The sequence below is a fragment of the Larus michahellis genome (genome assembly GCF_964199755.1).
Source record: "Larus michahellis chromosome W unlocalized genomic scaffold, bLarMic1.1 SUPER_W_unloc_1, whole genome shotgun sequence".
NCBI lineage: Eukaryota > Metazoa > Chordata > Aves > Charadriiformes > Laridae > Larus > Larus michahellis.
The window spans coordinates 2,492,723-2,563,155 of NW_027435888.1; the positions used below are offsets into that span (position 1 = coordinate 2,492,723).

Genomic DNA, 70,433 nt, shown 5'->3' on the forward strand with positions numbered 1-70,433 from the left:
TCACTTGCTCACCCCTCCTAGAAGGGGGCCGTAGCCCCTGGGCATGTTCCAGCGTGTCCGTGCCCCACCACCTTTCGGGCACCCCTCCGCCCTCTTGAATTCCCCCCAGCCCACCCTGTCAGGGCTTGTTCTGCAGCCTGGTAAGGTGGGGGACCCCCACCCGGCCTTTTCCTTCTGCTTCCATTCACATTTAAACTCTAATTCTTCACTACACTAAATCATACTGAAGAAGGATTTATTCAGTTCAAAACTATAGCTCCAATTCAAATTTATAGTTATGCAAACTTTAGAAACAAAAATTATTAATTTAATTTCTATATGTTTATTAATGTTTACCTATGTAGAAATCTATACACATATACATAAGAATATATATAAAAAGAATGTGTGTATTATTAAAAAACTAAATTCATTAGTAGAATTATACACTTCCTTTCATAGATATATAAAATATATGATTATATTGTCTATAAATTTTCTATTTTTATATCCAAACAAGGCAGGCGGCCCATCCCAGGGGCTGCCTGAGAACACGCGGGTGTGACGGTGTCAGGAAATGGCCGTTAGCCAATCACGGAGCTGAGTGATCTTTAACCAAATAGCAGCTCCCTGCCAGGGAATGGCGGCATCTCGGCATAAAATGGCGGACAAACCACAATGGCGGCCCCCATTGGACCCTTCCGGGTCCAATGCACTTCCGTGTCCATCCAGCCAGGGTGGCCGGTGCTGGCAGCCAATCAGAAGAGAGCAGAGGCCCGGTAGAGGAGAGGGGGCAGGACTTCCGCCGGAAGCTGGTGGGTGGGGCAGCTGTCAGGCCGAGTGGCCATCAAGAAGAAGGTGCAGGGCCCCAAACCTGAGGCAAAGGCTCAGGGAGGCAGCGATGGGAACCAAAGGTGGTCAGTCACGCTGAGGGATGGAGGTGTGTGAGAGGGGGAGTGTTTATTCCAGCAAGGTCATCTGCGCGGGGACCTTGTTAATGGGGAAACAGGGAGAAAAAAGGGGAAAGCAGAAGCAGAGTGCACTGAGCCACAAACTTGAGAAAAGAACCATGGAGTCGCTGGCAAGAAAGAACTTTTGCCAGTCCCAGGAATTGGTGGGCCATCAAGAAAGTCCAGGTGGCACCTCCAGGAAGATCAAGTGGCCGTTTGAAATGAGAACGTTGTGAGTCAGAGGGAGCCTGGTCTGGGAGGGATGCGGGAATGAATAGAGCTGTGCAAAGCCCTGAGGGACATGCAGCGGAAGGGGGAGCAGGGAGGAACCAAGAGGGGGGAGGCAGAACACGGTGTAAAAGAGGCCAGTTGCATGTCAGACTGGATTGACCGGGAAAGGGATGGAGATTTTAGGAAGAGAGAAGGGCCAGGGGCTGCTGGTGTGTTTGGAACCCACAGGGAAACGGCTGTGAAATGCTTCATAGGATTTGGGGTGTGTTCCTCTAAAGAAGTTGTCATGGTCAGTGGCCCAGCTGAAGTGCCTCTGTACCAACGCACGCAGCCTGGGGAACAAAGGGGAGGAGCTGAGCACCCTTGTGCAGCTGGAATCCTCACGGCTGGGGTTTGCTACAGGCCACCCGAGCAAGAGGAGCCTTTTGACGAAGCGTTCTTACTTCACCTCCAGGAAGCACCACACTCAGAGGCTGAGATCTACTGGGGGACTCCAGTCACCCTGGCAGCTGCTGGAAGAGCGTCCCATGAAGCTGTAATCAGTGCAGGAGACTCATGGAGTGTGTTGACGAAGGGATTGAGGGCAGCCCTGCAGAGAAGGGCGTGAGGATGCTGGGGCTGGAGTAACTGAACATGAACTGGCAATGTGCGCTGGCAGCCCCAAACCATTTTGTGGTTCTATGATTCGATGTCTCTATGACCTACACCCAAGGGAGCACATGCCAGTGGTGGTTACCCAGCGGATGTTACTCCAAACCTGAAGTGATCTGAGGAAACTGAGTTTACCACAACAGGACACTCCTAGGAGTAGCTGCTGGCACTTGTGCTCCCTCAAATTCATCTCATCACGCACATGAAATGTGTATTCCTAAGTCTGTGATGCAAGAACAAACTTCTGATGCAGTCATTTTGTGTCCCTCCATGGAGGGACAGACCAGCTCTCTGAGCTGAGGTGAGTGGCTGTTGCTGCAGCTGTGAGGGGCTGGTTGGTGATGATTACCCTGGGGCAGGTTCCCCGGGGTGTCCAGGGACTGTGGCACAGAGCAGGTCCTGCTCTGCTGGTCCTTCCTGTCTCTCCAGAAGGCCTGGCTGTGTGAGAACACTGCTGTGTGCACCCAGCCTTCACACTCACACAGCTGAGCTCTGCACTGGTGTTTTCCTCTCCCGAGCACTTCCCAGCTCAGCCCAGGCAAAGCCAAAGCTGTGTGTGTAAGCAAAGCAAAATAAAGCATTCATTCACTGCTTGATTTTCTGCTGCCGCCTTTATTTTGTTTGAAGTATAGAGGGAGTCTGCTTTTCATGTACATCATTGGGATGCTCAAAAAGAGAGCTTAGGAATAATATTATCACAAGCCTAAAATAAGAGGAAGAGAGAAAAAAGAGAAACAGTGAAAGAGAGAAAGAGAGAAGAGAAAGCAAGGAATATAGGAAGGAAAAAAGAAGAAAGAGAAAGAAAGGAAGGAAGGAAGGAAGGAAGGAAGGAAGGAAGGAAGGAAGGAAGGAAGGAAGGAAGGAAGGAGGAAAGAAAGAAACAAAGAAAGAAAGAGAAAATACAGAAAGAAGGGAAAAAGAAAGAAAGAAAGAAAGAAAGAAAGAAAGAAAGAAAGAAAGAAAGAAAGAAAGAAAGAAAGAAAGAAAGAAGGAAGGAAAGAAAGAGAAAAAAGAAAAGAAGAAAGAAATAAGAAAAGAAGGAAGGAAGGAAGAAAGAAGGAAACAAAGGAAGACTGTAAAAAGGTTATGAACAAAAGGTTGTCCTGCTGGTTTCTGTGAATATTGCAGTATATTGCAATAGTTTCCTCAGGGCATCCCTGAGTTCCTGGTTCCTCATGCTGTAGATGAGGGGGTTCACTGTTGGAGGCACCACCGAGTACAGAAATAACACCACTACGTCTAGATCTGTGGAGGAGATGGAGGTGGGCTTCAGGTAGGCAAACGTGGCAGTGCTGAGAAACTGTGAGACCATGGCCAGGTGAGGGAGGCACGTGGAAAAGGCTTTCTGCTGTCCCTGCTGTGAGGGCATCCTCAGCACAGCCCTGAAGATCAACACATAGGACACCACAATGAAAACAAAACACACAAAAGAAAAAAAGATACTAAAAGAAAGAAGACAGACTTCTCTGAGGTAGTCTGATTGTGAGCAGGAGAGCTTGAGGATCTGGGGGATTTCACAGAAGAACTGGTCTAGGCCATTGCCTTGGCAGAGAGGTATTGAAAATGTATTGGCCATGTGCAGCAGAGCAGTGAGAAAGCCACTGCCCCAGGCAGCTGCTGCCATGTGGACACAAGCTCTGCTGCCCTGGAGGGACCCATAGTGCAGGGGTTTGCAGATGGCAACGTAGCAGTCGTAGGCCATGACGGTCAGAAGGGAAAATTCTGCTGAGATAAAGAAGGCAAAGAAGAAGTCCTGGGCAGCACATCCCGAGAAGGAGATGGCCCTGGTGTCCCAGGGGGAATTGGCCATGGCTTTGGGCAGAGTGGTGGAGATGCAGCCCAGGTCGAGGAGGGCGAGGTTGAGGAGGAAGAAGTACATGGGGGTGTGGAGGCGGTGGTCACAGGCTACAGCAGTGATGATGAGGCCATTGCCCAGGAGGGCAGCCAGGTAGATGCCCAGGAAGAGACAGAAGTGCAAGAGCTGCAGCTCCCGCGTGTCTGCGAATGCCAGGAGGAGGAAGTGGGTGATGGAGCTGCCGTTGGACATCGGATCCCTTTGTTCCCGAGGTACTGCCAAAGGAGGAAAGCACACTCACAAGTCAGGACAGCTCTGAGAAAATCTCTTCCCAATGCCTGCCCTTCCAAACCCAACCCCAAAAAACACCCTTTGCCTGTGTCCTTTTTTGCGGGAGCTTTCTGCATTGCCCTTGTTGGAGCTCTCATTGTTGCTGGCCAAGTGTGCCGTGAGGAGCAGAACTCTGCTTGTGGGCTCCCAAGGAGTCATCCCTGCTGCACAGCAGTGGGGACTGGGGAAAGGGGTTACAGCTTCTGCCATTCACTAGTTACCTCATCTGTGATCCACTTGTAACGCAGAGGAGCTGCTCAGCATATTCCTGCAGGAAAACCTCAAGGAAACTCCTGGTTGTCCTCAAACTGCAGTGACATGAGCAGAGCCAGCTCACTCCTCAGCCTTGTCGGGGGGGAAAGACCACGCAGCTCTTCACTCACTGCCCCCCGACCCCTGCAGAGGGATAGGGAGAAGAGGGAGAAAAAGGAATAAAAATCTCATGGGTTGAGATACAGACAGTTTGATAGACCAGTAACGGGAAAGAAACTAACAATCATTGCAAAAGAATGTAGGAAACCAGGAGTGATGCAGTACAATTGCTTACCACCCGATGCCCATCCCGAGCAGCGAACACGGATTCCTGCCACCTGGCCAACCCCCATTTCTATACTGAGCAGGACCAGTCCAAGGCATTTTATTGACCTCTCTGGTGGTTTTGGTGCTGAGCCCATGAAGCTCAGACCCAGGGGAAGCTGATGAAACCTCTCCAGAAGTCAACGTCAGATGCAGACTCCAAAGTTTCTTGGAGCGTTAATGGGTCCCACTGAGGGCCATTACTGCCAAAGGCTCCTGGGGACTCGTTCGAGGGAAAACTGGAGGCAGTGAGGGCAGGTAGGCAAAGGCAATGGAGAGGTGTCTCTGACGCTGGCTAATGCTGAATGTGTGAGAGGAAGGCAAAGGGCCAAGCCCTGGCCTCCAGCCCCTGGGAAGGGAGATCCTGCCCCACAAGCACAGCTCAGGGCTCTTCCTGGGGCATTGTGATGGGAGGACGTGCAATGCCAAGGGCAGAAAGACAGAATGACGGCTCCCGGGTGGGGAAGAGGAGGCGCTAAGGCCCTAGTGCTGTAAGGATAAGGTGTCTTCTGGTAGCCTTGGTGGCACAGACAACAGCCACAGCCAAGAGGAGAAAGACATAAGCACTGTTGGGGGCTTTCAGCCTTGCCAACTCCCTTGATCGTCTCCACCACAGGCTGTGCTATGGTGTCCCACATCTGTTCCTCTTCCCCTGCAGGCTGCAGACATCCCCCCTGCTTCCCCGTCTTGCTCTCCCCTCAGCATCTCACTGCCTTTACTCATCTCTCTCCATCGTCCTTGGCTGTTGCTGAAACACAACGCCTTGGGCTGATCCCGACTCCCTCTGGGTGATCTGTTGCAGCACAGCGCTGCCCTTGCAGTGGCATTTCTTTCTCCTGCTGTCCAGTCTGTTTCTTTCTCCTGCTGTTTCCCACCAAAGAAAAGATCCATCATCTCACAAACAACCCTTCAACCAGGTTCAGGCCATTCCAATAGTGCCCAGAGCCTCCCTGCCACTGGGCCAGAGAAGCCCAGGTCCCTCAGCCTCTCCACCAAGCACATGTGCACTGGGCCCTAAAGGCCATCTTGGCAGACCTCCTCTGGACACTCTCCAGGTCCTCTCCACTTCTCCAAAATGGGGAGCCGCACACTGGGACACAGCTGTGTGCGTTGGGCCACAGCAGTGCTGAGTCAAAGGGGAAGGTGACTCAAGTTGCCTGGGGGGCACACACTCCTCCTCCTGCAGCCCCGTAGGCAGCCGGCCTTGTTCATAGTGAGCGTGCACCACTGGCTCATGAGGCGTCCCTCAGGGTGCCCAGCCCCGTCTCCGCAGGGTCACTGCTCAGCACATCAGGTCCCAGCCTGTCCTGCTGCATTGGGGTTATTCTTCCCCGGGATGCAGGACTGGCCACTTCTCCTTGAAAGACTTGAAGACGTTTCTGTTGGCCAAATCCCAGCGTTTCTCCATCTGCCCCTGGACTCAAGCTCCATTTGGTCAGCTGTTAATGTTTGTGTGCAGATGGTCACCCTGATGCTTGTTCCCCAGGGCTTGGTATTGGGGCCAGTTCACTTTAAGATCTTTATCAATGATCTGGACGAGGGGATTGAGTGCACCCTCAGTAAGTTTGCAGACGACAGCAAGTTGGGTGGGAGTGTCGACCTGCTTGAGGGTAGGAACACACTGCAGAGGGATCTGGAGAGTCTGGATCAATGGTCCAAAGCCAGTGGTATGAGGTTCAACAAGGCCAAGTGCCAGGTCTTGCACTTGGGTCACACTAACCCCATGCAGCGTTACAAGCCTGGGGAGGAGCGGCTGGAGAGGAGCATTATATGGAGCAGTTGAGAGAGCCGGAATTGTTTAGCCTGTTGAAAAGGAGGCTGAGGGGAGACCTTCTCACTCTCTACAACTCCCAGAAAGGAGGTTGTAGAGAGGTAGGGATCGGTCTCTTCTCCCAAGTAAGAGGCGATAGGACAAAAGGAAACGGCCTCAAGTTGTGCCAGGGGAAGTTTAGGCAGGATAATAGGAAACATTTTTACACTGGAGGGGTTATTAACAATTGGAACAGGCTGCCCAGGAAGTTTTTGAGGAACCATCGCTTGAGGTATTTAAAAGATGGGCAGACATAGTGCTTAGAGATACGGTGTAGTGATGGCTTTTGTCAGAGTTAGGTTGATGGTTGGACTAGGTGATCTGAAAGGTCCTTTCCAACCAAGACAATTCTATGATTCTATTCAACTTTCATGCCCTTTTCCGCTCTTTTTCCATCTCAAGTTCTTCTCTTGGATCATCCTCATCCCCTCCCATACAAAGAGCCAACTCTTTTTCACTGTTTCCTTGTTGGCCCTTCCCTTGGTGTTTCTGAGATGGTGACAGTGGCACTTTCCACCTTCCTCATGACGTCCATGACACTAGTAACCCCTTTTCTTACCTCTGCTGTCCTACAGCTACTCTAGTTGCCTCGTTAGAGGAACCACGACTCAGCATGAGCCATCTGCACATGCAATTTAAATGCTGACGTGCTGGAGCTTCAGTGCACAGGGACCTTGAGACACCTGGGGATGTGGCCAACACAAACCTCCTCAAGTTTTTCAAGGAGAAGGGGCAAAGTGGGAGAGGACGAGGTGAGGAGTGAGTCTGAGGAGAGGGCCTGGGCATTTTGAGGGATGCCATATGAGCCTCTGGTAAAGGCTCAGCACCATTAAGGCCAGCTGCATATGGGGTGGTGTTAGAATGGCCGTGGCCATCCAAAGAAGGGGAGTTATTGTCCCCCTCGACTCAGGACTGGTGTGGCCACATCTGCCCTCATAGTATCCCAGAATGGTTTTGGTTTGAAGGGACCTTGAAAGATCACCTTGTCCAATCCCTGTTTTTTAGGGACATCTGCGATCAGGATGCTCAAAGCCCCACCATACCTGACCCTGAACACCGCCAATGATGGGGAATCCAGAACTTCTCTGGGCAACGTTTTCCAGTGTCTCACCACACCCATTGTGAAAAATTTCCTCCCTATGTCCAGTCTAAATCCACCCTCCTTCACTGTAAAGCCATTGACCCTTGTCCTGTCATTACTGGCCCTGGCAAAATCTCTCTCTCTCTCCTCTATAAGCCTCCCTCATAGGTTAAAAGGCCACAAGAAGGTCTCCTTGGTGCTTTTTTGTTTCCAGGCTCAACAACTTCAACTCTCTCAGTTTCTCTTCCTAGGAGAGGTCTTCCAGCCTTCCAATGATTTTTGGTGATCCTTCCCTTGACCCTCTCTAACAGTTCCAAGTTTTCTTGTGCTGGGTCCCCTAGAACTGGACGCAGCATTCCAGATGAAATCGTATGAGATGGCAGTAGAGACGGGGAATCCCCTCCCTCCACCTGCTGGCCACGCTTCTGTAGATGCAGCCCAGGCTATGATTGGCTTTCTGGGCTGCTGTCCTGGTTCCGGCAGGGATAGGGTTAATTCTCTCCAGGACACAGGCTGTTCTAACAGATGGAGCCCAGAGCCATGGATGAAATGAACTCAAGGGACACTTTGGAGGGATGGCCCATAGACTCAGGGCACTATATCTGCATGAATATATACGTATATATATACATGACAGGGGAAAGTGGTGGCAATTCATTGGAACCTGTAAGATGTGGGCATGGCATGGATGGTCTGGAATAAGGGGTGGATAATGTCCTGGTTGCGGCGGGGACAGGGTTACTTCTCCCCAGGACACAGGTATTCCATGCCATGTGAGCCATGCCCACCCTGAGCTGCTGGGGGAGGGGGCAGGACATCTCCGCTTGGAGCGGGCTGGGGCATCCCGGGTCCGGTTGGGGAGCGTGGGTTCCGTAATCGTGTTTGTACATTCCTCTGTCCGTGTGATTGTTGTTGTTTTCTTGTTCCCTTTGCTGTTCTGTGAAACTGTCTTTGTCTCAACCCAAGAGTCTTGCCTTTTTTCTTCCGATTCTTCCCGTATTGGGAAGGCCCGAGCGAGCGGCACGTGGTTCTTCATTGCCCTCTGAGTCTAAAACACACCATGGGAGCACTGGGACCATACTGGGAGCACTGGGAGTAACCAGAGAGTGATACTGGGAGCACTGGGAGGAGTGAGGGAGTCATACTGGGAGCACTGGACAGCACTGGGAGCACTGGGGGGAGTCAGGGGGTCATACTGGAAGCACTGGGACCACACTGGGAACACTGTGGGGGTCAGGGAGTCATCCTGGGAGCACTGGGACCTCACTGGGAGCACTGGGGGGAGTCAGGGTGTCGTACTGGGAGCACTGGGACAGCACTGGGAGCACTGGGGGGAGTCAGGGGGTCATACTGGGAGCACTGGGACCACACTGGGAGCACTGGGGGGAGTGAGGGGGTCATCCTGGGAGCACTGGGACCTCACTGGGAGCACTGCGGGTAGTCAGTGTGTCGTACTGGGAGCACTGGGACCGCACTGGGAGTACTGGGTTGAGTAGTGGGGGTCATACTGGGAGCACTGGGAGCACCCTGGGAGCACTGGGGGGAGTGAGGGTGTTATACTGGGAGCACTGGGACAACACTGTGAGCACGGCGGGGAGTAAGGGCGTTGACCTGGGAGCACTAGGGGGAGTGAGGGAGTCATACTGGGAGCACTGTGACAGCACTGGGAGCACTGGAGGAGTCAGGGCGTCGAACTGGGAGGACTGGGAGCACCCTGGGAGCACTGCGGGGAGTCAGGGGGTCATACTGGGAGCACTGGGACCGCACTGGGACCGCTCTATGCTGGTCCATACTGGGATTATTGGCCCGTACTGGGATGACTGGTCCGCACTGGGCCGTACTCCATCTCCCATCATCCCCTGCGCCGGAAGTGGGCGCGGTTTCCGGCCGCGGTGGGCGTTGCCCTGTGACGCGCGGCAGCATGGCGGAGCTGGGGTCGCCGCGGGAGGTCGCGCAGGTCGGTTCGCCCGGGGACACCTTGGGGACACCCTGGGGGGGGGACGGGACACCGCTGAGACTCTCCCGGGACCCCCCGGCCCCCACCCGCCCGTGGGCGGCCCCCGCTACCGGGTCGCGCTCATCGCTCGGTCCCCCCCCGCCATGTCCGCGTGATCCCGCACCCGCTTCCGGGTCCCGCCACGGTTCTGGGTCTCCCCCCCATCCGAGGGTGCCCCCCCACTTTCTGGCTGCCCCCCCCGAATATCTGGGTGCCTCCCCCCATCTCTGTGTGCCCCCCCCAGTCTCTGGGTACCCCCTCCCCATCTCTGGCGTCCCCCTTCAGTTTCTGGGTGCCCCCCCATGGGTGACAGCCCCCCCAGTCTCTGGGTGACTCCTCCCCATGGGGCCCCCCCAGTCTCTGGGTGCCCTTCCCACCTCTGCTCCCCCCCTCCATGGGTGGTGCTCCCTCCCCCCCCAGTCTCTGGGTGCCCCCATGAGTGACACTCCCCACACCTCTGGCTCCCCACCCCATGGGGGCACACACTGCCTAATCTGGGTCCCCCCATCGTATCTGGGTGTCCCCCAAGGGTGACACCCCCCCCATACTCTGGGCACCCCCCCTCCCCACCTCTGGGTGCCCTCCCCAACCCATGTGTACTGTCCCCCCGCAATGTCCGGGTGCCCCCCCTTGCCCAGGTGTCCTCTCTCATCTGGGTTTCACCACCACCACCCTCCCCCCGGGTGCCGCCACCCCTGGGTGCAGCCCCCCCATGCCCCCCCAGGAGGAGCTGCCGCCCCACGCCCTCCCCCGTCTCTGTCCTTCCTGGTGCCCGAACCCGAGGACCTGGAGGACCGTGACACCCGCCACAAGGTGGGTGTGGGCACGGGGGGTGCAGGCAGGAGAGGGTCCAGGCAGGCGGGCGGCGGGCAGGAGGGGGTGCAGGCAGATGGTGGGGGCAGGCAGGACCTCCCCCGACCTCCAGCTGTGGCAGGAGAAGCTGCAGCAGGAGCTGGAGTTCCTGGAGGCGCACGTCAAGGAGGAGCAGAAGAACCTGAAGAAGGAGCTCCCGTCCCTCCTGCTGCCACCCCTGTGTGCGCAGGGGTTACAGTGACCGTGACCTCGCGCCCTCCTGCTGCTGCTGCTGCGTGCTCAGGAGTCCCGCTGTCACACGCGTGTGTGTGCTGTGTCCGGGCTTCTGCTGACGATGGTTCTTCCAAAAAGCCATACTGGGGTGGGGTCCAAGTATTATTTTAGTGGCATCATCTACTCAGGCACCCGTGACACCCCCCATGTTCCTGCTCCTGCCCTACCAGGTACGTGGCCAGCAGTGACTTCACCAGCTCCTACACAACCCATGGGCCTCTTCCTGGCCTGTCAGCTCAGCGGTCACAGGTGACCTTGCAAACACCTACACAAGATGGGGGCTTAGTCCTGGCCTACCAGCTTCTCAGGCACCTGGGACCTCAAAACACCCAACACAAGACATGTTTCTCCTGGGCTCCTCAGGCACCAGTGACATCGCAGAGACATCCACCAGCCAGGTGACAGCTCCTGGCCTCTCGTCTGCGCAGGCACCAGTGACCTCACAGGCACCTACACAATCCCTAGGCCTGTTCCTGGCCCACTGGCTACTCGGGCGTGAGTGACCTCATAAGCACAGACGCAGGGCGTGGGCCTGCTCCTGGCCTGTCAGGTGTCCAGACATGAAGGATCTCACCAAACCTACACGAGCTGTGGGTCAGCTCATGGCCTGTCAGCTGAGCGGGACCTCACAAGTCCTTGATTTCCATTTTTATTAACTCATTTGTGTTACTCATCCCGTTTGTGTCCCAGAGGTCAAAATCCACCTTTTTGGGTGCAAATTGAAGGTAAGTGTCCATTTCATAGAATCATAGAATCATAGGGTTGGAAGGGACCTCTGGAGATCATCTAGTCCAACCCCCCTGCCAGAGCAGGGTCACCTAGAGCAGGTTACACAGGAACATGTCCAGGCGGGTTTTGAATGTCTCCAGAGTTGGAGACTCCACCACCTCTCTGGGCAGCCTGTTCCAGGCTCAGGGTAAAGAAGTTCCTCCTCATGTTTAGGTGGAACTTCCTATGTTCAAGTTTGTGCCCATTGCCTCTTGTCCTGTCCCCGGGCACCACTGAAAAGAGCCTGGCCCCATCCTCCTGACACCCACCCTTTAAGTATTTATAAGTGTTGATAAGGTCACCCCTCAGCCGTCTTTTTTCCAGACTGAAGAGACCCAAATCCCTCAGCCTTTCCTCATAAGAGAGGTGTTCCAGTCCCCCAATCATCTTTGTAGCCCTCTGCTGCACCCTTTCCAGCAGTTCCCTGTCCCTCTTGAACCGGGGAGCCCAGAACTGGACACAGTACTCCAGGTGCGGCCTCACCAAGGCAGAGTAGAGGGGGAGGATGACCTCCCTCGACCTGCTGGCCACGCTCTTCTTGATGCATCCCAGGATGCCATTGGCCTTTTTGGCCACAAGGGCACATTGCTGACTCATGGTCATCCTGTTGTCCACCAGGACTCCCAGGTCTCTTTCCACCTAGCTGCTCTCCAGCAGGTCAGCACCCAACCTGTACTGGTGCATGGGGTTGTTCCTTCCCAGGTGCAGCACCCGACACTTGTCCTGGTTGAATTTCCTAAGGTTTCTCTTTGCCCAGATCTCCAGCCTGTCCAGGTCTCTCTGTATGGCGGCACAGCCTTCCGGTGTGTCAGCCACCCCACCCAGCTTGGTGTCATCAGCAAACTTGCTGAGGGTGCACTCTATCCCCTCATCCAGGTCATTGATGAATATGTTGAAGAGGACTGGACCCAGTACTGACCCTGGGGAACACCACTCGTCACTGGTCTCCAACTAGACTCTGTGCCCCTAATCACAACCCTCTGAGCTCTATCTTTCAACCAGTAAATTTAGTTTTAGGACCATCCCTACCCCACCCCAGAGGAGACCCCCCTCAGACCCATAGGGCCGCCCCATAGAGCTGCCCCAGCCCCACAGGGCCCCGCACCGTGATGGTGACCAGGATGGGTTTGGGGTTTGGGCGCAGGTTGGGGTCCAGGGAGAAGACGCAGAACTGCACTGGGGAGGTACGGGATTGTAGGAATGTATCTGAGAGAAAATGGCCATGTGAGCCAGCCTCCCTGCTGTGAGAGATTAGATTAAGGGCAAAACAGGTGGTAGAAGATGGAATTAGTACATGGGAAAAACGGGACTGAGAAGGCAGAAAACATGTTGTGCTAGTGACTAAGCAATTTACTATGTGAATTCTTGTAACCAATCTGATGTGTGAATGAACTGCATGCACAGCGCGTGGACAGTGTAACTAGCTAATCAGAAATAAGCGAGTCACGTGTACAGCTACAACACAGGGTATAAAAGATGATGATCTGTGCTTAATAAATGGCTTCTGTTGATTCACATTGGATCGTCTGGAGTCCAGTTATTTCTCCTCAGATGGTGACCCCGACGTGATCCCGATCGGCGCTTGGCTTGAGCAACAGAACGCAAGGGGCGGAAGACCCAGAAGGAGATCCACCGTCTGGAGGATGGCTCAGCTGGACTGAGACTGGGCGGATTGGGCGGCAATCCGGAATAAACAGACAACGTGGCCACGGACACCCGGAGAGAGGTGAGCAGCCGGGGCAGGAGATGGGGCAACAAGTAACAAAAGAAGAAGGGGCTGTATTAAGACTTCTCCTGCATATCCTCTCTAAGAGAGGGGTGAAATACGATGAGCGTATGCTCCGAAGGTTGTTAATATGGTGCAGAGAGAACGGATTCACACCAGAGCCCCAGACAGCTTTTAAAGCAGAAATATGGGAGGCTGTTGGGAAAAAACTGTGGGAACTGATAAGTAAAGGAGACAAAGAGGCATCACCATTGGCGACGACATAGCAGTTGGTGTTATTGACCTTACAAGATATGAAGGCGGAGTGAGCCACAGCGGCCGGGGCTTTTGCAGCATTACAACCCACGGGAGGAGGATCGAACAGGCCAGGTCCAAAGGTTTGGGACGATCCCCTGCTGATCCCCTCTGCTCCACCTGAGGAAGTTCCAGAGAAAGAAGAACCGGTGGAGGAGGACGTTCCCTGGCCAGCACCGCCACCCTCGGAAGCAAGACCAACGGCACCTCCACCAGAGTGGTACAACCCCAGAACTGGGTTTTATGAAGGTCCACCTAAGCCTCCACGGCAACATGTTGATGTGCACCCCAGACCACCTTTTGATCCATCACTGTACCCACCGCTTCCACCGTCGCCTCCCTCTCCCGCTGAACAAGAATTGCCTCAAGGTGCATGCGCGGTGGCAAAAACACTGCAACAGAATTTGGAACAGTTAGAGAGAGAACAAAAGAGACAATGGAAACAAGAGGAGGAGCAAGCGATATGAAATATGGAGAGGCGACAGAGGGGTGAAAGCAGGGGGGGGTATGGGGCGGCGGTAACGGGAACGCGGGAGGAGAGTTTGATAACGGGAACGTGGGAGGTATGACTCCTTTTGATAGCCGGACACTGATGTCCATTATCCTCACACCCACCAATGCAAGAATTAACGTGGAGATCAAGGTGGGAGGATGGTGTACAACGTGCAGTGATAGCGAATTTGAATAGAGTGGAGGGGGATCCATTGCGGCTGGCAACCATGGAGATGTTATCAGGAACAGGTCCTTTCGCTGATGCTCAGCGACAAGCGCGGCTAGATGTCGCTATCTTACAACAGTCCGCAGAGTTGGCTCGCGAAGCACTGAGGACGTTGCCGGAGGATGGCAAGGTCACTCCCCCATATACGACGATAAAACAGGGCCCCAGCGAGGGATTCATGCAGTTTCTTGGTAGACTAAGGAATGCGTTAGACCGGGGAGAACTGCCAGCGGCAGCCAAAGAGGCGGTATTTCAATCATTGGCTGTAGAGAACGCAAATCCAGCCTGTAAGCGTATCTTGCAAACTTTGCCTCGACACGCCACCATTACCGACGTGATAGAGGCATGCTGTAGGGTAGGGACACCTGAAGAACAGGCAGGATTTTTGGCCTCCGCTTTTGCTGCGGCTGTCAAGCCCTTGGTCAGTAATCGTAATTCAGGACCAAAATGCTTTAAGTGTGGGAAGGTCAGTCATTTGAAGATACAGTGTAGAGTAGGAAAGCAGAGGGGAGAGACAGATATGACGCCTGCTAGGAGCGGAGGAACGGGAGGATTTACGGGCACATGAAATCCGTGTTAGAAATTTGGACATAGAGCATCTGAATGCCGCTCAAAATTCCATAAGGATGGCACGCCATAGGGAAACGGGCTGATGAGCGCGGGGGGCCCGAGCGCGATGACACAAACCAGGCCTCAGGGTCAGGGTGCGTGGGTAGCGCAGCCTCTGCCCCACAGGGAGTGCCGGAGTGGACGTGGCAACAATAAAGGAGGTTACCCTTACAGACTCCCAAGTGCAGTGCATTCCTACTGATATGGAAGGGCCACTGGGGTATGGACTGAGTGCACTATTATTGGGACGATCTTCCATTACCAGACGGGGTTTGTTTGTGTTACCTGGGGTAATAGACGCTGATTATACAGGTCCAATTAAAGTAATGGTATGGACACCCACTCCACCTGTGCATATCCCAGCGGGTACTCGCATTGGACAAGTCATGCCATTTAAGGCCGCTGTTCCAACGGCCAGAAATCAGGTAAGGGGGGATAAAGGTTTTGGCTCAACAGGTAATGCAGATATATATTTAGCCCTTGAAATCAGTAAAACAAAGCCCTTGCAGCGAGTTGCCCTAAGAGCACCAGGGGGTCAAAAGTGCGTACTTGATATGCTTGTAGACACCGGCGCTGATGTGACTATTATCAGTCAAGGTCGTTGGCCACCCTCTTGGCCCCTAGAAGACCCAGCTATACCCATAATGGGGGTCGGAGGAACTCAGACAACAAGAATAAGCAAAGAGGTGATCCAATGCCAAATGCCTGATGGTGGAGCTTGTTCAATACGACCGTATGTGCCAGTAGCGCCGGTGTGCCTGCTCGGCCGGGATGCTTTAAGTCAACTGGGTGCTTGCTTAACGACTGGGGGGACGGGTTTTCTGGGGCGGCCATTGGGGAAGGGCGACCTCTTTTGAAATTGAAGTGGAAAACGAACGACCCGGTATGGGTGGACCAATGGCCGCTCAATTCAGAAAAAATCAAGCAATTGAGCAATTAGTACAGGAACAGTTGGAGAAGGGACATATAGAACCAACAACCAGCCCCTGGAATACACCCATTTTTACCATCCCAAAAAAGAGTGGCAAATGGCGGTTACTGCACGATTTACGAAAAATTAATGAGGCTATGGAGGACATGGGTGCTTTACAGCCAGGTTTGCCATCCCCTACCATGATCCCTAGAGGGTGGGAGATTCTGATAATAGATCTGAAGGATTGCTTTTTCACAATATCCTTGCACCCCGATGACTATCCGAAATTTGCTTTTTCCGTGCCAACAACACATAAGAACGGGCCTATGTGCAGGTATCATTGGGTAGTGTTGCCACAAGGAATGAAAAATTCACCCGCCTTGTGCCAGATGTACGTAGCATGGGGCTTTGGCACCAGTGCGGAAAAAACACCCTGAGTGGATAATTTATCATTATATGGATGACATCTTGACAGCTGGACAACAATTAGAGTGTGACAAGGCTATTGAGGAGCTGCAGCAGGTACTAGGGAAAGCAGGGTTACAAATTGCACCAGAAAAAGTTCAAAAAGAACCACCCTGGAAATATTTAGGATGGGAAATATCTAAAACTACAGTTAGGCCACAGAAGTTGGAGATTAGAACACACATTTCGACGCTGAATGATGTTCAAAAACTCTTAGGAGATCTAAACTGGGTCCGTACATTGTGTGGTCTTATGAACGAAGACTTAGCACCTCTCATGCGCCTCTTGCGAGGAGGCGGTGGCGTTGATGCCCCTAGACAGTTATCTTTGGACGCGCAGAAGGCGATGCAGATGGTCAGTGATAAGGTCATCAACGCCTACGTGCATCGATGGGACCCTGATCATTCGATAGGTTTACTAATTATAAATCATGACGAACATCCTTTCACTTTAGTAATGCAATGGGTACAGGAAAGGGACCTGCTACGAATTCTGGAGTGGATTTTCTTATCTGGCCAACCAAAGCGTACGGTTATCCCGAGGATAGAGGCGATGGCGCAACTTGTGATTAAGGGGCGTCAGAGGATCGTTGAGATATCCGGACAGGAACCTGAATATGTGGTAATTTCTTTAGTAGCTGAATACTTGCAGTGGGCCTTACGACACTCTATGGCGTTGCAGATTGCGCTTTTGAACTATGCTGGGACAGTTCAGGTACATTCGCCTCCGCACAAGTTTTTTAGTGTGCTACAAGTAGGACAGATTGAGGAAATTCCCGCGTTGTCTCAACGACCTGTCTAAGGGCTGACAATCTTTACAGATGCCGGGGGGAAGACACAGAAAGCAGCAATAACATGGTACACGGACAATAAATGGCATGATATTGTGATCACGGACTGTAAAGGGTCCACACAAAAGCAAGAATTACGTGCTGTACTAGAAGGGTTTGCAGGTGGACAAAAGGAGGTATTAATATCGTATGTGACTCCTTATATGTGGTTGGAATCGTTCAACGAATGGAGCGTGCTTTGCTGAAGGAGGTCAGAGATGAGCAGCTGTTCACCCTGCTCCATGAACTGTTGCTCCTACTCGGTGAACGGCACGATCCTTATTTCATCACCCATATTCGCAGCCATTCGGGGCTCCCAGAAGGTTTAGCTGAGGGCAATAGACGAGCTGATAAACTTGTGGCTCCTGCATGGGCCGCACCACCTCCAGATAAGTTTGTGCAAGCACGTGCCTCCCATACATTCTTCCATCAATCTGCACGAATGCTGCGCAGACAATTTGGGATCTCGGAGTCTGACGCCCGAGGTATAGTGCAAACTTGTGCTGATTGTCAACCATTTATACCTAACTTCAACCCAGGCGTCAGTCCCCGAGGGCATGGACCTTTGGAGTTCTGGCAGACTGATGTAACCCATGTGTCAGAATTTGGAAAACTGAAATTTATACACCTGAGTGTAGACTGTTATTCAACTGCAATTTGGGCAACTGTGCAGACTGGTGAATCCAGTAAACATGTACAAAGACATTTGCGATGCGCGTTTGTGGCCTTAGGCGTACCGCGTGTGATAAAGACTGATAATGGCCCAGGGTACGTAGCCCGTTCAACACAGGTATTTCTACAGCTGTGGGGCATTACACGTGTGACTGGCACACCACATTCTCCGACGGGTCAAGCCATAGTGGAACGCATGAACCAGTCTTTAAAAAATTTGCTTCAAAAACAGAAAGGGGGAGAGCAAGGGCTGAGCCCTTTATATCGACTGAACAAAGCCATTTACATCCTGAACTTCCTACGCCTCCCTCAACGCTGCCTTGTACCTCCAATCGTGTGTCACGGCGCAGGCCTGCAGAGAGACCTGGGGGATTTTAGGCAGGAAAATGGCATGGTAGCAGTTAAAAACGGTGTGACGGGGAAGTGGGAAGGACCGTGTAGATTATTAACCTGGGTTCGAGGATATGCCTGTGTCGTTACAGATGCCGGAACCAGATGGGTACCAGCTAAGTGGATAAAGCCCTGGTTTGAGCAGACGGATTCGAATGAGTTACCCCACAACACCAACAACGATGGTGAGGGCTGAAGAAGTGCAGTGCCCTAGGTGTGGAACTGTGACCCATGGATCCTTGTGCCTTGTGAGGATTGTCAAGGCCGGTGATGGTTTGAAAGACCACGTGCTGCGGCCCGGTGTGCTGTGTGTTTTAAATACGGTGTGCTGTGTGTTTTTATAAGGAATTAGGTAAAGTGATAGGGTATGCTGTCTGTTTTTAATCCGGTGTGCTGTGTATTTTAATTCCAGTGTGCTGTGTGTTTTAATAAGGAGTTAAGTAAGGTGACAGGGTGTGCTATGTGTTTTAAATCCGGTGTGCTGTGTGTTTTAATAAAGAACTAAGTAAGGTGACGGGTTTAATTCGTTTAGCTATTGCAACAGGGCATATGGAGTCAGGTTCACCTCAACACGAGCTGGCTGAACGACAGGAGATTAGGGAAGCCTACCATTCACAAGGACTGGCCAGGGTGTGTGACATACAGTGCCGTTACACGGTGCTGCTGCCAGAGGTTTGGTTGGTTCCAGAGGACCAGTGGGAACAGGTAGTACGTCACTGTAGCAACAGGTTCGGTCATCTACAGCGCAGAAAGAAGGGCAAGGGTACTGATATTTGAAGATGCCACTGAGAATTAGTGTCGGGCTTATCCTCGTGATTGGAAGTTGCAGCTGAGCACAAAATTGAGAACCCTTGGTATTTCGGCTTCTTTTAATACAGCAGGATTCAATTCAGTTTACCCAACATTTAACGCGTCCCTAGTGAACTTTTGTGGAGACACCACAGGGGTGATGATTGATTTCTGCTGTTGGCTCAGGGTCATGGATGTGAAGATTTTGAAGGTATGTGTTGTATGAACCTTTCTGAACACTTATCATCCATTCATAAGCAGTTACGGGAGCTGAAGGATAACATGTCCAAATTAAAAGTGGTTAAAAATGGTTTTGATGATTGGTTAAGCTCATGGGGTATAACGGGATGGTTATCAGACTTACTAAAGCAAGGGCTCATGCTATTGTTGGTTATATTATTATTGATTATGGTAGCCTCGTGTGTTCTCCGCAAAGTGACTGACATGATAGAAAATGCCATGCATAAGGTCTGTCTGGCTCAAGAAGAAAAAGGGGGTATTGTAGGAGTGTATCTGAGAGAAAATGGCCATGTGAGCCAGCCTCCCTACTGTGAGAGATTAGATTAAGGGCAAAACAGGTGGTAGAAGATGGAATTAGTACATGGGAAAAATGAGAACTGAGAAAGTAGAAAACATGTTGTGCTAGTGACTAAGCAATTTACTATGTGAATTCTTGTAACCAATCTGATGTGTGAATGAACTGCATGCACAGCGCGTGGACAGTGTAACTCGCTAATCAGAAATAAGCGAGTGGCGTGTACGGCTACAACACAGGGTATAAAAGATGATGATCTGTGCTTAATAAATGGCTTCTGTTGATTCACATTGGATCGTCTGGAGTCCAGTTATTTCTCCTCAGCAACCTCTGCCATGTATCTGAGCTAGTAAGCTACATATGAAACTCCTGTCACTGCTAACGCCTCGAACCATCCAGTCCATCGAATGACCGAGGGGTGGAGCGGAACTCCTCCTGATTCTTCTAGACAATCTGCTTCTCCATTATGGACATGTCGAGCACTTACCTGGAAAATGAACGCCTGCGCTCCTTTTGCACCTTTTGTATTCCATCAACTCCTTAGCAAAAGCATTTGTTTGACCTTTATTGCAATTAGAGTTTGACCTTTAGGACAAAACGACACCAAGAAACAAACCGTGCCCAACGTGAGAAAACGTATACTGCATGCAAGCGCAAAAGGTGCATGTCCTATTTAAGCAAAACCAGTTTAGAATTCCTGTAAGTTGAAGGGACAGTTTTAGAATTACGTTTGTCTTCTTTTAGTTTTGCACGTTTGCCATCTGCAAGAAAAAAGCCTGTTGAAAAAAATACTATGTCATTTTTGCTTATGCCAGATGCACTTCAGTGTAACTGCAGTCCAGTACGCTCTCAAAATACAAAAATGAAAAAGAACAAACACAACTTCCTTGAGCCAAGTACTTACTCCTCTTCCAGTCGCTGGTGTTCTCTGTAAAACTCCTCCCTAGATAAAGGAGGAGCTTGTGTCACTGGGATGGGATCGGAATGCGCCGTTGGTACTGCTGTTGGTACCCAGGCTGATGACGTGTTTGCAGGAGCTGGGGGATATCCTGGAGGGGAGTCAGTGTAGCTGGCAGATGGCGGCTGACCAGGTGGAAACTGGGGAGGAAACTGTGGTCGTAGTGCCCCCGGTAGAAGAGGAAGTGCTTGGGGTGGTGGAGGGTACAAGGAAGGCGGAGGCGCTGGCACGAAGACTGCTGTTGATGCTGGTAGTGTTGGGGCTTGGGTCCTCTGGGTACGTTCACCACGCAGGCGTCCTCGACTGGAACTTCTAAAGAAACCCCAATACACATGTCACGGTTTGTTACACTCTGCTCTGATTTCAGAGAGGAAAGCGAACGAAGCCGGAGCGTGGTGGCGAGCACTGCGTGTTCTCAGCCTAAGCATTTTTCTCCCTGCTTCCATTTGAGACTACGCGCATTTCTTGATCCTCACACTTGCCTCCCACATCCTCACCCCCAGCAGTTCCCTCAGTCTTCTCTCCCTATACGCAGCTTTGCGACTGTGGATGGAGGCTGCCCGTGCTTAGGAGAGACTCCCACGTGCCAAGTGCCCACCGCTCCTCTACCAATCCTTCATACACTTCATACTTCACACATCTGACCTTCAAAGTACTGCACAAATAATAACTAATCTTCTCTCAAATGTCTTTGGACTTCTTCCACGTACGCTTCCTATGTTGCGGACTCATGATGATGTATTTGGCCTGTTCTCACCCCCGAATTGTTATTTTCTTGCTTACTGAATTTGAGATTTTTAGATAATCTGTGGCATGGACCCTGGCTTTTGTTTTCATTTTTCTTCAAGATTTTATAAACACAATGCACCCTTACAATCTGTCTAGAACAAATATATACCAAAAGGGAGGACTCACTTGACGCAGCAGTAATAGATCAAACAGACTCTTCTCTCTCCCTCTAACTGAGAGAAAGCAGCTTGGCTATTTGAGATGACTAAATGGAAGGAATTCAAAATTGTCATCATATAAGAACGTTGACTTTTCCAATAATTTGCTCAATCAGTATCAACTAGGTTGTTAAAAAAAGAATGCTGGAGGCCGAATTCTATGGGGAAATCAATTTCTTCAGCCCGATTCAGCCAGTAATCAAGAGGGCATCTTTCCGCCTGGTTCTTTAATTGTATTTCATTTTCAGATGTACTTACGGTTTCCTCAAAAAGTGTTAATTTTTCAGAGTCCTCTTTTCAATCGTGTACTGGAGTTTTACTTTAAATCATCTTAGTGCCATCACATATGCCCTTTGTCAAAGACAATTAAAATCAAGCCATTTCAAAACTAATTGGAATCACAGAATCATAGAATGTGTTGGGTCGGAAGGGACCTCTAAAGGCCATCTAGTGCAACCCCCCTGCAGTCAGCAGGGACATCTTCAACTGGATCACGTTGCTCAGAGCCTCATCCAGCCTGGCCTTGAATGTCTACAGGCATGGGGCCTCCACCACCTCTCTGGGCAACCTGGGCCAGTGTCTCACCACCCTCACTGTAAAGAACTTCTTCCTCATGTCTAATCTAAACCCCCTCTGCTCTCGTTTAAACCATTGCCCCTCATCACTACATGCCCTTGCAAACAGCCCCTCCCCAGCTTCCCTGTAGGCCCCCTGCAGGTACTGGAAGGCCACAATAAGGTCTCCCGGTTACCACTTGTATTCTCCACAGCTATCTGGGCACACTTACCTCATTATAAATCAGCTGTTATCTAAGTTACGTGCTACGGCCTCATTTAACAGGTTACGAGCAGTAATACACTGAATTTCTGCAGAACACTTACAGGTCCCAGCCTGGTCTGCCACCCGCCGAGCGAGGTGTACTGGCTCTCGTTGGATGACCTTTCAGAGTGGGGAGAGGAAACAGAAAAAAATCCCGTTCACTTTATCTGATGATAATTTCTGAAAAGAAATTCTAAAGTTTTAGTTACTTACCTGTCGTGGGCATTGATTGCCCTTGGGGGCCCAGAAGACTTGGTAATGCTGGTTGTCTTAGTACAGGAATCTGACAGCCCTTGTGAATAAACGCAAACAGTTGGAAAATGTTTGGAGCTCTACTAAAATACAGGACTCACTGCATATGTTGAAATAAAATTTACCTTCTCTTCCAACAAACTGCTGACTGACAGAGAGGAAGATCTAGAAAGCTCAGCAGCAGCCACCAGAGCACCAGGAGTTGTAACGGTATCAGCACCGCTACAAAAAACATGAATTTTTGTTATTCAAACAGTGTTTTGATGTGCTACTGGAAATATAAAGTCCAAGGTGAGAAAAGGCTGACTACTGTAAATGGAAACAAATAAAGAAAAAGTAATCTTCACCAGATCTACCAATCGGAAGTTGGGTGATTCCACATGAAGCCCTGAAGAGAAGTCTACGTGGAATACCAGCATTCAAAGAGACAGCTCACTGGAAACAGAATTTGGTAAGCTGGCTGCGCATGGGAGGATTAGAGTACGTATAACCCACATGCTGAACCTCAGTTTTGGATGATGCAAGAACGGAAATTCTATTAGGAATCGGCTGTGTTCTAGTTCGGAGGCTGCCTGAGAGGTTCTTTTGAATTGTGAGCCCCTGTATTCAACGGTACGGCGGAGCCTGACAGCCTTCTGGACAGAGTGGCTGTTTGCATTCAAGGCATCGAGCTGAAAGAAGATAAACCCTAAACTAGAGTTAAGATTGTTCATGTGTTTTCATATTAATTCACTGGGTTGCAAAGTTAGACTGTCATGTTTGTAAATACTTCAAATGTAGTGTTTCAATGTTTGTTATCCAATCTGCATGCATCGCTGACTACCCTGTGACTACTGAGGATGGCTCTGACTTATCGTACCATTGATGGCAGAAATACTGTAGGAAAAAGTAACATGAAAACACCTGATCAATGTTACCTCCAGCTGGTTTTACACTTTTCATGAGAACATGAGATCCTCAGTACTACACAGAAATTAATGCACTCAAGAAGGTCTGGCATAACCGAATGGTTACTTTAGGAATTCCTAGCCACTTCAAATCAGAGGGCTCCTGGGGAAGAAAGGTTCCTCTCTCGGGGTAAACCTGGACTGAACGACTGATAGGGGAACCAAACAACAAATACTTCTGAGAAGCTTCTTGCATGAGGTGTACTTCCAACTTATCAAAGTGTCCTCACTCAAAGTAAAAAAAAATAGCTGGAACTGTCACTGATGTCACTAATGAATGTCACTAAACGTCACTCGCTAGCAGAGGAGCGCAAGAAGAAGAATCTAACTTCAGCGTTTCATATTCATGTTGCTCTATAGCTTTACTTACCGAGAAGGTCTATCTGGCTTTTCAGCATGGAGAGGTAGGGGCACTGCTGGAGGGAGATCAGGGACAATGACAGAAGAGGGACTTACTGGCAGCCAGGCTGCCACAGGTGACGGACCAGGGGCCAACGATGCCAAAGCAGAAGGAGAAGCCAGAGAAGCTAACGAAATCATTAGTGGCGCCTGCTGTCTGGACATTTTTGGCCGGAGCAGAGGCTGCAGGTTGCGGGTTATTGCTTGTCTCACGAGTGGTGGTGAAGGTGGTGGCGGTGGCGGCTGCCGCTGCTGTTGCTGCTGAATCCGCTTTCTGTAGCCAGTTCCACTTTTGAAGTTGTTCACAGCCTAGAGGCAGAAAAACATTTACAAAAACATACTATGAAACGTCAGTAGATAGGCGAACAAAAACCTCCACAGAGTAAATTTACTGGTGTATTCCTGGAAATGCCACCAACCCTGAAATAAATCAACGTGCAGATACACAAACACGGGATGTTAAACAGTGTCAGTAACGATTGGCACCTCAGAGTATCTGCACTTAAAGTAATTCTGTGTTAACATCGAATTGGAAAGGGAGGCAATCACGTTAAACAAAAGTGTGACCCGAATTTGCCAGACTGTCTCTAAAGGTGTAAGCTTCTGTAATAACAGATGAAGCATTTGAAAAGTAAATTTAGCCTTATTCAATTTAGCCTTTCTTAAGGAGATGTAAAGTACTATTTTCTTCCCTTTCAGCTTTTTACAAATAGACTTTTCATGCAAACAGTTTACATCACAGTCATCACGTTACCTGGCGTAGGCACTTGTTGGCAACTAAAGCATCAGGAGAACCATCTGCCTGATGACATGCTGGGCACGTATGTTCCTCCGATTCCAGTAATGCTGTTCTAATACCTGCGAATCATTAGAATCATCAAAATAGTTTTTAGCCAAATGAAGGAACTGTTGAGGGTTCTAATCATTTATAAAAAGACGTATATGCTTAATGGGTGAATCTGCTCTTGCCCTGAGAGCATCAAGCTATAAACGTTCAAGAGTGTAAAAAATTCCTAGTATGCAGTAAATAGCTACGCAGTTTTGGTACTTCACTATTGAACATTTGAAGATGTAGGGCAGGCTGCGTCTTGATGGTTCAACTCCTCTTTTTTTCCAGGCTCTACGGTGACAAGTCACCAACCTCAAGGTTCTTGAAAAAAACTCATCTCAAAAAAACGATAGTAGGGTTGAGTTCTGCCGGCTTTAACCAACTCTCCTGTGGAGAAGAATGTGGATTAAATGCCTGACTATCCGCTTGTTGCAGACCACAGCAAGTCACCAGAGTTGGCCACATAATTTTGTGTGAGAGAAAGACACTAAATGCATTCACTATCTAATCCTGTAATCACCTGCACAATTACGCACTCTTCTCATAATCATCCCTCCGCGGGTAAAGAGGATTTAACTACATGCATAAAAAGCAAAAAAAGCTTTCTGCCTTATTTTTCTTTCCTTTATGTGAGAAAATTCTTTTCCGACTCAGGGGATACTTAAGTAGTAAATAGAAGTGGTAACACAATCATTTAGTTCTCTCCTATTTCTGCTTTCAGAAGATCAGGTTTTGAATTAACAATCAGGGGAGTAACACTTACATTCGCCACAAAAACTGTTTCCGCAGCAGGCAATAACAACTGCATCGGTTATCGTATCTCTACAAATGGGACACAGCAACTCATCTGGAATCGGATCATCCGAGGATGAGGGTAAAAAGGGCAGCTTTTCCTTCTTTCCTCTAGCAGAAGCTTCCCTGGAGGGTGGGGTGGGGAAGGAAAAAGAAAAAAGTTAAAGATGTGGATAGGAAAACTGTTCCAAGCTTTTAATTTTATCAAAGGAAGATAACGGATGGAATTATTCTCACTCCGCATTAGCCTTCTAAAACACAGGCATTTAGTTTCAACTGCCAGAGAAGGGAGGGGGGAACAATTTTCCTTCTGCAGAACTCTACCATTCATTGGATCAACTAAGAAATTAGCTCAGACTTAGAAAAATCATTTTTTGACGGCTAGAAATCAGGGGAAATGAATCCCAGCCCTCCTTTGCCAGAGGGTAAATATAAATTGCAGGCTCAGGATAGAGTTGGCCTTCGAGTAATTGCATTTTATAAGTGAACGAAGTCGATGTTACAGCTCCTACCAAAGGAGATCCGTGACAGAAAAACAGAAGTGCTACCGATTCCTTTTTAAGAGAACCACTCTTGTCAGCACACAGTAGCATTTTTAGTTTGGAGCAACAGGAAAACTTCAGTCTGTTTCACACGTGAGATTTGATAAAAGGCAGAGGGGAAGGAAATCTCAGCCCAATAGTCCAATTTGATAAATTTTGCAAGAAGCCTTTGAAACATAAACCAGATGCAAAACGAGCTTTCTGAGAGAACGACTCCAAGTGTAAACACTACGGAAATGTTTTGCAGAAATAGATTCTCAGCCTACCACACGTTTAACCAACTTCCAGGGGCACGAACAGTAGGACCACCCTGTTTTCATATTAGAAAGTATGGCAGATTTTAAGGTTAAGATACAGTGACAATGCTTCCTCCCCTGCAATTACAGATGCCGGCCAACTCGGCTGCATTGCCACTCAGACATTCACTCGTGGTTTCTCTCCTTCAGTTTTTGGTCAGTCCAATTAATTCCATACTTACGCATTAATAGTTGGTATGGCGTATTTTCCAGTGTTTGTCAGCATAGCACCCTTTGTTTTGGGATCTTTCACCTCCATCGTGAAACTCCTTGGAATTCCTGTGCTCTTTTTAATTCTGGGAACAGACTCCAAACTTTTGTCCTGCTAAGAAAAGAAATGCAGACACGTCTCATCTCAAGACCCACACTTAAAGTGATCTGTCAGTGATTCTGTTAAGCGGCAAAAGCCTTTCATCCTCTCCTTTTACCCAGCAGAAGGGTTGCTTGACTCAAATACTTATGTTCCTAAATGAAGATAGCCAGGATGTTCCAAAGGCTTGAGCAGTGGTTTGAACTCATCTGACATCCTTTGCCTTAACTTCAGGTTCCTTAAGGGTGAAATATCCCTTAGCTCACCATCCACTCCGAGAAGAGACACAAATCCACTCCTCCTCCAAAGCACAGTTCAGAGGGAGATCTCAATTCAGGGCTCTGAGCCAGTCACTGGGGAAACTTAGATTCACCATCTCTGTAGGAAGGCTGAGTTCATGCCTCACGCACATACGTTCAGTGACTAACGTTAAATGGCATGAATACGCAACCAGAGGCTTGTGTAATTAAAACATGCAAATATTCAACACATGGCGTCAGGGAATTATTTGACAGGCACATTAGAAACACAGTTAAGCTCACACAGATTGTCATATCGACCTTATGCAGAATCAGATTTTCAAATTATTGAAGCCATCTGATTAGTAGAGACGTATTAGTTCAAATGTTCAAATTACACACTAGTCCAGATACGAGCAGGGTCTAAGGGAGTGACTCTCAGTGATCTGGACCTTCAAGCACCTATCGTTCAGATCAGCCACTCATGGTTTTGGTTTTAATGGCAGTCATGCACAAAAGCAGACAACTAGTTTCAACATTTTCTTAAATGCCTGTTTCACATACACAGCTTTTGCTCAACGGTAACATAATCCAGATCGACATCTATGAAATCACTGCCATTTACATTTCCAGAAAACTTTAGAGATCATTGACTAATTTGTTTGAACCCAAACGGTTTACAAAACACGTCCAAAACCCACAAAACATTACTGGCAATACACCAACACTCAATTATGGCGTTTAATGCACAGTAATAAAAAACCAGAGAACTCTGAACACCTTGCCTCCATGCTAAGCCAGCCTGCACCGAAGAGGTTAGAGTAAGTAACGGCTTTGACCTGCTTTATGGTATGTTCCTGCATTTTTCTGAAATAGTTAAATTCTCTCAAAAGCTTAAATGTGTACACCGCTTGGATGGTTTTTCACTTTTTCGAGCAAAACTTCACAGGAGTTTACAGAACCAAGGACACGTTTAAGGACAGCACTAACAGAGACCAATTTCTTTTGTTGGCTGCTTTCCAAACTATTTTTTTTTCTCAATTGTACACAATTGAATTTCTGCAGTGAGAGAGGGAAGACGTTACCAGCAGGAAGAGATCTCTCCTTCTTGGAAATGAATTCCGGCCTTTATTTTCAGAAGAAAGAACCGTCTCCTCTGCATTAGGCCCTACCTCCTCTAATCTTTGTGCTCTTTCAAGACGAGTAATTTCATTGCACAGCACTACGTCTGTGCACCAAGGGCCATCACTAGTGCTCTCCCGGCCAAAGTCACACGTTATTGAGCCAAAAATGCAAGCGATTCCATAGCCAAACATGGCATTACAACAGTTTCAGAGGGACACATCTGCTATTATGCCACACAGACACATTGGTATAATCTTAGAAACAACTGGGCACATTTTCACAATTCACAGTTTGCGTTCAAACAAATTAGGTTGCGTTCTCCACTGCACATACACTACAATTTATGAAATTGTGCAGCATTCAAAGAATGGTTCCGTGACTACCATCACTAGAAATTCAAAAATAGGGATGCAATTGTCCACGTTACAGAAACACTTCTATTTTGACTGTTCAAAACCCCCCTTAAATGTCCACAGCTTACAGACAAATCAAGTCTTCCATAAAAATTGTGTTTGTTTCCAACGCAAAATTAACAAAACTTATCAAAAATGGTAGACAGCTAAAGTGCTGCTCCTCTGGGTCCTGAAGAAGACCAATACTACAACATCACGTTGAGGCTGATAAGGTACTCTGCTTTTATCTTCCAAAATGGGAACTACTCTTTACAGGATAGTATCAAAATATACACACATTTTAAAGTTAAAGTAAATACTTTAAATTAGTAGAAATTTTATTAAAGTCTTGTTCAAATTACAAGTGCTAGCCAGATACAGATGACAGTATAAGATTTAAAAGTACAAAGAAAATGCTTTTTTATTTTTTAAGTATTTGACGAGAATATTCATATACCTTAGTAAGCTGGGCCACAGAAATAGATGCAGGAGAGTCACCAATCTGTTCACAAGAAAAGAAACACACAGTCGAGTTCTACAATCGAAACACGGCAATAGCTAACCTCTACTGTAGTCCCAAAGCCTGCACTATCGCCTCTGACTGTCACTGAAAGCGGCATTTCCAACCCACTGGAACTTGTATTTGTTCAAAGCAAAGCCCAGACCTACGACAGCTTAAGAGTGTGGTTAATGAGGTTAATGAGAAGAAACTACAATTACCAAACCCGTTTGAGATCAGCTTACTGCTCCAGAATATCTCAGAGAGGGACCCTTCTCAAATGCTCACGACTGCTTAAAAGTCAAAGGGGTAAGGAAGCTGTCAATTTCCAGCTAAAAGCATTCGGAAAATAAATTCAAGTTTACTCAAGAAGGAAGCAGCACTACAGGAAACTTATCTTCGGTGTAGTTTGAAAATTAATCAGTTCATGTCTCATCATTTATAAATGCACACGGTTACACTTGGATGAAGACAGCAGGTGCCTGTCAAAATAAAGCACCGGCATATCAGCCCCGAAACGTGAACTCTGCCTCTCCTGTCACTACGTTTAAAAATGCCAAACTCACCATACCCCACGAAACCCAAATAAAAACACCAGTCCAAAACATCAGCCATAAAAGTAACGCACCACCTAGTCTAGAAAAAAATTTACTGCTCCACTTATTGAAATAAAGGTGTTTACCAGGACAGAGCAGACACTGAGAAAACTGATTTCTTGTATTTTATTAGACCACAAGCCATACTACCCAAATCAGTTTGGGAAGTGTGAGAAATTAGTCTAGTCTGCCAATGAGTCGCTTTTTGTAAATATGAAAGCTTACAACGTGTAAGCCAAGGTGTGCTGGCTTTGTGGAGCTCCCCCCAGCCCCCACCTCTGCGCAGACACGAAATAAACACCCGTCTCCACTCCGTGTGTGGCTCAGCTCTTCGCACACCCAGATTTGGGCCAACAGCTTCATGCTCCGTCTGCCACTCTCTTTCCCATGCGCAAAACAGGCCCGTGCTCTCTCACAGCAGGAACAATCACCACCGTTTTGCAGTTTTTCAGAGAGTGGGAAGGTGCTCTGTTGGAGTCTAGCATTAAACAGTCCTGTACTGACCAGGAACTGAAACATAACGCTTCATAAACTATTAAGTAGTTCCGGTATTTTTTTAGGGAGCAGTTATTATATGGCCTGCAGGCAACAGTCTGATTTCTTAAAGGTGGCGATAGCACTCCTTTCTACTAAACAGTTATCAAACGCAGGCGATAGATAATTCATGTACTAGTTAGTACATCTGCCCAACAGCCATCTTCCTCTTCCAATGATCCTACATTCTCGTGACTTTTTTTTCCCTCTAAATTTCTACTGAAGTATTTCCTGCCAGTCCCCCAAATCAATCAAGCAGAAACAACACCTCCATGAAACTTGTACACAGCCCTAAGGTAATACTGCAGAAGAACTGGGGGGAAAAAATCCAAACCCAACCAGCCAACGCAACCCTCAAAAACCAAGAACCGACAGTGAATTTATTAACTCCCATTTCAAACACAAGACTAGACAGAAACTCACCTGACGCACGTGGGAAAGGGCACCAAAAACAGGAGGAAAAGGCTAGTCGTGCTGCTGGAACATTACGTGTAAATTACAGCAGTTTCCTAAAATCCGATTGCTTGGCTGAACTAAACATTCAGCCAGGAAGGATCACGGTTGTGCCTGACGATGCTAAAACAATGGGCCTGGCGCTGCGTTTCTGCAGCCTTTAAGGACAAGCCCTAACTAGAAATCCTCGCAGTTACCGAAACAGGAATACTAAACCAAAACGGAGGCACTTTCTTGCTTTGGCTGTAGTAACAGTAGGACAGCAGCGCAAATTTGGACGTATAGAATGACAGATGATATAAGAGCAAGACAAGGAAGAAATACTCAAAGTAAAAGCTTTTGTGCTTCCTGTTCAAAAAAATCACGACTAATTTTAATTTTGCTGCTTTACTGTTCAACAGTGATTGGCAAACTTTTTGGTGATTTCTTCCTCCCACACTAAGATCCAGGTTCGTCTTTGAAATACATGCAGAAATACAGGTATTTAAAAACCCAAACCGAAACAAAAAGCCCACGCTTTGAACCAAGAGTGAGTTAGCTTTAAGAATAAAGTTAATTGTGTCTCCAACACCAGAAGCACCCGAGGCTGCAGTGCTTTTACAGGGAGAGAGAGAGAGAGGATTTGTAAAGAGCGATGCAAGGCTTCCACCCTCCCCACGGCTACCCACAACCCAAATCAGGTCCAGGCAGAGCAAACTAGAAGGGAACGTTTCTGCTTCGTCTTTCATTTACTTTAAGTAGTTCTAGCTAACGCTGAGGCTTCCCTCCCACTCCAGGATTTTTCCTTTTCTTGGAGACATCTGTGCTAGCGGATGGCGAGATGCTACTCAGAAACGTGACACAGACACACCAGGGAAGACGCGAGGCGAAAAGAACGTTAACCTTCTTTTGGAACATGTGATTTGTGTTTATGCACATGCTAGTAAACAACAAGAAAAATAACCCTTTTCAAGAAATAAAAACTCATCTGAATTAGATGAAATACTATAAACGTGGTTTACATAAATGCATAAAATTAACTACTTGGGTCACTGGGCCAGTAAACTAACTCGAACTCACAACGCGAGGCATTCATGCATTCATGGCCAAAAAGGAATTCGAACCACTCGGTGACAGAATTACAGGTGTCAGATTAAGACATAGTGGTTTTAGACCTACATACAAAAAGCTTACAATTTTAAGTTGATTGGATACTATTCCATGAGCATCAGAGGCTGCATTCTTCGCAGAACACAGAGCCAGAGTTCATCTGTTTCTAGATTTAGGTGATCCTAACAGCTTATCAAGGCATCGGATCCAGCGGTCCAGGGTTAGTGTAATGGCTCACACCACAGCAGTGAAGTACTTAAAATAAAGATGAAAAATGAAAACCACCAAAGAGTGATTTTTATGCTGTAGGGACTATTTTGAAATGTGTAGTTACGCATAGCATTCAACCCAAGTGGCAAATCAAGATCTAGACCATTACCAGTCAAGTATTTCCTTGTGTTACTTAATTATATTTCAGCAGCCGAATGACAGTGTTTTCAAACCTGTAGAAAAATGCTGCTCCTTTTCCAAACGTGAAAAAGTGAGATTGTGATTTTACATACCGCTTTTAATGTTCCACTCACTAGCTCAGTTCGACCTCTAGAAGAAGAAAGAAAGGTGATCAGAATTTAAAATAAAGCACTCGTGCCCAGCATCAAGCAGCAAAACCAGATTATAAAACCGGATTGTCAAAACATTGTGTTCTGATAGTCTACCGAATGTGGAAATTTATCCGTATACATAAACTGTTCTCTCTTGTACACTCAGTGCAAAGAAAAACAAAACCCAAATCACATTTCACCTTTGTCACAAATTACTCCAAGACTTACAGATACAGAACACAACAGCACAAGAGGAAGTCCTCAGGTATTTTGTCTCTGCTACCTAAGTATCAAAACCATCATGTCTGTCCTATATTTTGTGTTCTTAAATAATCAACCATCAAAACAGGAAGGTAACGTTAGCCAGTCTGTATATCCCTAGTATCACAAATAGGGCCATACACAGTACTTTAGTTTCTAAGCAAGAACAGTGATGGTCTAGACACTTCAAAGTGCACCTTTCCTTAAGCGAACCAGCAATCAGTCATCCGACAAAGACATAACAAAAATGTCAGCAGCAGAGTCTTTACGAGAGCGTGTCTTTGTGGAAGCCCAAGCACTGTGCTCAGACGGCTACCATATTTAGCCACTAAATGTGTTACATATGCTATGTTGATTCAAAATAGTACTAGAAATGTCACCTGACAGCAGTCTCTAGAATTCTGTTCAACTGAGGAGTCCTGTGACGAAAGAAAATAGCGGCCTCAATTGCCAGAATTTGTTTTAAGATGATCTTGAAAATGCTACAATATTTTAGGAACCATTTATTACGTTTGAAAACTTGCTGAGATTCCACATACTCATTGATCCGTATCGCAGAGGCAATTCAAAGGCTGCTGTGGAATTCACGTACAAAGAGAAAGGCTCGTGCTTCCTGCCACTGCTAGACCACCACCAGGCTCACAATTACAGCCACACAGCTCCCGAAGGGGAGCAAGTACAAGGAAACACTGTCAATGACCACCCAATGGTTTCTTCATCCACTTACCTCAAAGAACATACTACGAGGTGAGTAACACATTTTTGAAGGCCTCTCCACCCTTACAGCGTACGTTCATCATTCCCAAACTTTAGCCACTCTGCCAGTGGCTTCTGCAACGTTTCCAGCTGGAGGAGCAGAAAGCTCATCTGCCTGGTGAATTGTCAATGCTAGAACAGCAGTGCCATTCTTCCCTTATCCCCACATACAGGTATTTACCTGATCTTTGAAGCTAGCAGCATCTATCCTCTCATTGTGGGGCAGCATTACAATACCAGGAGAGGGTGCCGTCCAATCAGAAACGGAGGATGCACTGACAACGCAGCACTAAGCATACACGTTTTAATTAACCCCCAGTGTTTAGAAGCACAACTCTGTGGCCTCCAGAATTACTAGGGAGTACCTGAAAGCACTGCAACAACTACGGCAGTAACATGCCCAAAGCTGACATGCAGAGCCACGTAAATTCAGGGGGTTTTGCTTGCAGACACTTCATGAGTACCAGGATGCTGCTGTACTGTTGGTGCGAGAAACGCTGTAACTCATCACTCTACTCTGTTGAGAACCAACACTAGAAAGACATGGCAAAACCACAATTTAATAACATCTTTTAATTGTGGGGGAGAGGCATATCTTTAAGAAGGCCGGAAAATATGACCATTCAAACAACGCTAATGTAGCTGACATAGAACGGGTCTGTATGAATGCAGAAATGACAGCAATAATCCTGTAGTCGGGAGTGCATTTGAGTATCTGTAATTTTAATCCATACACCCGATTCTCTGTCCTCTGTAAATCTTAGGAATACAGAATTAAAACCTGGAGCACAGACATCGGCTTAGGGTAAAAACAGACTTAGAAAGATAACTAGTAACATTTGGTAACCTGCTCAACTGCTTACTGAGTTTCAAGTTTGGAAAGGATTAACTATTCCTTCATCGTATTCACACAAAAGGCTTTAGGACACTGTTCATTTTCTCTGGCCTTAAACGGACATTGTCTTTAGGAAACTACTAGGAATCCTTTATGAATGAAACTTCTTGTTTGCATTGTTTGCCAGCTGGCAACCCTGGGTCTTTCCTCTATAGCTAGTACGCAAAAAACCCAGATTTGGGCCGTAAGAATACCCTCCAGCCCAAATGCAAGAAATAGTCAAACACTGAGACGCAGGCTCTTCTGAGATGGGAACAAATCCTAAGATGACACTACAATGTGTATCTGCCTGTACTATAAAAGCAATAAAAGCAAACACATATAATAAGGAATTTCTCCATATGGAGATCCATGTAGAGACCATGGGTCTCCGAACAATCAGCCCCAAGAACAAACCCAGTAGAGGCATCTGAAAAGTTACAATTGGTGGAGTGTGAACCCCATGTCCCAACAGCACTAAAAATGTCAGCCTGCTTTGGGGCAGATACATTAAAATCTAGCCCATGACAACAAAAATTAACAGCAGCTTTAACAAGAAAGATACAAGCTGAAAGCCCCTGTAAACTAATATAAATTTAAAAAGCTATCACACCAAAACCCCTTAGAAAGAATACAATGGTTTATGGATACTTACCTAACAGATGTTTTGCTGGTAGCTTTCACTCCTCCAACAGGGATTCTTCTGACAATCACCGATGAGTTCTTAGGAATCAGGGCATTGTCATCTGTGTATTCTGAAAACAAGAGAAACACAGGAAAAAACCCTAGTCCATTCATAAGGATTAAGGATTAATACGTAATTACACAGCACTTCAGAGAATCCCTTGACAGATAGAAAAGCAAACTTTTGTATGTCACATCGCGCTTTTATCATCTCAACACACTAACAGTACATTGCAAGAAATCTTCAGGTTTGAGAACCAAACACATACAGCAAAATTTGTCTCCTTTTTTAAAAAAAAGTTGGAATGCCAACAGCAAAACGGTCTCAATGGTCACTAAAAGAGAGTCTGCTAATGCATGAGGTTCTGTCCTGATCTAGCTCAAGTTGCTTTTGCTTCTGTTAGGCTACAAAGCCAACAGATCTCCGGAGCAGAACAACCCACAGCAAAGTCTCACCTGCATAAACCAGAGTCTGAAGTCTGTCTAGCTTGCCCTGCAACAAAACAGGCACCGAGCTAAAGCATGAAAACGCCATTGCTTCCACAGCTGTTAACTCAAACGATTCACCTAATGCCACCAGTGCTCAAGACTGATGGAACGCAGAAGAGACCCTGCCATCTCTGTCTATTTCTTGGAGCATCTTCCACCAACAACCACACTTCTCGGCCTCTCAGTGCTTTACATTTGAATGGAACCCAAACTGGCAGTGCTAGAATTTGCATCACAGAACTTTTGGCCTTTTTTGAGCTTGCTTTCACAAGTAGGTCAGAATTGGCTCAAACTAAAGTGGTATCTCCCCTCTGAAGCTAATCATCTCCTTTGAATTAAACGTGAAGGGACGGGAACTCTTTCAATTCCCTTCTTGCAGAGCAGAGAGACTCAAACAAAACTACATACGAAGACAGCCTCTAAAAGCCTTTAGAAAACAGTGTGTGCCTGACGCTACCCGTGCTTTGCCTTGGCTTACACCCTGTCAGTCTTTTGAAACGGAGGAAAGCCTTCTGACCTTTTACATACGACCCAAAAAAACCTGCCCTTACTACCTGAGACACTGGGACTGAGCAAGCTTAAAATGCAAAGCCCTTCCCATGAGAATGGTTGTCTATTGTACTTACACCGGCTGGATATGACTAACTGTTTTAAAGCACTACCAGCAGCCGTTCCCCGTAATCTGCCTACAGTTTCAAATGCTAAAAGCCCTTACCTTTGCAGAACGATGGTCTGAAAACCAAAGATATTGGATATGAAGCCAAGCTCTGTCAGGGAGATTTTGCTCAGGGATCAGACCCAAAATAGGAATAGTTCACAATTTAGGCATCATTTTTCAGTATATTCTTCCTATGGGCATGACTTCCTTTGGAGTTAGCGGGAGTTTGTTTTGAAGACATCGCATCACAGCATTACTAAAACCGTCAAGTGCATGCTGTAACACTGAACTCGAGCAAGTTCCGAGCTGCAGAGACAATCTTAGAAGAGCACTCTTCTTCCTTAAAACTAATCACCCAAGAGCGTTCAGAGTCCCATTTTTGGTTTTATACTTTTTTGTCTTTTGCCTGATAAGCAGAATAGCACATTCTCCAAGGGGTTTGAGACAGAATGTTACAGGGCAGGAAAGAGTACTCAAGAAACCTGAGTTCTGGAGTTTACTGTTCTACCACGGTATTGTGAGAACATCTATGATAAGAAATTCAGATCAAATTAAAAGGAGGCAAGTTTAAATGCGCTATTCCTGAGTATGGGCTTTTTGAAGGGAATTCTGCCCTCACAGAACACGCCTCTAGAGTAAGCGTGGAAGAGGACATCCCCCCACCCCCTCTGTAAAATAGGTCCCAACCATCCCTTTGCCTTCCCGGCATCTCTAAAAGCATCATCTCATATTTTTCCACTGAGCTTTAAAATCCTCTTTACTTTTACCTCATACTAGCTTTGCTTCTATTACTAGATTTCCATTGTGAAAAGTAGCAGTTACTGAACTGTAAGAGCTTGGAGTACCCAGAAAAATCTGAACAAGGAGGCCATCTTCAGTCAAGCTTCACTTTGTTCTTTCCAAGATCATTTCAACATTTTGTCAGGACTGCTGCACAGACAAAGGTATAAAATGCAATACTGTATGTCCGCATATAGGAATTCCAAACATCCCACTGAGGCAGAAAATCCCGGTCTGTTTTTTTTTTCCCTTTTTTTCCTGAAGGTGAGTTTAAGCATCTACATCTGACGAATAACAACTGGAAGTAACGGTTATGCATATAAACCAAAAAAGTTGGCATTCATACATATTACACCAAAACGTATTCTCTAGCTGTGCTCTGAAAACCACTGGGGTATTTTGGTGTTTTCGCATGGAAAACACCCTTACCTTCACTAAGTATCGGTGCCACCAGTGTACCAAGTTTAAAAGATTACACTCATTTTACAAAGGTCAAAGTGCAACACAACCTACCTAGAGGAGGATCATGTCACTGCCACACACGTTGATACTCTTTGAAGCAGGAAAGTTAGCCCCTTTAGGCCCTTTAGGCAAAGGCCCTTTCGGCAACCCCACGTTTAAGGGAACCTAGTGAAGCACATGCTTTTTCCTCACTGCCCTGAGGCCCTGCGCCCCCACGCACCTTCGTCGGTCTGGGCGTTGCTGATCTGCAGGTCACAGTTGGCCGCCTTCAGCTTCTCACGGCCCATGATCCGGCACTTGAGGTCGCGGACGGAGATGTGGAGGCCGTCGAAGGTGACTATATCGTACTTCAGCTTGGAGAAGAACTTATAATGCACAGCAGACATGGTTGGGGGAGAAGACTCGGTTAGGGGAGGTCTCAGGAAGGCCCCGCCTCCCAGCCCCACAAGGTCTCCAGCCTGGGGCTGTCAGCAATGGCGCTGGGCTGTGGCGGCGGAGCCAGCCCGGCTCCTCCCGGCAGCCCAGGCGGAGGGTGGGCGAGGGGGAGCGGCCCCCGTGGCCCTGGCTCGGCCTCCCCTCCCTCTCTGGCAGCAGACAAAACCAGTATCTGATGAAACACAACAAATTTATTCCATGAACTGGGTGCGGAGAGCACAGCCCCGCAGCTCGGGGCTGGCACCGGCTGGGGCTTTGCTGGGAAAAACCAGGCGAGAGTCACCCTGACGTCCCACACACGTACCTCGTGCCGGGACCTGCCAACCCGTCCCTCTGCCCAGCGCCCCCACGGGATGCAGAAAGCAGCGCTGCTGGCCCTGGTGTGGTCCTGAGCCATGTCGCAGCAGACGAGTCCTTAACCAGCAGCCCTATCATGTTAAACTGACATTTGAGAAGTGATGAGACCCTAGTGGTGCACGAAAGCCTATTTTAAAAGTCGAGTTCTGTACAGGACTGCCATGGAAATTGACTGTTTGGAAAACAGTCTGTTCCCCCGCTCAATTTGCCAGCAGTCCAACAAACCCACGCTCGGATTTCTGTGCCTCGGCCTACCTTCCTTGCCCGCTAGAGTCTTGCAGTGCATTACCAGCTCAAGTGATCTAGCCCCAAAGGTAACCCTGCTGAGGCGAGATCTTTCTATGAGAAACAACATCTTTCAAGGTCCTGTACATAATGGCACAGGAGGGATAAAAACCTTTTCCCGTGTCTAATTGAAAACACCTGGGTAAGTCTGGCTGCTGGCAGGAAACGCCCCACAATTGCCTCTAGATTGTCAGCAAATCAACAGTCAGGGATGGAGCACCAGCCACATCCCTTGCCTTTGGGGATTCACAAAAGCCCAAGCCTGCTGGTGAAGTCGTTACTCACAGGAGTCGTTCCCCATTGCAGCCATGGCTCCTCGTCAGGAACAGAACAGAGGGGAAAGCTCTGGGTGACAAAGGATGCCAGGACGCGCTCCAGAAAGAGAAGATCAGCGCCAATCCCCTCACCTGAGTGCAAAGAAATAGTTGCACCCCTACAAAATAGTTAAGAAAAGAACCCCAAGCAAAACCCACAGCACAGCATCCCCCTCTACAACCGTTTCAGCGGTAGTTACAACCGCTGCACAGCTGCAGGCTGATGGCCCTGCTGGCTCTGTCACAGGACTCTCACTGACAGCAGTTACCAAGGCCCTTTTGGAAGACTGCACTGTGCGTCACCTTCACTGGAGAGGACCTGCTGCTTCCCTGTGGCTGCCTTTAGCAGCAGAGCCCTCTGGTTCTCCAGCCCACACTTTCCCACCTTGGATGCAGGAGGGACCGGCTTTCAGCCGCTGCTTTAACAGCTGCCTTTGCTGTGCTCCTCTGCTGTCTCCCTTCCCACCGCATCAGTCAGGGTGGGCTTCTTGTCATTCCAGACTGAGCCCCCAGCACATGCTAAAGAAACAACAATTAGCAAATAGGAACTCTACCCATAGCGCCTATCTGGACAGCCTATCAAGGTGTAATAGCTCATCCTACCCTTCCCAAGGTAGAGACCAGCCTATACTTTGATCCCGTATCTACCTACTGTACCATCTCTCCTAAAGCTCAAATCGTAATTACCTTTGCAAGAGGATGGCCGTTGAGGAGCAGTGGGCAGTAAACCATCACTGGCTGGAAAAAAGTAGCCAAGCAAGTGGCAAAGGAAGGAGCCGAGTTATCCCGAAGGCCAGCTCAGCCCAACAAAGCTCAGGGAGCTTTGGTCCTCCCTGTTTCCCATTTGTGTGTTGATGGCTCACCATTTGTGTGTCAGAGCCATCAGACGGACGACCCCGTCCTCCTTGAGACACCCCTTGGGGCAGCCGTACCCAGCGCCGGGTGGCTGGATATGGCCTTTGCTCCATGGGGAGGCGCTTCCTGGGAGCAGGATCTCTCACTGGGGCACTGGGAAGCCCTCCTGAGGCCTGCATGCCTGAGGGACGGCTCTGCACTGCTCCATCGCTCACCAAAACCAGGGGCGGAGGAAAGCTGCCCTGGTGGCCTCCAAAAGAATCAGCTCACCTGGGCTCCTCTGCGGCCACCGGGCACCTTTGCTGTCAGGCGGCTCTCCGCGCTGCTCTGCCAGCTTAACCAGCATCTCTTGCCCTCCATCTCTTCCCGCTCCTCACCAGCACTTCTCCTCCCTCCCCTCCCTGACCAGCTCCCCCCTGCTCTCCCCGGCCCTCTGGCCCTTCCCGCCCCTCTCCCCCCACCCCGCCGCCCTCTCCCAACCTTCTCTCCCTCCCTGACCTCCTCCTCCCGGCCCCAGCCGTGCTCCAGGGCCTGGCCCTGGGCCAGGGCAGCCCCGGGGAGGCGGCCATGGTTCCCGTGGGGTCAGAGGGCAGGAGGGGGCGCCCCGGGGCACGCTGGGAGTTGTGGACCCAGCAGGAGGCTCCCGGCGGCCATCTTGTGTCGGCTGAGGGGAGGCTGGCACAGGCCGACAGGACAGATCTGCAGAGCCGGGAGCTGTGGTGAGTCCTGGGCCCTTGGGCTCCTGTCAGCCCTCTTCTGCCTCCCTGTTCCTCCCTGCCCTTCCCCTTTCCCTCTGGGTCCTGTTTTTCGCCTCCCTGTACCTCCCTTCCTCTCTCCTGCTGTGCTCGGCTCCCTGTCGCCCTTTCTCTTTTCTTCAAGTCCCTCTCTCTCTCTGTCATCCTTCCTCTCCCTCTACTTTCCCCGTCGCCCTTCTTTCCTGCTCCCTGGGCCTCTTGGTTTCTCTCTCTCTCTTCTGCACAGAGGCCCCAGGCTGAGTGTGCAGCTCGCACTGTGCAGTGAGGTCAAACCCATATGGCTACTGGACAGACCTCTCTCTCCCTGCTGAGCACAGAGTAAATAGGTTTGGGGGTTTTTTAGCTGCCTCAATTAAGCAACTCCAGTTAGATAGGATGAACCCTGGCTTCAAAGTTTTACTCTGTTTTTTGTTTTTTTTTACTCTGGGACCAGTTAATGAAAATATGCCACTATTATGTACTGGTAAACAGTGGGTCCACTCATTTGTCTTCCTATATGTCCACAATGAACAAACAGGCTCTATTAAGACTAGCTATATAATATGAGCTTGACAAACTAGCTTGATCAGTCACTGTGAGCCAAATCATGCTTGCTTTACTTACAGGATTGTCCCCCCAATCATTCTGCCTGCATGAGAGGCCCTTCAGATGAGCTTCTATTTTTGCATTTTCCCTGGGCTATGCTATTAGCTGGGATTTGTTTGTTAAGTAGAAGATTAATGTCAGGCAATTTTAACACGTAATCTGATCTGGAATACTTGTTTACTGGAGTTGTTTATCCATTAGTAGTAGATCGTGGACAAGATCAAATGATTTTATTGCTGTATTCAAAAAAAAAAGGTTCTGAATGTGAATGGAAAACCCTTTTCTGTATTCACTTACCTTTCTGTTCTGATGTATTTACTGATGCCTGTCTTTATTCCCAGTCATGGAATTCATAGAGTCGGTTCTGTGTGAGTAGCACGCAGTCAGTTTGGTTTGAACTAAGCCGTGGGCAGAGCACTAGCGTAAGGTTTGGACCCAGAAATGTGCACTCTTGTGGGCCATGTGTCAAATCATCTATTTGTGCACAGAAATAAAACACACAAAATCATTTTCTAAAAAATTTCAGGCTGCTCTTAGTTTCACCTTTGCCTCTTCTCCACTAATCAACATTATTTTTCTTGCTAGAAGGTGTACAAGGAGTTACATTCTGGGTAAGAGCTAGAGTCAGGGGGGTTTGTGTTTTCATTGCTGTTTTGCCCTCAGAGGGCTGCTGAGAGTCATGGTCACTGTCTTGTCAATCTTCTCAACCTCTCCTCTTCTGGGGAGGAGCAAGTAAGCGAGCCAGTATCAGGATGTCTTTTTAAGGGAAGAAGCTTAGTTGAAGACAAGAGGATGTATTTACACTGAGACTGACACAGGCCCTTTCCTGTGCCTTCATTAACTTAAACAAAGTCTGAGCTGAGCGGAACAGAGCATGTGCCTCTCATGTTCCTGCACAGGGGCTATAGGGTAGAAAGGCGTGGAGTTCACAGCACCGGGAGGGACAGTGCCTGACAAGAGAGTGGGATTTTCCTGAGAAGGGAGGAATGGGCTGAGAAAATAAATAAAAGTGGAGGGAAGGATGGGGCTACTCCCACAAGAAACCTTTCCCTTTTGTCAGATCTACGGGTGCAAGTCAACAAAACCCAAATCCTTGGGCAAGTTGGAAGGCACCTTGTGACCTTTCACTTCCACAAGTTTTATGCACAGTTTTGACTTACTTAGGGGGTGGATGATGAGAGGGAGTAGACAGCTGAGATCAGATTTAATTTACTTATTAATTACTTGCTAAACTCTGTGTCAATTAAGAAATAGCGCTGTTGTGAAGACAGAGGGGTCTTGTGGCCAGAGAGGAGACTGCTAAACTAGGTTGATAGTCTCTCCTAATCGGCCTTCCTTGTCCTTTTGTCCTTTTCACTGGTTTCTTTGACTCTTCCTTGTGCTACTTCCCTCTTCTTAAACCAAGGATCATTTGAATTCATATTCTTGCAATGCCAGTACCTCTTTCTGTGATGTTCTTCAATGGAAGGGTTTGAGGCAAGTGACAAATACCACCATGAAAAGTATATATGCAGTGGTGTTATGCACATGCCTGGAATATTGTTGCCATTTCTGTCATGATAGGTACTAGATATTGGGAGTGTCTGTTGCCAAGATCATATGCATAGTTAGCATCTTATATTTTGCCTGTAATCAATCATCCGTCCTACGAGGGTATTGCCTGGACCTTTCCAGTGCGTCTCTAATTGTGGTGTTTAAAGCCTGGGTAGCTCTCTGTTGGAATGGGAGCCATCACTGGCAGAGCAATCACTACCTTTGTTTGATAGTATTTGCGCTTGACATTAGGATGAAGGGTATTTGTCTGGCATTTCTCGCCAGCTGGATGTGTTAGAAGTATGGACAGCTGTAATGTGGTGGTGCAAGCATAAGAAACTGATAAGTCGTTTTGTTTGTTATAGCAACTGCGTGAGCTGATGGCTGAGCACAAGCCTCATATAGGTAAGATGGACAAACCTGGGCCTCAGTTGCTGGAGCTGAGCCCAGGAGAAGGTTTTTCTATCCAAGAGGAATATGTGGCAGCACTACGTATCAAAGGCACCCCATAACCTATGGAGCCAGAATGAGAGGTTGTAATGACTTGCATTTTCTTCCTTTGAAGTTCTAAAACACCTCGTCTCATTCATTGAAGTACGAGTACAAGGAAGCCCACTGAATGTACCAACAATTCTAAAATTTAATATGTATATCTCCTAAAATTAGACCTTGATAGTGCCAATTTAATTTCCGTCTTTACCACATTTGTGAGGTTTTGTTGCTGCAATCAGTTTTCCAGAAGTCCAGAAGGTGGGAAGGCTACTTATCTTCCATAACACATTTTGCTGGCTTGTGTGATATTCGCACTTCTAACAAAAACACTGGGTCCATAACGTTGTTCACAGTGTCTGATTTGAAGTGGGTTGTGTGGTGGGAAAAAGTCATTACATTTGCATTGCCTGTATTCCTTTGAATAGAAAGGATGTAGCTATTTGTTCCCATCAGGCAATCTTGTTTTGCTGTGCTCTTTCTGGCACCTTTCCCAAGTGTAGTCAAGAGTGCTTTTTGTAGATCCCGGAGGGATCATTAAATGCACCCAAGGTTTACTAATTTCTGTAAATTGAAAGGGGCACGGTGGTGAGGTGTTTTTAGGAGTCTCTAGGGATCCAAAAGCATGTAGTAAAGGCTGTCTTTGGACCTATACCAAAGGGTGAACCATGTTACAGAGCTGTAATTGAGTTCCTGGACACCTCCCTGGGCTCAGTCAACTGTGGGTCAACATAACACACGCTGTTGTGTGCTTTTAGTTGCAGAAAGTAACGTTCCTTTACTGCAGTAACAAGCATCACCTGGGCACTAAGAGACGTCTTTTTGAATGACCAGACATATCGAATCTTAACCAGTGGTTATATGCCAGTGTATTGGTCCTGATATGAAAAAGTATGTATTTACTACTCAGGTAAACAGCTTGCTAAAATGATGAAATGGCTCATGAAAGAGCCAACGAGTCATGGCTCTCCAAAATAAGGTACAACCTACTGTATGAATGACACAGGAGTAAAGGCAAGTAGATTCTGCTCTATGTATAGTATCTTCAGATGGAACGTCTCAGGACTGAAACCAGACTTCATCGTAAAATTCTTCAATCTGAGAGGAAGTACCATTTTGCAAGGTCATTTTTGTAATGTAGATATTGAGAGAGGGGAAGAACCACGAAGGGCAGTCTTGCAAGTGGCACATACGTCTGTTGGCTAGAGATGTTAAATATGTTAATTTTAAAGTACCTTTTTCCAAGAGAATTTCAAATGCCATTTTGCAGTTGTTTTTTTTTCCTAATTTCTCTGCCACTTCTTTCTGTCCTTTACCACCCTACCAGTTTCATGACAAGATAGATTCGACTCTTGAGAGTCTGAAAGGCACAGCTGAACGTCTGAGGCAGCCACCTTCAACCTCAGCAGAGGTTGAGAAGATTAAAGAGCAAATCAGTGAAAATAAGAACATGTCAGTGGATCTGGAAGAACTTCAGCCGGTGTATGAGATGCTTAAACAGAGAGGGAAGGAAATGATTGCTCGCTCAGAAGGAGCCGATAAGGATATATCTGCTAAAGGTAATAGATGGAGGAAAGTTTCATGTAGTGGAAATGCAGCAAGCTGCAGCATATAAAAATCTTCATTTCTGATGACCACTGCTCTGGGGATTGTGTTCTCCTGGAGAAGCTGGAGAAGATGTATAAAAGCAAAGTATTTGTTTAAAATAATTCATCGTGGATATGACCTTTGTTTTATTTTTTAAGGTTGTGGTGGTTGTTTCCACCTAAGGTTATGAGTCGTCCTGTAAAGAAACAATTTTACAGTCTAAATTTTAAAAGATACCCATATGTTTCTGCTGTAGAACTGTAGAGAGATTTTTGGCCAAGAATCGTTTGCCAAGGTAGTAATCTAGTTCCTCTGTTGTTTAGCTGTTCAAGATAAACTAGACCAAATGGTCCTCATTTGGGAAGACATCCAGACCTTGACTGAGGAGAGGGAGGCCAAATTCTTGGACGTAATGAAACTAGCCACAAAGTTGTGGTGTAGTCACGTGGCTCTTGCAGCTACTATTAAAGGTACTCAGGAGCTCATTGGAGAACTGGAGGGACCTGGAGTTGACCCATCTCTAGTCAAGCAACAGCAAGAAGATGCTGAGGTCAGTAGAAAGTATTTTGTTGACTTAAAGTATGTTATTTACGGTATGCGGAGAAAAAACAGAATTACTATGAAATACCACAGGAGGCTATTTTTTTAGAGACCAAGAGGGATAATTGTGTAGGAAGTTACTATAGTGATATCTCGAGAGTCTGTGGTAAATAACATGTACCAGTTCTGAATTGCAATGAGCATGCAACAGGTGCCTGTCCTTATATTTGCATCTCTGCTTATAAACACGTATATAATAAGCATGTCACTGAGACTTTTGAAAGTGATACGTACTTGAGATTCCCTGAGTAATAGGCAACATCTAAATGAAAGGTGTACGCATGTATCGTGCTCTGTGTATTATGCTCTAAGCCTGTAATTATTCATGCTGATAGTTAAAGATTTGAGGGTTGACTGACAACCTCTGAAAAAGAAAACACTCTGATTAAAGAAATCTAATTGAAAACTTCCTTTTTATTTTTTTTTCATCTCATGCAAAGTGACATCATAAGCCATTGTTCTAATTTAGACTGGTGTCAGGTGATTTCACTCTGACCCTGCAAAGGGATGCTTGTGTTTTAAGCGTCAGATTGTAAGTCCAAGGGACTTTAAAGAAACCACAGGCCGAATCCTGCCATGTCCTCTCTTGAAAACAAGCTGTACATAGATTATTAAAGTTAGTGTGAGCGGCATTGAATTTTTTTCTCTTTGTAGGCTGCTAAAGAAGAAGTTGATGGACTGCAAGAGGAACTAGCAACAGTTCTGAGCCTTGGCTCTGACCTTGGAGCTGCTTGTGGAGAGCCTGACAAACCTATTGTCCACAAGAGCATAGATGAGGTATGGGAAATGCAGGTGCTTGAATCTGCTACGCCAGGTGCTTGTTCAGCTGAAATTGGTATATCCTCCCTGCCCCCAACAAATTTTGCAAATAGACATTTTGCGGCAAATGTAAGATACCCCTGAAGCTTTTATGATAACGTAAGGTTTGCTTTTCAAGTAAATGGATCTTGGCTCGTATTAGTTTAGAATGTATAGACAATTTCATTGTATTGATTTATGGGTTAAAAGTTCTGTAAAAGACAGAAAGGTTTTTTGTGGACATAGTCACTGATGAATGCAATAGATGGCTACTTTTTGCAATAGGAATGCTGGAATAAATTTGAAACGTATCTGGTTTATGCCAAGTGCGACATCTTGACTGAGACAATGCTGCTTGGATGACTACAGAGTACTGACAATTTCTCCAGTGTTCAGCAGTGTGTTTCTTTTAAGCTACCTTTTTGATAAGGATGCAGTTCCAAATGATTTAATAATAGTATTTCCCATATTGACTGTAATCCGTAGGTTAATAAAACTATTCAATAATCAGTATTGAATTTTACAGCTTTTGCCATCCAGAACGTCGAGTGCATTCTGAAGGAAAGTAACTATGCAGTGATAAGGAGAACAAGAGTTTTAACATGGAATTAATGTGAACTATTCATGCTTAGTTTATTGGTGTTATTGATGAGTGAATAATGAGTGAACGCACATTATACAGCAGCAGTAACATTCTTTTGTCCATTGGAGTAAATTTCACCTATTTGCAGCTGAATTCTGCTTGGGATGCCTTAAGCAAAACAAGGAAAGACCGGGCAGATAAGCTTGTTGAAGCTCTGCAGGCAGCTGTTCCATACCAAGATGGACTGCAGGTAAGATGGTGTGATACACCTAACCCAATCTTGAGTAAATAGGACTTAACGTGGTTGTAGTAAAAAATGTTACGTGATTGGGAAGGTGACATGTGTCACTGATTCTAGCGACTGTTTTCTTCAGTAGGCAGATATTTTTTCTCGGGGTTGGTTGGGTTGGAGGTTTTTCTTCCATTAAAGACTAAATCTGTTCTTTTCTGCATGTAGTTGTTCATATACTCCTCTATGTATAGATTTGAAATTGATGTCCCCTTTATTGGTAAGACACAAGTTTAGAGTAATCCTGCTCACATTTCCTGGTGGCAGTCAGTACGTAACATAATAGGCGAGTTGAAGGTGTGACATGTTTACATGATCCGAAAGGAACAGAATACAGGTCCGTATACTCACCTGCAGCTGTTTTCTTTGAGTGGAGGACAGTGAAAGAACTTCAATTTTATTCCACCTTTTTTATAAGTGAAATATTTCAGTTTGACTATTTTAAGTCCAAAATATTAACATAATGTTACTGGACCATTCCAGGAATTCTTAGCGTAATTATACTAAGAATATAGACATACTGGAGCATCATACTAATTCTTAGCGTAATTTATCCAATCACAATACTTTGGAAGATGATTCACTTTTAAAATCGGTAGGTAAACTTTCCAGTGGTTCTTTAAGATATGTTTTCTCTATATGTGCTGTATTTTATTTCATTTTTTTGCCTATTCTTTGCAAGTTTTGGCTGAGTGGCAGGCCTCATGTCTTTTGTCAGTGAATGGCTGAAAGATGGAAACAGTAGAAGGGTTTTCATGGTCAGATTTTGCAAAGCTGTCTTTTTGCCCAGTGGAATTACTGTCTGTCTTGGTTCATTGGATCTTTAAAAACAGAGTTTCACATGACACTGAGGGCAGTTGCTTGTGTGTTCGGTGCAGATCAAGCAGCAGAACACATCTTAATAATAATGCAACATCTTGTTTTCCGGTGCACCCTGGCTATGTTTTTTTCTCCAAGGTCTCTTATTTTCATACTGCCCAGAGGTTGACTTGTAGGGTTACATTAGGAACATTGCCGTTGCTTTAAGAGCTTTGTATTTCCTGGGGCTGGACGTTGTGCATCCTACAAGCTTGGTACTTTGTACAAGAACTGTATTTAACTGCCGCCTTACGCTCATTTCAATAGACAATATTAAAAGTATTGTGGGCAGATTGTTAGCTACAGGTGCCTCACCCTGTTGAGCCTGTTGGGGGGGTTAGTTCTCCTTTTGCCAAGGAGTTGTGTAGCAGTGGGCAGCTCTGAGAAGCCGTCCTAAGCCCTTCTCCGTAATGAATCACAGATAACAGGCAGGAGGAAAAAGGGCCTGGCAGAGGTATTTTTTCCTCTATGTAATTAATTGCCCAGAGTGCTATAGGTGTTCTTAGTCTTTAACTGGAGTGTTCTTGAGGTCGTTCTGCATTATATCAGGAGTAAGGGAAGTACCCACAAAGCCTCAGATCTGGGGAGACTTCATTTGTTTTTTGAAGTTCCAGCTGCCTTATCCTGAGGAGATTCAGTCAAGCTCAGGTATTGGCCATCACTGTCTAATCTGTACTGAATGGGTCGTGTTCCATCTTCCTGATACAGATACCGTTATCCTTCAACAGAAGTTCTTTTGTCATCGTCATTTAAAGTGTGTTATCATTTAGCTACCACCTTCCATCTTTGCTCCGAAGGAGTGCAGAACAGAGTTTGTCTTGTATTTACCTTTCGGTACATGGTTTCTACCGTGAACAGCTTCCTTGAGGCTCTGAAAGAATGCCTCCACAGCTTCACTTCTGCAATTACAGGCTTTACCTAAATGCTCACACAGATCACAACATTCCCAGTACATTAGGAAGCTGAAAATCAAAATTTCAGGCTAACTTAGACCTTCAGAAGCCTGTCTTTGTGGATCTGTGACTTGAGTATGCTCCTGCCGTCGGTAGGCTGTTATGCGATATATACAAACCAGGGATGTATAACGATCAGGTAATGTCCTTGGTTTCATGGCTCGCTTGTACTTTTTTTGGCTGTGGGCAGGTTGTTTAGTCTATCTATTTTATGATGTAACTTCAAATGACCCATAATCTTACGTACTTCAGAAGAACACACCTAGGCGAGTTGTTCAGAGTGCTGTCCCAGTTGCATGTACCAGAGAGGGTGTTCTACTGAAGAAAATTTGCTTTCAGGTCTTCTGAAAAACAATTCTATCTGAAGTTTCAAGGGTGGTGTTATCACAACCCCCAGAGCTAGAAGTGACTCCAGATGCGTTCTGCCTTTTGTACAGACCAGAGAGATCATTGGAGAATACTTTCCTATTAGCCATCTTTGCCATTCTGTGGTCACAGTTAGCAATACCTGCTAGAACATTAAGACACTGCTGCAGATTCTCGGTTTGCTGCGACCGTCGGGGTGATCGGTGTCTTACAAGCATTTTTACCCTGGATGACAACCCCCCAAACGTACGAAAGCTGAGAGGGATGCATTGGTATTGTAAGTACTGCTGTACTGTGCTGTATTCCAGAAGGTCACTACTTGTGATAAGTTTACGTGTATTCTTTTTCTATTTACCGTAGCAATTTCAGACAGAAGCTTGTCAGCAGCAGATGGAAATGGAAGGACTGAGCCGTCAGGCAGAGCTGTTGCTGCAGAAGGTAACAGAGGAGAGTGACAAGCACGCAGTTTAAGACCTTGTCTCAGAGCTCAAACTATGTGGGACAGCCTAGAAGAAAAAGTCATCAATAGACAGGTAAATAAACTTGAAGGTGGGAGCTTTCTTCATGACTTAGATTTTTGAGAAAAGCTTCTTAGTGTGTATCATGTTTGCATCAATTTACACATTTATTCGTTTTGGTTTGGAAATTACAGAGCTATAATCCAAAGGGAAATGGTGAGGGACCTGCTTCAGCACCTGGAGGTGCACAAATCTATGGGGCCGGATGGGATCCACCCAAGGGTACTGAAGGAGCTGTTGGAAGTGCTCGCCAGGCCACTTTTCATCATTTATGAGCAGTCCTGGATAACCGGGGAGGTCCCAGCTGACTGGAGGTTGGAAATGTGACACCCATCCACAAGAAGGGCCGGAAGGAGGATCCAGGGAACTACAGGCCAGTCAGCCTGACCGCGGTGCCTGGGAAGGTCATGGAACAGATCATCCTCGGTGCCATTGCACGGCACATGCAGGAGAAGAGGGTGATCAGGCCCAGTCAGCATGGGTTTGTGAAAGGCAGGTCATGCCTGTCAAACCTGATCTCCTTCTATGATAAGGTGACCCACTTAGTGGATGAGGGAAAAGCTGTGGATGTTGTCTACCTGGATGTTTGCAAAGCTTTTGACACCGTTTCCCACAGCATTCTCCTGGAGAAACTGGCTGCTCATGGCCCGGACAGGTGTACTCTTCGCCGGCTAAAAGTCTGGGTGGACGGCCGTGCCCAGAGAGTGGTGGTAAATGGAGTTAAATGCAGTTGGTGTCCGGTCACAAGTGGTGTCCCCCAGGGCTCGGTGCTGGGGCCGGTTCTCTTTAATATCTTTATCAATGATGTGGATGAGGGGATCGAATGCACCCTCAGTAAGTTCGCAGATGACACTAAACTGTGCGGGCATGTTGATCTGCTTGAGGGTAGGTTGGCTCTGCAGAGGGATCTGGACAGGCTGGACCGATGGGCGTAGGCCAACGGTATGAGGTTCAACAAGGCCAAGTGCTAGGTCCTGCACTTGGGTCACACCAACCCCATGCAGCGCTACAGGATTGGGGCGGAGTGGCTCGAAAGTTGCCCGGCAGAAAAGGACCTGGGGGTGTTGGTGGACAGCCGGCTAAATATGAGCCAGCAGTGTGCCCAGGTGGCCAAGAAGGGCAAGAGCATCCTGGCCTGTATCAGGAATAGTGTGGTGAGCCGGACTAGGGAAGTGATCAACCCCCTGTACTCGGCACTGGTGAGGCCCCACCTCGAGTTCTGCCTTCAGTTTTGGGCCCCTCACTACAAGAAGGACAGTGAGGTGTTGGAGCGTGTCCAGAGAAGGGCTACAAAGCTGGTGAGGGGTGTGGAGGACAAACCTTATGAGGAACGACTGAGGGAGCTGGGGTTGTTTAGCCTGGAGAAGAGGAGGCTGAGGGGAGACCTTATCACCCTCTACAACTCCCTGAAAGGAGGTTGTAGAGAGATGGGGGCTGACCTCTTCTCCCTGGTGACAAGTGATAGGACAAGAGGAAACGGGTTCAAGTTACGTCAGGGGAGGTTTAGATTGGATATTAGGAAACATTTTTTCACTGAAAGGGTTATTAAACATTGGAACAGGCTGCCCAGGGCGGTGGTGGATTCACCATCCCTGGAGGTGTTTAAAAAAAGGGTAGATGTGGTACTTAGGGACATGGTTTAGAAGTGGTTTTTGTCAGGGTAGATTAATGGTTGGACTTGATGATCTTAAAGGTCCCTTCCAACCTCAGCGATTCTATGATTCTATGATTCTATATATAATATAATTTGAATTTTACAATTTATTGAGTTGCTTTTGTGGTTTTTAAACCCTTAGCAGTATTTTTTGTCACTTCCTCTGTCAGCAGTGCCATCTTGAATCATTATTATTTCATTTTGATTAGTTGATGATATCTTAAGTAGCGGTTGAAAACATGTTTATATGTGCAAAAGTAATATTAGCTGCTGAACTGAGCACTTTAAAAAAAAAAAAAAGACACAACTTAATCCTTAACTGTTTCAGTGCTCTTTCCTTAAATTATCAAGTGCAAGAGAGATTTAAAGATGCAGTGCTTTGAAGTGTATTTTTTTTCCTAAATTGAATCATTTCACAAGAAAGAAAAGGTTTTAAAGATCATGCAGCAAATTGCATTTCTATTGAAATTCTGTTGTAAGTGATAAAAAACTACTGTCGTATCTCCGACGAGAGAACCTTCCAGCTTAACTATGTTCTGGCTACATGGGGTCTCTGAAGGTTAGGGATTTAAGCCTGGCGTGTGAGGCTTTACAGGGGAATGGCAACCTCGGCTCTGAGTACGAAGCTGTTGCTTGTCTTGGATGACTGTTTCTCCCTGGGTTTATGATATCAGATGCACGGACGCTGCTCTGGATTGTGGTGACTAATGCTGACATAAGCCAATTCAATAGCATTGTGAAACCATTTCCTTGTTAATTTTATTTTTACTCTAGCGCAAGCTGGAAGGTGCCTTGTTCGCCTTGGGGCAGTTCCAGCGCGCCCTGGATGAGTTGCTGACGTGGCTGACGCATACAGAAGACTTGCTGAATGACCAGAAACCTCTGGGTGGAGACCCCAGGGCTATTGAAATTGAACTTGCCAAACATCATGTGTGTAATTATGATGAGCGTTAACTGAAATGTTCCTTTGATGTTTATCTGAGTGATGAGTCGTGTAGTAAAACTTAGCACTCCGTAAATAATTCTCTAGAGATTTTCAAGATGCAGAGTATAGCTGAAACGCAGGCTTGGAATAACTAATATTTTTCCTCTTACTCCTCCATATTCTTTCCTTCCTGTGCGTGTGCCATGCAAGTGACATAGGTTTTAGCTAAACAGAGCAACTCACCCTAGTCTCCACTTTTATTCACCTTAATTTGACCCAGGGAACTTCAAAGTTATTGAACCTGCTGCTGTCCCTGAAGCAGTAACCTCCTTGATTAGTTCTGTTTAAGCCAGGTCTCACAAAATGTATGCGGCCATTACGCATCTTTCGTTCTTGTTTCTTCCTTCTCAGAAAATAGCCATTTGCTGTTTTGAATTCTGCAGAATTTTATCCCAATTGGATCCAACTAACAAGAAGAATGGAATGCGTCTCTGAAAATCTCAGCCAACTTTAGGAAGGTGTCCATGCCCCCATCTTCTTCTCTTGTTACATACAATTTAGGGTTTTTTTTAAATATTTTTTTAGTATTTTTACTGATTATTGTGCCTGTGGAGCCTATGGAAGAATGCTTCTGTTGTGCCTTTTATTTTGAAGAGTGCCTCCCAGGAGCAAGAGATCTTCTCTGCCTCCTCGTGTGACTTGGTGTGCTGTCCATGATGATGTGTTGTTTCTAGGCCTGAAGATTTCAAACTAAGCTCCTAAATCCCCTCCTTTCCTTTCAATCTGCCATTTAATTTTTGGCCTGCAGATGATGTGAGAAGTATTCAGAGTCCATTTGGGATCTAGAGAGAATTGATTGAAATTGACGGGACACGGATAATTAAGGCATTTTCCTTGTTTGTGGTAATGCAGCTCTGCAGCTGCTGAAGCCTTTTGTGTGGTCGGTTGGAACTTGAGCAGAGAAAATACCTACGTGCCCTGTGCAACTACTGTTAGAAACAGGCCCTCAAAAAAAATAAAGTCACAAATCCAGCGTCCCCTCCATGAACCTTTTATATTCTTATCTAACGGAAGTGGTTTATTCTGAAGAAGCGTCCAGACGTCGTTTGTGGCTTCATCTGCCTTCAGTGCTGAAGGAGTTCAGCAAACACATGAATGAATCTGCCTCCTTTTTGTAAAACGGAGTTCATAGGTTAGGAAGTTCACACAGATGGAAAAACATCCATCTCTGGAATAACTTTGGCAAGAATAGACCTTGTTCCTAGTGAGCCTCATCAGGAAGGACGGGAAAAGATGCATCTGCTTCTGTGAATATCCCTCTTTTTCGCCCTGTTAGGAAAATAAAATAACGAATAGGTTCCAGTGCTTAGCTTAGAAGAACTAAATCAAATGAGACGCGCATTTATCCATTTACGTGGATCCAATTAGGAAGTGTGTTCAGTGAAGTCGAATGGAAAGTGAATCACCAAGTGAGAAAATTGCTTTTTTCGTTTTTAGATATGCTTACCCGTTGTACTTTATACTTACCCGTCCGTGGAACCTGCTTCCAAAATCAGGTTGTTTACCTTTCAGCTCTCTGGGAGGTCTGCAAAGATTCGATTTAACCTGTGTGGCTTCACTAGTGCAGCCACTACACAAAAAATACTTCAAGCACCACGTGGTCCTTCCTTTCCCAGCGATGGTAAAATAATACAAACAAAAAATCCCACCCGATGCAATCCGATCAGGGTATGGGCTCGTTATCTGGGACAGGAAGGAGTAGTTTGAGGAAGGTCAAGTACCCTTCGTGTGATGTTTGTTTTGTTTGAACGGAGTGAGACTTAACCCATTTTGTCATGTTTTAACAGGAAAGCGTTCCCCAGCCCCAGGCACGTATCTGTCAGCAGCCCAGGCGCAAATGGAAACCCAGAATCCACGGGCAAACCTTCTAGTCAGCAAATGGCAGCAAGTCTGGCTTCTGGCCTTGGAAAGAAGAAGAAAACTGAAGGATGCTTTGGGCAGACTTGAAGAGGTCAGAAAAGGAATATATTTACTTTATGCATAATTTTGTTTACCCTGGGTTAAATGGTAAATACTGTCAACGACTTCCACATTTGTTGCATTCTATTGTATGATGCAGCTAACTGAAAACATTGCGATACACAGGGTCCCACCCGCAGGGAGGAGCAGAGGGGACAGGTGACCCCAGACTGACCAACAGGGTATTCCATCCCATCTGCATCACGCTCAGTATAAAAGCTGAGGGATCAAAGGGGCAAAGGGGGCTCTGGCTTGTTTTTTCTTCAATGGCCGACGTCTGAGGAGGACCCTGTCTGTTCGTCTGCCTTTTTGCTGATCAATGTGCAAGAACGTCCCATTGAACGGGTGACTATGTCAGTTCTATTGAGGGAAGCGTCCCATTTATTATCGGCACGTTTTTTAGTAAGACTGTGGTTAGGAATAAGATCCGTCCTGTAAGGTAGCAAGTACCTTCCCCTTCACGCTGGAGTGCGTGAGTCTGTCGTGGCTGTTTCCTCAGCTGTGCCTGTTAAATGTTTCCGTGTGCTCAGGATGCAGTCATTGGTGCTTGGTTGAGGATTTCTGCTGATTTGCAGGATTGAACTTTGGTGAAAGTTTATCATGTGGCTGTTGGTTTTCTTTCTGTTTTGAGTAGGGATGCACATCCGCTGTTATTAATGCCATCGCCCAAGAGATTCTGCATCAGCCAAGTGACGTGTTCCCAGAGCTTCTCTGCAGGGTGCCACTACTGGGAAGTAATTACCCAGGCCAGCGATGGGTGGGCTGTTGGAGTTGCTGATGAACTTCTTGGAAAAAGGGACAAATTAGGAAGAGCGGAGCATTCCTGGTGCGTAGAATGGCTAGGTCCCAAAGAGCAGCTGTCAGCGTGGCACAGAGATCAAGAAACATTATTCTGCAAGGATAAACCGTTGAAGGTTGGAGCTTTGTTGGAGGTACAAAAGAAGACTGTGTCCTTTTATTCCATCGCTGACAAAGAAATGCTTTTGCACACCTTTGAAATCAATACCTCACCTCCTCTTTACCCTGCTTTCTGGCTATATCGTCTAGAAAGAAATGGATCTTTCAGTCTAAGTCAGAAAAGTGACAATTTTGGCTGTGACTGCAGAGCTTCTGTACAAGCTTCGGTGTCTCGCACAGGAATTTACCCAGGAGTGTGTAGCGACCCAGGTCTTCCTGGGAATCAGCAGCTGATACTTGGCTCTGCTTTTCTTCCCGCTGTGCTCTGATGGAGCTGAACACTGAACTGCTGTCCCCAGACACCCTGGAAGCACTCTGGACTAACTGCGCGTCTGTAAGATGCCAGCGGTGCGTGTGTCAGCTTCTACAAGAGTGGGGGTGGCTCTCTCAACATTGAAACAGTGAATGCACAGCTGGTGGCTGCTGCCTCTTGTTAGGGCTGAGGCGTCCCTTCCTGGTGCATCTGGAGCAAGAACAGGGCCAGCACGATGAGCTGCCTGGGCACCTCTAGGTTTGCACGTACAAACTGTGCTGCAGTGCTCAGGAGCAGCAATTTGTTGCGCTTTGATCATAAATCACGGTGCCATGTAAAAGGGAGTGTGTTGTGTCGCTCCTGGTGTTCCTGTGCGTCGGAGGCGCTCACTTGGCAGGCGCAGCACTGCAGCCAGCGCCGTTCCATGACAGCGCTTGAAATCTGCATCGTGGCTCCCAATGGCAGAAAGCTGCGTCACCATCCCAGGGAAGCCCAGAGCAGAACTCCCGCGCAGAGGCGACAGGAGCCCACAAGCCCACTGCCTGCTGTATTTCCCACTGGGCTCTGAGGGGGGAGAGCGGAACTGGGGGCTGTGATTTGTCAAGGGGATGCCCCCTCTGTCCCTGTGACCGCCATTCATGGCCAAAAAAAAGGGAAAAAAACCCAACACAAAATAAGGTCAAGGGCTTTTTATTAGTTAAATAAGAAATCACTTTCTGGAGAGCAGCTGTCCCTGGCCAGCTGCCCGGCTCCTGGGTCTGTCCCGCGGGGGCCTTGGTGCGTGAGGGAGGTGGCAGTCGGACGAGTCGCTCTTGCTCTCCGCTGCCTTGTGCAGCCCGGGCTGGTGCTGTGCTGGCCCTGTCAGGCAGCAGGGGTGGCAGGAGAGAGCAGCGTGAGCTGGGGTGGGGGCAGTGGGGGGGACACGGGTGGGGAAAACCCAGCACCTCGTGGGTGCCCTGCCCTCCCCGCTGCCCCTTCACACCCATGGGATCCTCTCCCCAAGCCAGCCCCGGCCGTACCCTCTTTGTCTGTGAGCACGGGACTGTCCAGCTGCTCCCTGGACATGCAGCCGTCCTTTGCCAACAGGTCCACCACGTTGCACTGGGAATGAGAGAGCAGGCTGGCTGAGCCACGGGGCCGAACTCGGCATCCCTCAGCAATCCTCCCACAGCCAGCTCTCCCTGGGGAAACTGAGGCACAGATGCCCCCCCAGCCCCCACAGAGGCTCGGCCTCAGTCTCCCCCGCCATATCCCTACCTTTGTCATCCCTACCTTGTTGGGGAGCAGGAGCGGCTGGAGGCGCCGGGGGAGCTGGAGGCCCTGGCGGCGCTGCAGCGGGGTGGTGAGAGTGTGGCGGCCCCCGCAGCTCCGCGGCACGGTGGGGTACTTGACCTCGGCTGGCGGCTGCCTGTGGGACGGGGTACGCGGATGCTCAGTGCCCGGCACCGTGGCAGCCCGTGCTTCAGCCTGCTACGGCAGGGAGGGGGCCAGGGGCTGCTCCCCGGTGGGGTCTGTCCCTCCCGGCTCCCCTCCACCTGCTGCAGGAGACCCCCCGGCCGTCCTGCTGGATCTGCTCTTTCCCCACAGCCCCCGGGAGCTGGCCGTGGCAGTGGCAGGTCCCTGCACCCCACGCCAAGGACAGCAGGAGGCAGGAGCTGGGCTGTCCCGGCTGCAGCGCTTGATTTCAGCAACTTGTTTGGGAGAAGGAACCTGACCTCCCTAAGCCCGAGGTCAGGCTGAGACCAGACACAACTCATCGCACGTGGCTTCAGCGCCCTTGAGACAGAGGCTTGGGCCAGACGGGCAGCGAGGGGGGGCTGTAAAACCCCCCAGAGGCGGGGTAAGCACAGCTGACCCTCTGCAGCACAGCTCTGCTCCCCTGCCCTGCCCAGGTCCGCCCGGACCCCTGCGCCCCCACCTGGGGAAGAGCTCTCCCTCACCGGGGCCAGGCCACCCTGCACCCCAGTGGGACAGGGATGGGTCCCCGTGTCCCCTACCTGTGGTCGTGCTGCTGTTCCTGCTCTGGCTTGAGAATGGGACGGGGGTGCTCGGCGAGGCGGGGGGACAGTGGCGGCAGGGATGGGATGGTCACGATGTGCCTGGGGAGGGCAGGAGCCGTAGATGGGTGACGGGGCAGTGCCCTGAAACCCATGGGCTTGTAGCCCACAGCACCCCCTGCTCCCCGGGGAGGGCTCTGCGTTCCCCTGCTGCCAGGCAGGGCCGCGAGGGGGCTGGGCAGGGTCAGACCCCCCAGGCAGAGCCCCGAACCCCTGTGCCTGGCACAGCGGGGCACTGCCAGCACCCATCGCCCCCCCGTCCCGCCCACAGCGCCAGGTGCTACTCACGGGCCAGGCACCGACATGTCGAGGGGCCGGTCGCAGGACAGGCAGTGGAAATGGGTCAGCAGCGGGCTGGAGTGGGGAGAAAAGGGCTGGGTGAGCTCCTGGGGGGGACACAGGCAGGCAGCTCGCAGGCAGCAGCGAGGTGTCCCTGAAGCCGCCGCCGTCCCCATTGCACTCACTTCTTAATGCCAGCTGCATCATCAGCCCCTGCCTGTGAGCCCTTCTGGAGCTGTTTGAGGTTGCTCTCCCAGTGCCCCTCCAGCTGCTTCTGCAGAGCCCCCAGCTCCTGGCGGTCCAGCTGTGGACAGGTGCCCCCCCTCAGCCAGCTGCCCCGGGATGGGACATGGTGGTCCCCGGCTGGGACAGCTGGCAGAGGGATCCTCGGAGGGATGCCAAGCCCTGAAGGAGCAGGTTTTGCGTGGCAGAGACAGGACACCCCTCACCTTGGAGGCCACCTCTTCACTAAGCTGTTGCTGGACCTTCTCCTGGCCCGTCTGCTGGCTCAGCACCTCCTCGAGCATCTCAGTCAGCCGCTCCATCCTTGTGTCGAACTCGCTGCGGTTGACTTTGCCAGCCAGGCTGGTTTTGTCTGCTTTCTAGCAAGAGGGAAAGGCAGGAGAGCGGTGGGGAAAGGACGAAGGTAGCCTAGGCAGGGCCAGCTCGTGTTGGGAGGAGAGGGAGAAGTGGCTACGTGGCCCTGCTTGCCCCATCACCCCCATGGGGTTGGTGCCAGCAGCCAAAGGGACCCGTGGGGAGACAGAGGGACCTGGCGAGGGACGCGCAGCCAGTCTGGAAATCTTCCCTCCCCCCGGCAGGTTCTGCCACCAAGCACCCAAGGGACAAGGGGTGATTGTCACCCTGCCTGGGACCCCCTTGGCTGGTGCTGGGGACCCTCGAGGCCATACCACATCGAGTGCCAGCATCAGGTCATTCTTGTCCGCTTTGCCCTTCACCAGCTTCTCCAGGGACTGGAACAGAGCCTGCCAACACAGAAAGCACCCCATGATGCCACGGCAGCGTCGGAGCTGCCTCCCGGCCAGCTCAGCACCCCCCGTCCGTCTCCCACCCCCGTTAAAAACCTGCGGGAAGGAGACAAATCCCTTGTGGTGCCCAGGCTCTGCCTGGAGGATGCTCTGACCCCGTGGGGCTTTCAGCCACCCACCTTGGTATCTTGCTGCTGCCGCTGACTGTCACGCAGGAGGTTCCCCACGATGGAGCTGAGCTTTTCGTAGCTGCCTTGCACCTGCACAAGGGTGGCCTGGACGCGCGTCAGCACCTCCTCATCCTGCTGCCGGGAGGAAGATGACAGGGCGGTGCTGTGCAAGGGGGGACTGGCTGCCCCGTGGGGACAGAGCCAGGTTACTTGGCCGGTGGCCAAAGGCTCTCGGTGCCAGCAGGACATTTGCACCGAGGCTTTCATTTCCTTCCGTGCTGCTGACGTGTACAAGGCAATGTGGGGAGCAGCGAGGGGCTCCCCCATGTTACAGCAAAGCACGACCAGCCAGGGGAGTCCCGGCAGCCCCCTCCCAAGCCCCCCATGCCGCCATCTCCCTACCTGGCTCTGCCTCGGCAGCTGCCTCAGCACCTTGCCCACCGCCCGCCGGGACATTAGGGAGTCCACCACCTCCTGGAGCTTCTCGTAGCGCTGCAGGAGCTGCCCCACCTGTGCTCCGGTGTCCCCACAGCAGGCAGGGCATGCTGCCTGCGCCTCTGCCTGCTCCTGCCCTGCGCTCTCCATCGCCTTCAGCTTGTCCTGCTGCAGGAAGGGGAGAAGGGATCGGCTCTGAGATGGAATGGATGCAGCCAACAAGCCAAGGTGCTGTGGAGGCTCGATGGCTGCAGCCGGCCAGGGGCCATGGCCGGGAACCCTGCCAGGACCCCCCCACCCAGCCGGCGGGCAGTGGGAGCACTCCCCCTAGACCTCACCTGAGCCTGCATCAGCTCGGCCACCTCTGTCACCAGCTGCTTCAGCGTGGCCTTGGTCATGTCCTGGTGTTCTCCCAGCTCCTTCAGCTCACGCTTTATCTTCTGGAATTCCAGCTCCTTCATCTCCAGCACCTCTTGCTTTATCTCGTGCAGTCCCTGGTCCTTCAGCTCTGACACCTCTCGCTTTAACTCCTGCAGTCCCAGGTCCTTCAGCCCCAACACCTCTCGCTTTAACTCCTGCAGTCCCAGCTCCTTCAGCTCCAACACCTCTCGCTTTAACTCCTGCAGTCCCAGCTCCTTCAGCTCCAACACCTCTTGCTTTAACTCCTGCAGCATGGACCTGGCCAGCAAGATGGGCGCACAGGCAGGCTTAGCCTCATCGGGGCCACTCAGGGGGGTGTCCCTCGCCCCCCAGACTGGGATGGTCCCAGCCACTGGGCTCCCTTGCAGCCCCGTGGGGTAGCAAACCCTCTCCCGTCCTTTTACCCCAGTTGCAGGGCGATCTGGTCACTGCCATCTGCTCTCCAGTCCGCTCCAGCCACCCACGACTTTCCAAGGGCATCCTCCAGCTGCCTGATCTGGGAACGGCGGTGGTGGCAGAGTCAGGGCATGGCACCCCGTGCTGTCCTTTTGCAGGGGGGGGCCCTTTGGCTGCCCCCTCCGTCTCTAGATCCCCCCTGGCATCCCTGCAGCCCCCTCGGGCACTGCCACCGGCTCACCTTCTCCTTCACCTCCTGCAGCTCGCTGGTGAGGCTCTGCAGGGAGGACACCTGACCCCGGAGGGCGATGCTGTTGTCATCTAGAGGGACATGGTCCAAGGGGACATGCTGTCAGTGAGGGGGTCTCGCCCTTGGGGCCAGGCTCTGAGCACGATGAGCCGCCAGCCCAGGGTGTTCCCACGCTAAACACCCCCCACCAGCCCCCTCAGGGTTCCTACCTCCCTCTGGGAAGAGCAGGTGCGTCTGCTCACGCTTGGCGTGGTCTGACTTGGTGGCTTCCAGGTGGGCCACCTGCTCCTTCGGGTGGCCAAGCTGCCCAGACTGGCAGAGAGCCTCCACCTTCTCCATGCCAATGCCAGAGGCACTGCTGGAGGCTGAGGACCCCCAGGGCATTGCTGGCTCTTGGAAATGGGACGTGCCGGGGGATCCTAGCTGCACCCCTGGGGTGGAGGTCCAGGTGCCAGGGGACCCTGGCTTCTCTCCTGGGGTGGTGGTCTTGATTGCAGGGAACGCTGGCTGCATCCCTGGGGTGGTGATTTGGGTGCTGGAGGGTCCTGGCTGCATCCCTTGGGTGGTGCTCTGGGCGCCAGGGGACCCTGGCTTCTCTCCTGGGCTGGTGGTCTTGATGCCAGGGAATGCTGGCTGCATCCCTGGGGTGGTGATTTGGGTGCTGGGGGATCCTGGCTCCATCCCCTGTGTGGTGCTCTGAGTGCCAGGGGACCCTGGCTGCATCCTGGGGGCTGTGGCGCTGGCATCAGAAATGCTCTTCCCATCTGAAGGAGCACCTGCCGCCTTCTCAGGGCTCACTGGTGCTCTGTGTGTCCCTGCTTGCGTCTCCTCGGAGCCAGGCTGTGTCCCGGGAGCCCCCTTGCTTGCGCTGGGCACAGGCTGTGCCCCTGGTTCCTCCATCCCCGGCACGGAGCTTGCCCCGTGCTGGGTGTCCACGTCCGCCTGGGGGGACTCGGTGGGGGAAGAAAGGCTGCCACTGCCCTCCTGGGAAGAGGAGGCCAAGGGGAGCAGGGTTACAGGCAGCCATGCAGCGGCAAGGACAGAGCCCAGGCCCCCCCGCCATGTCCCCACTGCCTGTCTCCAAGGCACCGCCTCGCGGGGCCAAACTCAAGGACACCACGAGAGCCCCAAGGCAAAGGCTGCCCCCCCTGCACAGAGCCCCGGGGCCCACGGCCACAGCCTCCCGCAACCTCCCCAGCCCCCTTAGTGCTTTGCTGGCCTCTGGGCCGGCAGCGTCTGAGCAGTCGAGCCTGGGGAGCGGCAAACCCTCCCTGACTCCCCCGGCCACGGCAGCGAGGCCTTTTGCTCTCCAGCAAGGGCATTCGGTGCTCCAGGCCTGCTGCCCAGACCCGCTTCCCAGCCCAAGGGGCTGCGCTGGTGTTTCAGGAGCAGCAGCCCCCGGCGGCATTTGGAAACCATCTCACAGTGCCAAATGCTGGGATCTGCCCCCTCCTCCTCCCCCTTCTGCTTCGCTGCCCACCAGGCGAGCCACCCCCCAGCACCTCCCAGCCCACCATGCTGCGCACCTCCTCCGGGACTGGGCTGAGGCTCTGCATTTCCTTCAGGCTTTTCTGGGGAAGGAAGGCATCAAGGGCTCAGCCCGGCCACGTAGCTGGCAGGGACGGCCCCCTCGGGGACAGGACCCCCAGCATCACTGCCCAGCACCCACCACCCATGGACCATGCCCCAGCACAGGAGGGATGGTCCCCCCAGGGGAGCTGGGGACACAGCTACCTCCTGTCTCAGTGCAGGATCCAGGACCCCCCGCGGCCATACTTCACCACGACACTTCTTGTGAGGGGGGCCTGGCAGCTGGCTGGCGGCGTCCTGGAGTTTCCCCTGGAGCAGGGAGAGGACAGGGACACCAGTCTGGCTGTGGGAGCGCATTTCAAAGGAGCATCCCCACATTGCCTTGGGCACAAGAGAGAGGGGCGCTGGGAAGGGCTGTGCCCGGGGGCTGTGACTGTGTTGCCGGGGGCAGAGCTTTCTCTCCCTCCTTCCCAGCCCCCAGGTGTCTTTTTTGATGGCTCTTTGGTTCCAAAGCGCCTGAGCATCCCTTTGGGTGATGGCCACAGTTCCTTCTAGCCCCAGCCTGAGCTGCAGGCAGCGGTGCCCGTTTCTACCCTCCCTGGGGCCGTGCTGGCGGGCAGAGGGTGGGGAGCTCTGGGTGGGGGTGGCTGAGCTGCCCTGCTGCCCTCCTTGGGACATCCTTCCCACTCTGCCCTCCTGGTGCCCTTCCTGCTGGGGGACAGGGAGGGCTGATGGCCGCGGGGCAGGGGCTGGGGTGGTGATGGGGAGAGGGGCAGGGAGGGGGCGAGGGCCCATCTCCCTCTCGGGGCACTCGCGGCCTCTCACCAAGCCGAGTGCCTCCTGCATCGCCCGGAGCTCCTCTTCCAGGTGGGACTGCGCCTCCTTCATTACGCCCATCTCCTGGAGGAGCTCCTCGGAGAGAGCTGTGGCCTGACAGAAAGGGGTGGTGGGGGTGAGCCCCAGGAGAGGGTCCCTGGGGACCAGGACCATTGCCGCCGCTGTGGCCTGCCCAGAGCCGGGGGGCAGTGCCAGGCTGGCAGGGCAGCGCGGGCAGCACGTCCCATCCATCACATCTTCAAGGGCTGAGATGGGGCAGCAGCTCCCCAGAGACCCCCACCCCTGCCCCGGGGGGACCCATTGCACAGCCCGGCTCAGCAGGGACACCCCCAGCCCTGCTGCCCCTGCCAGGCTCCCAGTGAGATCCCTGCAGCCCATCCAAAGGGCAAAATGCCGCTGCAGCCCCCTCGAGCACAGCCTGGCCAGGGCAGCAGCAGCCATTGCTAACCAAGTGGCCACCATCATCTCCAGCTGCGCGGGGAACCCTCCCTGCCGCCATCTCCCGCGGTGTCCCAGCCCTGGCAGGACCTGTCCTGGCAGTGCTGACGGTGGCTCTTTCCTTCAGCCCGAGCTTAGTTCTCCCCACAGGGGATGCTCTGGCGATGCATGGTCACCAGTGGCTCAGCACCATGCAGGGTGAGGCCCCTCTCCGGTCCCCACCAGTGCCGGCTTCAGCCCGTGGGCAAGCGGTGGGAGATGAGGCCCATGAGGTGCTGATGGAGCCTCTCAGCTGGCCCAGGAGTGGATGCGGTACTGGCTGAAGGTCAGGAGCAGGGAAGAGAGGGCTGGAGAGGGTGGTGGGGCCGGACCTCCAGGGTGCCAAGCCTCCATCCAAGGGAGCCAAGGGCACCAGGGACTCGCTGGGTATCGGCCCCACCAGGACCGGCTGATGGCAACGTGGGGAAGACCCAGAGCAAGCGGAGCAGCATTTCAGCCCCAGCTTTTCCTCCCCAAGACTTCACCCCTTTCCTTCACTGAAGCCCCACGTGCCACCCTCAGCTCAGGCTTATACCAGCCCTTGGTCTAAGGGCAGCACAACAGCGGCTGGACCCCGGAGGATGGGGTGTCGTGCAGGGGAGCAGCCAGGGGATGGGCAAGAGCCTCTACCTTGGAGATGCCGCTCTCATTGGCTTTGATCTTGTCCTTCATCCAGCCCACGTCGGTGGCCACGGAGGCCAGCTGGGGGCTGCTCGTGCTCTCCTGGAGCAAGTCCTTCCCAGGCAGCCACTGCCCCGGTTCCTGGGGCTGCTGCCCCCTGTCCTGGGCCCTGTCGCCCTCCTTCTCCAGCACAGGGGGTGCCTCTGCAGGCTGGTCCCCCTCCCAGAGCAGGGTCAGGCTGTCCCCCTGCTTCTGGGCAGGCAGGTCCCGCAGGCCCAGGTGCCCGAGCATGGCGAGCAGCAGGCTGCGCAACGCCATGAAGTTGACTGCCCCGAGCTCGGGCGTCCCGATGGCCTCGTCCAGCAGCTGGTACAGGCTGAGCTGGGCCATGGCTGCTGCCCTGCCCAAAGCCGTGGAGGCACCTGAGGGGGATGGGAACCTTTCTGCCTGAGGGGGGGCCCGGGATGGCTGGAAAGGATGGGCAGTTGAAGCCTTCCTCTTCCTCCTCTTCCTCCTCCTCCTCCTCCTCTGCTGGCTCCTCGCAGCAGAGTGGTCACACCAACACGGGACGGGTGACAAGGGACAAGGCAGCATCCCCTGTTGCTAGGCGACGCCCCGCCCCCCGCAGCCACCTACCAACGGGGACGCTGCATTGTCCATTGTCACCCGTCCCACCGCGGAGTGGACGCCCTCATGGCGAAGGTGGAAGCAGACAAGAACAACCTGATGCTGGGACTCGATGTGGTGGGACCAGCCCTATGGGGGTGATGGGGCGAGCAGGGCCACGTAGCCACTTCTCCCTCTCCTCCCAGCACGAGAATGTTTCTTCATCTCTGTGCCGTGCTGACAGTTGCTCTTTGGGACCGAGCCATTCTGCACACCAGGAATGCTCCGCTCTTCCTAATTTGTCCCTTTTTCCAAGAAGTTCATGAGCAACTCCAAAAGCCCACCCATCGCTGGCCTGGGGAATTACTTCCCAGTAGTGGCACGGTGCCATAGCTGCAGCGGCAGTTGCTGTGGCATTTCGTTCAGATTTTACCTGCTGTAAAGTATCTTTAATCAACCTCCAGGTTGTCAAAACCTTTGTGGCAGTCGCATCCCCTTTTGTTGCAGTCTCAAATAAAGTTTCGCCCGCTTGCTCCCAACTTGATAATTGGAAAGGTGTTGTAGAATCATCGGGAAGACCCTTGCTTTTTAGCCATGCCAGTAAAAGTTGAAAAGGTCCTTCATCGTATTGAATGCCCCTTCTACATAAAAACTTTTCTAATATACATATGATTGCCTTTTCCTCTGAGGACTCTCTCGATCCCATCCTCACACGTCCCCGGCTGCTCACCTTTTTCTGGTGATTATTCGTCTGGACTGCAGCTCTCCTATCCTGCTGCCTTTTTTCGTTCAGCTGGGCTGCTCCACCGGTCGTACATTCCTACGATTCAAGTCCCTCGTACATTCCTACGATTTTTCTCCCTGTTCGGGCACCATTTGTGGAGCATGGATTCACGGACTCCTGCGGGGTACAGACCAAAGACCTTTATTGCAACAATCTGACAGGCTTTATAGCTATACACACTCTCCACGCGCTAGTTGTGTCCTGCTGATAGGTTGAAGGTCGACTGCCATGCACTTCTCTACTTCTTCTGATTGGTTTCTGCTGTCTGTTCATGAGGAGCAACAACTTCATTCTCACGTCCTGTTCCTTGCTAGTTCTTACTTGTTTTTCTGTTCTCTCAAGCCCTCTCTCAAGGACACAGCTTTATCTCATCAAGATCGAACAGACCTATGCTGCTCTCTATTACCACATCTCACCACCCTCATTGTGAAAAATTTCTTCCCTATGTCCAGTCTAAATCTACCCTCTTTCAGTGTAAAGCCATTGCCCCTTGTCCTGTCATTACTGGCCCTGGTAAAATATCTCTCTCTCTTATAATCCTCCCTCACAGATTAAAAGGCCACAGGAACTTCTCCTTGGTGCTTTTTTGTTTCCAGGGTCAACAACTTCAACTCTCTCAGCTTATTTTCCATCCCTTCTAGTCTTCAAGCCCTCCAATGATTTTTGGTGATCCCTCCCTTGACCCTCTCTAACAGGTCCATGTCTTTCTTGTGCTGGGGCCCACAGAACTGGACACAGCATTCCAGATGAAGTTGTATGAGATTGGAGTAGAGAGGGGGAATCCCCTCCCTCCACCTGCTGGCCACGCTTCTGTAGATGCAGCCCAGGCTATGATTGGCTTTCTGGGCTGCAAGTGCATATTGCCGGCTCTTGTCCAATGTTTCACACACCAGCATCCCCAAGTCCTTCTCTACAGGGTTGCTCTCAATCCATTCATCAGTCCGTCTCTATTGATACTGGGGATTGCCCCGACCCAGGTGCAGGACCTTGCACGTGGCCTTGTTGCACTTCCAGAGGGTCACACGTGTCCCATTTACCTGTGACCAAAACAGCTGAGAGTTCCTTTCCCGAGGTTTAGGATCTTGACTGTAGTTTTCAGCTGGCATATATCCCTTCAGATCATGAATTCCACCAGGGGCTGAACGCTGCAGCCCAGGCTGCCACCAGTCTTGGCCTCTCCAATAAGTATCTCTGAGTTGGTGACAGGACGAGGGAGCTGGGTTTGGGTTTAGGCGTGAGGCATGTGGTGAGGGTTTCAGCTTTGGCGTTAGTGTTCAGGGAAGGGCTACAGATGAGAGCTGCAGGTGAGGGATTAGGGTTAGGGTCCAGGCAAAGGCTTAGGGGGAGCTGCGTCGTGCCGAGTCTGAGGGGCAAGAGTGTGGAAGGCACTCAGCGTGTATGGGCCCTGGTGGTGAGCAGAGGGAAAGCTCATGTGGTGATGACCAAAAGCATCCCCATTGCAATGAGCTGGGGATTAGCACTGGGCCCCTTGGCTTGGCGGGGCACATCCAGGGGGCTACAGCACACAGGATGTCTCTGCCTCCTTTCTTTGTCACCCTGAAATCACTGCCTCTGGTTTTCTGCTCTAACCAGCCCCCAGGGAGGCACGCTTCCATTTCCTGAAGCAGCTTCATCACCCACAGCCCTCAGCAGACCCTGCTGAACCTCCAAGGCTCTTTATTCCTGCCAGGGCCCTCCACACTGCGTGACTTTCCCCTGGGAGCTCGTTAACGTGAAGGAACTGTAATGAGTTTATTCTTGCATCTCAATTCACCGTATGGTTGCAAGGGGACTTTGAGGAGAGACTGTCTCCAAGGAAGAGTTTTGCTAGAGTTTGCTGGAGAAGAAAAGTTTTGTTTAACAAGCACATAATGTAACATGGGCAGGGACATCGCTAGAGACATGAGTTGGTGACAAGGCTCTGGGATGGAAATTTGGCCAAGAATAAGGCAAAGTTTACTTAATCTGCCACACTCTCTCTTTAGCCAACTCACTAACTGTGCATATATTTAGAATTTCCTATCAATCTCTCCAATGTATTTCTTTTATGGTGGTGGTTTGAGGAAGGTGGAGCTTATTGGAGGCTTGGACTTGGCATATAGTGGAGGAATGCATTGGGTTTCTTTAATTAATTGGTATCATTTTGTCCTTCTGGTTGTTCAAATTGAATAAGAATCCCTTGTCTATTTACAGCCAAGTCTGCGGGGGAATCGGGCAGGAATTGGTGCAAAGGAGCTGTGAACATTCAGCTGCAGACTCAGCGCACAAGTCTGATGTAGGAAAAGAATGCAAGTCCCAGGCAGCCCCAAGAGAAACGGTGGGGAGGAGGAGGTGGGGGGGCAAGTTGTCCATACAGTGGGGGACCTCGAGAAGATGGCAGTTGCTACCTCTCCGGTCCTCCTTAGGAGACCCTCTGGTTCAGTATCAGTTGGAGAAAGCTGCAAGCATTTCCTCTGGAAAAAGAAAAAGACTAATGAAAAGCCCTTTCCAAATGAAAAATTACCTTTTTATTAAGTGCTTCTTGAAACCTTCCACTTTAAGTAGACTCCTGAGACCTCTCCACTGAGCTGTACCAGGCTAGAAGCCCTGAAGAAAATCATGGCAGAGCTGTGGCTCCTTAGGGCTTTCTGCACTTTAACGAGCCCCATGGGGCATTTGCTGCTGAGCCCAGGAATGCCAGATACTGAGAGGAGCTGGAACAGCCTGTGCAGGAATTCAAGTCTGAAGCAAACGCCAAAGTGTCTTGGAGCATTAATTGTCCCCACTGAGGGCCATGACAGACCAAGCCTCCCCATGGATTTGTTCGAGCAGGCAACTGGAGGCTGTGATTACAGGGAGGCAAAGGCACTGTGCAGGTGGAGCTGATGCTGAGTAAAGCCGTGATGTATTTTATCCCGCCAAGCGGCCAGCCCTGGGAAGGGGGATCCTGTCCCTCACACTGGCTCAGGGCTCCTCCCGGGGCAGTGAGGTGTGGGGTAGGCAATGCTGAGTGAAGGACAACGGCACCACACCTCCCGGCCTCCCTGGGGGGTGCGAGGAAGCAGTGAGGCCCCGGTTCCATGAGATTAAGGTGTCTCCTTTCAGGCCTTGGTAGCAAAGACAACAGCCACAGCCAAGGGGACAAAGACCTGCAGGCTGTGGACACCCAACCTCTTTCCTCCCCTTGCTCCCACTGGGGCATCTCCTCGCCTTTCCTGACAGCTCTTCTTCCTCCCTGCCTGTTCCTTGGAACACCCAGCGTTGCGCTGATCCAGGCTCCCTCTGGGTGACCTCAGGAGTCACAGCACTGTCCTTCATGGGACATTTCTTTCTCCTCATGTCCAGTCTCGTTGTGAATGTTGATTTGGGATCCTGCCCAACTTTGAGGGGGCAACAATTTCAGATTTAGTAACACAGGGTTAAGTCGTATGATTCTAACAATACTTCATCATTTGCCAGTTCTCAAAGTGATTTATCAAAATTTGCTATAACCAACACAGTGACATATTTAAAGATTCAAAAAAGGAAAGGTTCACCGGACACGTACGACAGTTTCCTGAATCAAATCAGACACTCGCAACCACAAGACTTACAGTAGTTTCCTAAATCGAGTTGCACACACAGAAAGTCTCTGAGGTGACCATCTCTGTGCAGGTAAGTCCGCACTGGGGAAGGGAATCATGGCAAAAAGGGCCAGCGAGGGGCTCCTTTGGGGCTTTTTGAAGTGAGGAAAAGCGGCCAGCCTGTGCTGGAAACCGGCCCCTCGTGGGTGGTCTGCTGAGGAGGTGTGGGCAGAGCCAGCACCACGGGCGGCAGATCTAAAGGAGGCGTCCTCGCTGGGACCACTTCCCCCCTCATAAAAGAAGCCTTTTGGGAGCACAGCGACCTGGTCACTGCGCACTGAGTAAGCACGCAGCGCATGGGCATCACCCAGGGCGTCACCGGGGAGCACCACAACAAGGCGGTCATCACCCTCTCGGATGGAGTTTAGCTCTGGTCTCCACCCGGCAGAAGGTCGTGCTCTCAACCTTAGCCAGGATGGATGTGGGAACCCAGAGAGAGCTCCCACAGGAACATACAGCCATCCAGGTCACAGGCTGCAGGGGGTGCCAGAGCCTTTCACTGGTAACGCGGGGCAGCTGTAACAGCTGCTGTGTGCCTTGTGAACAGGCGAACCATCTGCTCAGCCTGGTGGCAGAGCTGTGAGAGGAAGTCAAAAGGTTAAGGAGCATTAGGGAGGCTGAACAAGACACAGACTGGTGGAGCCAGGCTCTGCCATCCTTGAAACAGAAGCAGGAGCACCTATCAGAAAGTCACCGGGATCCACCCTGTATCCTGCCCTGTCAGGCAGAAGGCAGAAGCCTAAATGCAAAGAGTGAATGGAGGCAAATTCATGGTTGGGGCAGCAGGCGAACTCCCTCCTTGCCCACCTTGTCCCCCACCCCGGTACCTCTGAACAACAGATATGAGGTTCTGGTTGAGGAAGGCCAGTCAAATGAGGATGTGGATGATGGGCAATCCACACCAGAGATGTCTCCACAGTCAGAATGGTGTACCGCCCGTATCACAACCACAACCACAAGGAAGAAAAGAAGGGTTATGGTCGTTGGTGACTCCTTCCTGAGGAGAACAGAGGGTCCAATATGCCGGGTAGACCCTCCTCATAGAGAAGTCTGCTGTCTTCCTGGAGCCCGGCTGAAGGACATCACCAGGAAACTTCCTCGCTTGATACAGTCCTCAGCCTATTACCCATTACTGATCCTCCTTGTAGGTGGAGAGGAAGCTGCAACTCATAGACCAAGAGCAATCAAGGGGGACTTCAGGGCCTTGGGAAGGTTGGTGAGGGAATCTGGGACACGGGTTATTTTTTCCTCACTCCTTCCAGTTGCAGGCAGTGACATTGGAAGAAACAGACGGATCCAGTCTATTAATCCATGGCTCCATGGCTGGTGTCACCACCACAATTTCAATTTTGTTGACAATGGGATGGCCTACAGGGCACCGGGCTTGCTGGCATCACCTGGGAGACACCTTTCTCAAAGGGGGAAGAGGGTCTTTGCTCAAGAGATTGTGGGGCTGATCGACAGGGCTTTAAACTAGATGTGAAGGGTGAGGGGGATGATAATATCAGGCTTGTCTGTGACCAGCTGTAGGATAACATGTCAGGGTTAGGGGGACGGGGCACTAGTAAGGGCCTTCGACCTGTTGCCCGTAGGCATGCTGGGAACACTGCATCATAGTCAAAGTCTTACAGAGACGAGCCAGGGGCTTCTGAGGTTGTTGGAGTCAACAGGGAAACACCCATGAAACACCTCAAGGTGATCTCCTCTAAGAAGGTAACACAGGCAACAGCCCAGCTGAAGTGCCTCTACACAAACGCACGCAACATGGGTAACAAACAGGAGGAGCTGGAAACTACCATGCTGCTGGAAAGCTATGACCTAGTGGCCATTACTGAAACCTGGTGGGACGAATCCTATGGCTGGAGTGTGGCTATCAATGGCTACAAGCTGTTGAGGAAGGAGGGGCAGAGGTGTTGCCCTCTCTGTTCAGCAAGGGATAGAGTGTGAAGAGATGTCCCTAAAGAACAGCCAAGAGGAAGTCAAAAGCTTATGGGTAGGCATTAGAGACCGAGGCAACAAGGGGAACCTGGTGGTTGGTGTCTACTACAGGCCGCCTGATCAAGGGGAACCTGCTGATGAAGCCTTCTTCCTGCAGCTACAGAAGGCATCGCGCTCAAAGGCCCTTGTCCTGCTGGGGGATTCAACCACCCTGACACCCACTGGAAAAGTAACACGGTGAGCTGTAGACAATCCAGGAGGTTCCTGGAGTGCCTCGACGATAACTTCCTAAGAAAGGAAATAGACAGCCCTGCCCGAGGGGATGCCATACTGGACCTGACAGTCACCAATGCGAGT

At 49.8% G+C, this 70,433-nt stretch overlaps 3 protein-coding genes across 3 annotated transcripts; 1 reads left to right on the plus strand and 2 right to left on the minus strand.

Annotated features, from left to right (window-relative positions):
• Positions 1-1,918: 1,918 nt before the first annotated feature.
• LOC141736654 (olfactory receptor 14J1-like) lies at positions 1,919-3,858 on the minus strand. The gene has a single exon (XM_074571205.1). It carries the CDS (start codon positions 3,856-3,858, stop codon positions 2,896-2,898), a length of 963 nt encoding a protein of 320 aa, XP_074427306.1. The 3' UTR covers positions 1,919-2,895.
• A 5,466-nt stretch (positions 3,859-9,324) lies between these two features.
• On the plus strand, positions 9,325-48,830 carry LOC141736682 (microtubule-actin cross-linking factor 1, isoforms 6/7-like). The gene is made up of 8 exons (XM_074571239.1): positions 9,325-9,360; positions 10,124-10,212; positions 12,805-12,979; positions 43,653-43,884; positions 44,236-44,462; positions 45,167-45,289; positions 46,042-46,143; positions 48,720-48,830. Exons 4-8 carry the CDS (start codon positions 43,776-43,778, stop codon positions 48,828-48,830), a joined length of 672 nt encoding a protein of 223 aa, XP_074427340.1. The 5' UTR covers positions 9,325-9,360; positions 10,124-10,212; positions 12,805-12,979; positions 43,653-43,775.
• On the minus strand, positions 30,135-37,103 carry LOC141736681 (E3 ubiquitin-protein ligase RBBP6-like). The gene is made up of 5 exons (XM_074571238.1): positions 36,938-37,103; positions 34,300-34,399; positions 32,395-32,433; positions 31,736-31,751; positions 30,135-30,146 (listed from the first exon to the last, which is right to left on the minus strand). Exons 1-5 carry the CDS (start codon positions 37,101-37,103, stop codon positions 30,135-30,137), a joined length of 333 nt encoding a protein of 110 aa, XP_074427339.1.
• Positions 48,831-70,433: the final 21,603 nt, after the last annotated feature.

Excerpts from the sequence above, each read along its gene's own strand:
- LOC141736654 (XM_074571205.1), bottom strand. The coding sequence starts at position 3,858 with ATGTCCAACGGCAGCTCCATCACCCACTTCCTCCTCCTGGCATTCGCA.
- LOC141736681 (XM_074571238.1), bottom strand. The coding sequence starts at position 37,103 with ATGTCTGCTGTGCATTATAAGTTCTTCTCCAAGCTGAAGTACGATATA. Across the intron at positions 34,400-36,937 it reads CAACGCCCAGACCGACGAAG|AATACACAGATGACAATGCC; the intron begins GTGCGTGGGGGC and ends TCTTGTTTTCAG. Across the intron at positions 32,434-34,299 it reads ACCAGCAAAACATCTGTTAG|GACTCCTCAGTTGAACAGAA; the intron begins GTAAGTATCCAT and ends CTTTCGTCACAG.
- LOC141736682 (XM_074571239.1), top strand. The coding sequence starts at position 43,776 with ATGTCAGTGGATCTGGAAGAACTTCAGCCGGTGTATGAGATGCTTAAA. Across the intron at positions 44,463-45,166 it reads AACAGCAAGAAGATGCTGAG|GCTGCTAAAGAAGAAGTTGA; the intron begins GTCAGTAGAAAG and ends TTCTCTTTGTAG. Across the intron at positions 46,144-48,719 it reads CATACCAAGATGGACTGCAG|CAATTTCAGACAGAAGCTTG; the intron begins GTAAGATGGTGT and ends TATTTACCGTAG.